Source organism: Heptranchias perlo, chromosome 32, assembly GCF_035084215.1.
Source record: "Heptranchias perlo isolate sHepPer1 chromosome 32, sHepPer1.hap1, whole genome shotgun sequence".
Classification (NCBI taxonomy): Eukaryota; Metazoa; Chordata; class Chondrichthyes; order Hexanchiformes; family Hexanchidae; genus Heptranchias; species Heptranchias perlo.
This window is the reverse complement of record NC_090356.1, coordinates 1,937,058-2,009,146: the sequence shown is the minus strand read 5'-3', so window position 1 is coordinate 2,009,146 and position 72,089 is coordinate 1,937,058. Positions and strand designations below refer to the sequence as shown.

The 72,089-nt window shown below is 46.0% G+C and overlaps 1 protein-coding gene across 1 annotated transcript; it reads left to right on the top strand.

Moving 5' to 3' along the window:
• The first annotated feature begins 48,637 nt into the window (after nt 1–48,637).
• Nucleotides 48,638–59,898, top strand: LOC137300913 (ERBB receptor feedback inhibitor 1-like). Its single transcript, XM_067970177.1, is given in 5 exon segments — nt 48,638–48,860; nt 53,412–53,517; nt 53,519–53,595; nt 54,531–54,616; nt 55,334–59,898. Coding segments are annotated over 4 exon segments (1,371 nt in total). The 5' UTR covers nt 48,638–48,860; nt 53,412–53,475; the 3' UTR covers nt 56,500–59,898.
• The last annotated feature ends 12,191 nt before the right edge of the window (nt 59,899–72,089 follow it).

Below are 72,089 nucleotides of genomic sequence, written 5' to 3'. Positions count from 1 at the left end.
CCGCCCGATCAACACCCGCCCGATCTACACCCGCCCGATCGACACCCGCCCGATCTACAGCCGCCCGATCAACACCCGCCCGATCTACAGCCGCCCGATCTACAGCCGCCCGATAAACACCCGCCCGATCAACACCCTGGCTGATCAACACCCCGCCCGATCTACACCCTGGCTGATCAATACCCCGCCCGATCAACACCCTGGCTGATCAATACCCCGCCCGATCTACACCCTGGCTGATCAATACCCCGCCCGATCGACACCTGCCCGATCTACAGCCGCCCGATCAACACCCGCCCGATCTACACCCGCCCGATCGACACCCGCCCGATCTACAGCCGCCCGATCAACACCCGCCCGATCTACAGCCGCCCGATCTACAGCCGCCCGATAAACACCCGCCCGATCAACACCCTGGCTGATCAACACCCCGCCCGATCTACACCCTGGCTGATCAATACCCCGCCCGATCAACACCCTGGCTGATCAATACCCCGCCCGATCTACACCCTGGCTGATCAATACCCCGCCCGATCGACACCCGCCCGATCTACAGCCGCCCGATCGACACCCGCCCGATCTACACCCGCCCGATCGACACCCGCCCGATCTACACCCGCCCGATCTACACCCGCCCGATCGACACCCGCCCGATCGACACCCGCCCGATCGACACCCGCCCGATCGACACCCGCCCGATCTACAGCCGCCCGATCTACACCCGCCCGATCTACACCCGCCCGATCTACACCTCGCCCGATCTACACCCGCCCGATCTACACCCGCCCGATCTACACCTCGCCCGATCTACACCCGCCCGATCTACACCTCGCCCGATCTACACCTCGCCCGATCTACACCCGCCCGATCTACACCCGCCCGATCTACACCCGCCCGATCTACACCCGCCCGATCTACACCCGCCCGATCTACACCCGCCCGATCTACTCCCCGCCCGATCTACACCCGCCCGATCTACACCCGCCCGATCTACTCCCCGCCCGATCTACTCCCCGCCCGATCAACACCCGCCCGATCTACACCCGCCCGATCAACACCCGCCCGATCTACACCCGCCCGATCTACACCTGCCCGATCAACACCCGCCCGATCTACACCCGCCCGATCGACACCCGCCCGATCGACACCCGCCCGATCAACACCCGCCCGATCTACACCCGCCCGATCTACAGCCGCCCGATCAACACCCGCCCGATCTACACCCGCCCGATCAACACCCGCCCGATCTACTCCCGCCCGATCTACACCCGCCCGATCTACACCCGCCCGATCAACACCCGCCCGATCAACACCCGCCCGATCTACACCCGCCCGATCAACACCCGCCCGATCTACACCCGCCCGATCGACACCCGCCCGATCTACAGCCGCCCGATCAACACCCGCCCGATCTACAGCCGCCCGATCTACAGCCGCCCGATAAACACCCGCCCGATCAACACCCTGGCTGATCAACACCCCGCCCGATCTACACCCTGGCTGATCAATACCCCGCCCGATCAACACCCTGGCTGATCAATACCCCGCCCGATCTACACCCTGGCTGATCAATACCCCGCCCGATCGACACCCGCCCGATCTACACCCGCCCGATCTACACCCGCCCGATCGACACCCGCCCGATCGACACCCGCCCGATCGACACCCGCCCGATCGACACCCGCCCGATCGACACCCGCCCGATCGACACCCGCCCGATCTACAGCCGCCCGATCAACACCCGCCCGATCTACACCCGCCCGATCTACACCTCGCCCGATCTACACCCGCCCGATCTACACCCGCCCGATCTACACCTCGCCCGATCTACACCCGCCCGATCTACACCTCGCCCGATCTACACCTCGCCCGATCTACACCCGCCCGATCTACACCCGCCCGATCTACACCCGACCGATCTACACCCGCCCGATCTACACCCGCCCGATCTACACCCGCCCGATCTACACCCGCCCGATCTACACCCGCCCGATCTACTCCCCGCCCGATCTACACCCGCCCGATCTACACCCGCCCGATCTACTCCCCGCCCGATCTACTCCCCGCCCGATCAACACCCGCCCGATCTACACCCGCCCGATCAACACCCGCCCGATCTACACCCGCCCGATCTACACCCGCCCGATCAACACCCGCCCGATCTACACCCGCCCGATCGACACCCGCCCGATCGACACCCGCCCGATCAACACCCGCCCGATCAACACCCGCCCGATCTACAGCCGCCCGATCAACACCCGCCCGATCTACACCCGCCCGATCAACACCCGCCCGATCTACTCCCGCCCGATCTACACCCGCCCGATCTACACCCGCCCGATCAACACCCGCCCGATCGACACCCGCCCGATCTACACCCGCCCGATCGACACCCGCCCGATCTACACCCGCCCGATCGACACCCGCCCGATCTACACCCGCCCGATCTACACCCGCCCGATCAACACCCGCCCGATCTACACCCGCCCGATCGACACCCGCCCGATCGACACCCGCCCGATCGACACCCACCCGATCGACACCCGCCCGATCTACACCCGCCCGATCGACACCTGCCCGATCTACAGCCGCCCGATCAACACCCGCCCGATCTACACCCGCCCGATCAACACCCGCCCGATCTACACCCGCCCGATCGACACCCGCCCGATCGACACCTGCCCGATCTACAGCCGCCCGATCGACACCCGCCCGATCAACACCCGCCCGATCGACACCCGCCCGATCGACACCTGCCCGATCTACAGCCGCCCGATCAACACCCGCCCGATCTACACCCGCCCGATCGACACCCGCCCGATCTACACCCGCCCGATCTACACCCGCCCGATCGACACCCGCCCGATCTACACCCGCCCGATCGACACCTGCCCGATCTACAGCCGCCCGATCGACACCCGCCCGATCTACACCCGCCCGATCTACACCCGCCCGATCTACACCCTGGCTGATCAATACCCCGCCCGATCTACACCCGCCCGATCTACACCCGCCCGATCTACACCCGCCCGATCTACACCCTGGCTGATCAATACCCCGCCCGATCTACTCCCCGCCCGATCTACACCCGCCCGATCTACACCCTGGCTGATCAATACCCCGCCCGATCTACACCCGCCCGATCTACACCCGCCCGATCTACACCTCGCCCGATCTACACCCGCCCGATCTACACCCGCCCGATCTACACCCCGCCCGATCTACACCCGCCCGATCTACACCCCGCCCGATCAACACCCTGGCGGATCAACACTCCGCCCGATCAACACCCTGGCTGATCAACACTCCGCCCGATCTACACCCTGGCTGATCAATACCCCGCCCGATCTACACCCGCCCGATCTACACCCGCCCGATCTACACCCGCCCGATCTACACCTCGCCCGATCTACACCCGCCCGATCTACACCCGCCCGATCTACACCCGCCCGATCTACTCCCCGCCCGATCTACACCCGCCCGATCTACACCCTGGCTGATCAATACCCCGCCCGATCTACACCCGCCCGATCTACACCCGCCCGATCTACACCCGCCCGATCTACACCCGCCCGATCTACACCCGCCCGATCTACACCCTGGCTGATCAATACCCCGCCCGATCTACACCCGCCCGATCTACACCCGCCCGATCTACACCCTGGCTGATCAATACCCCGCCCGATCTACACCCGCCCGATCTACACCCGCCCGATCTACACCCGCCCGATCTACACCCCGCCCGATCTACACCCGCCCGATCTACACCCCGCCCGATCTACACCCGCCCGATCTACACCCGCCCGATCTACACCCCGCCCGATCTACACCCGCCTGATCTACACCCGCCCGATCTACTCCCCGCCCGATCAACACCCTGGCTGATCAACACCCGCCCGATCTACACCCGCCCGATCTACACCCTGGCTGATCAATACCCCGCCCGATCTACACCCACCCGATCTACACCCACCCGATCAACACCGCCCGATCTACACCCACCCGATCTGCACCCACCCGATCTACACCCACCCGATCAACACCGCCCGATCTACACCCGCCCGATCTACACCCACCCGATCTACACCCACCCGATCTACACCCACCCGATCAACACCGCCCGATCTACACCCGCCCGATCTACACCCCGCCCGATCTACACCCCGCCCGATCTACACCCACCCGATCTACACCCACCCGATCAACACCGCCCGATCTACACCCGCCCGATCTACACCTCGCCCGATCTACACCCACCCGATCTACACCCACCCGATCTACACCCACCCGATCTACACCCGCCCGATCTACACCCCGCCCGATCTACACCCGCCCGATCTACACCCGCCCGATCTACTCCCCGCCCGATCTACACCCACCCGATCTACACCCCGCCCGATCTACACCCCGCCCGATCTACACCCCGCCCGATCTACACCCACCCGATCTACACCCGCCCGATCTACACCCCGCCCGATTTTCTTTTCCATGGAAGTCAAGCTTTCCCTTGTCACCCTGGAATTCTCTTCCGCAAACGGCAATTGATACGAGCTCAATTGCTAAATTAAATTTGAGATAGAAAGCTTTTTGGCAACCAAAGGTATTAAGGGATAGTGGGAGGTATATGGAGTTAGATCACAGATCAGTCATGATCTTATCAAATGGCGGAGCAGGCACGAGGGGCTGAATGGCCTTCTCCTGTTCCTATGTTCCAAGCTGAAGAGGAATTTCACCCCCATGAACTAAATCAGAATCTGTGTCTATAAGGGATATTTAACCCATTATGGACATTCTCAGTTTGTTTATGTTATACGTATATTGTACTTTGGATATTCACTGATTAGTATTCTTGTTTGGAATATAAACCTAGAAATTGTGTTGTTATGGCGGGCAGAAATCTGGTGTAGTGGGAGTGGGGGAGAGGGCATGAATTTGGGGTTTAACCTGTTTCCACCAGGGTTTCCACCCCCTTTGGTTCTGAAGAGAAATCCTGATGTCACCTTTGAGGGTGGGACTGATGGGAAGCCATGTTTCCCCAGAGGCCCTGCCATTTCCACCTCCTGTACGGCCAGCGGTGAGTACATCGGATGAACCATGCTGCACAAGGCCATCTCCAAATGGCAAAAGATCCAAGAGAGCTCAATTGCTGCTTGGCCATCTCATCTGTAGTGCTGAAGATCTTTGCTCCAGAACTAGCACAGGATGCACTGCAGCAACTCTCCAAGGCTTCTTCGATAGCACCTCCCAAACCCACCACCTCCACCACCTAGATGGACAAGGGCAGTAGGTGCAATGGAACACCATCTCCTCCAAGTTCCCCTCCGAGTCACACACCATCCCGACTTGGAAATGTATCGGCCGTTCCTTCATCGTCACTGGGCCCAAATCCTGGAACTCCTTTCCTAACAGCACTGTGGGAGAACCGTCACCACACGGACTGCAGCGGTTCAAGAAGGCGGCTCACCACCACCTTCTCAAGGGCAATTAGGGATGGGCAATAAATGCTGGCCTTGCCAGCGACGCTCATATTCCCAAAATGAATTTTAAAAAAGAGGTTCTGGTCTGCGTGGAGTTAGTTATTCTCAACCGAGGTGGAACTGGGTTGATACAGTTGGACTCGGCTCCCAGGGGCTGGTGGAGGGAAGGTCAGCCAGCATTCCTGCCCTAGTCACTATCCAGTGAACTCTGTTGGAAAGTGTGTGTGTGTGTGTGTGTGTGTGTGTCTATTTGTGTGTGTCTGTGTGTGTCTGTCTGTGTGTGTGTCTGATTGTCTGTGTGTGTGTGTGTGTGTGTGTGTGTGTCTATTTGTGTGTGTGTCTGTCTGTGTGTGTGGCTGATTGTCTGTCTGTGTGTGTGTGTGTGTGTGTGTGTCTATTTGTCTATTTGTGTGTGTCTGTGTGTGTGGACATTGAGTGAGAGCATGATCGGGCTCAGCTGTGATGCTCCCCATGGTTGAATCGTCTTACATGTGATGAATGCCACTTGGGTGAACTACAGAGTCGATCAGCTTCAGGGAGGGGGGAGAACAAAGAGTGAATAAACTGGGGTTAGAACAAACATGCCATAAACTGCACTCCATACAAGGTACACATGTTAATGCGTCAGCTCGATAGGCTTCGGCCACAGGTCCCTCGTTAATTCAGACACACCCAGACAAACAGTGAATATTTTCATTGTTTCTGTCCCAGCAGCCTCCTTCTCCTGCTCATTCTCCTCTTCCGAGGAATGTCAGTTCCAGAAACCGGATTTTCCACATAATTTCACGCAAATCTCAGACCAGCACGCTGGGCTTGGTATTTAACATCAACACATGTCACACTGCCTCCGATACCTCCCGGCGCTTCTATTTTTAACCCCTCACCGTCCTTTCGATGTCATTGTTTTGAATTCTCTCCAATTTCAGACAACTTCTGTGACCTTTACCAGTGACGAGCGTTACTGCATCGCACCCAACAATTCTCCTCCATTCTTCAATTATCTCAGCTTATGCTTTCGAGACAGCTGAGAAGACAGTTTTACCTGATTGGGCTGCGTTACTGGGGGATGGGGGACAGACCCCAACATGGTGGGTCACTGTAAATGAGTGTTGGACTCACATGGAGTATTGTCCTATAATGAACAGGTTTTAAAACTCACTTCATCATTATTTCTTCATTCACCCTCACCTTCTCTCCTACTCTTGTCAATCTGGTTACTGTCCTGTACTGTGAGCCTTGGTCCTTTACCCCACTTCCTCAATACAAAATACACAATGTTAACAGAATTCCTGACTGACTGCTCCTCACATCTCCCACTAGGATGGTCTTGAAACTGAAAGCTAAACTTTGTGAAGAAAATTACCGAAAGCTCTAATAGCGAATGACATTTCTTACAGCAAAACATGCTTGGGACCGTCACACGGCAGCAAACTGTGCACCTTACTTCTGTTTTATGCCTCACCTCATTCTTTTTCATTGACGTCAGTGGTGAAGACGATCGCGTGGTGTGAAACCAGCTGACCATTCGCTATCGCCCGTCTGCCAAAGACCAATTTCACCCTCAAAATATCCCACGGCACTTTTTTGAAAAAGAGCAGTGAGTTCTCCTGCTGACCTGGCCAACATTCCTCCCTCAACCAAAAAACAGATTAAAAAGAAAAAGAAAACAGATGAGCTGGTTACTTACCTGGTTGCTGTGTGTGGGAGCTTCATGTGGGAGCAACAGTGACAACATTTCAAAAACAAATTCACTGTCAAACACTTTGGGATGTTGTGGGATGTGGAAGGTGCTGTATAAATGAGAGTCTTGGTGTCAGTTGTGTTTCAGTTACACCGAGTAACACGAAACTATAGAACAAAACAGGCCATTCGGCCCAACTGGTCTATGCTGGTGTTTATGCTCCACACGAGCCTCCTCCCTCCCTACTTCATCTCACCCTATCAGCATATCCTTCTATTCCTTTCTCCCTCATGTGTTTATCCAGTTTCCCCTTAAATGTATCTATGTTATTCGCCTCAACTACTCCTTGTGGGAGTGAGTTCCACATTCTCACCACTATCTAGGTAAAGAAGTTTCTCCTGAATTCCCTATTGGATTTATTAGCGACTATTTTCTATTTATGACCTTTGGTTTTGGACTCCCCACAAATGGAAACATTTTCTCTATGTCCACCCTATCAAACCCTTTCATAATCTTGGGTGGGTGTCACTCTCGCCTCTGAGTCAGAATATTGTGGGTTCAAGCCCCATTCCAGGGACTTGAGCGTAAAATCTAGGCTGACAACTATTTTATAAAGGTTTAGCATAACTTCCTTGCTTTCTTTACTCCATTAATAAAGCCCAGGATCCCATATGCCTTTTTAACAGCCTTCTCAACTTATCCCGCCACCTTCAAAGATTTGTGTAAGTATCACCCCCAGAGCTCTCTGTTCCTGCACCCCCTTTAAAATTGTACCATTTGGTTTATATTGTCTCTCCTCATTCTTCCTACCAGAATGCATCACTTCATACTTCTCTGTGTTAAATTTCATCTGCCATGTGTATGCCCATTTCACCAGTCTGCCTTTGTCCTCCTGAAGTTTGTTACTATCTTCCACATTGTTTACTACATTTCCGAGTTTCATGTCATCTGCAAACTTTGAAATTATACCCTCTATACCCAAGTCGAGGTCATTAATATATATCAAAAAGAGCAGTGGTCCTAATACTGACCCCTGGGGAACACCACTGTATACTTCCCTCCAGAATGAAAATCAAATCGTTCACCATTACTCTCTGCTTTCTGTCCCTTAAGCAAATTTGTATCCATGCTGTCACTGTCCCTTTAATCCCATGGGCTTTAATTTTGCTAACAAGTCTATTATGTGGTACTTTATCAAGTACCTTTCAAAGTCCATATACACAACATCAACTGCACTACCCTCATCAACCCTCTCCGTTACTTCATCAAAGGACTCAATCAAGTTAGTCAAATATGATTTTCCTTCTGTGCTGACTTTCAATTATTAGCCCAGACCTTTCCAAATGCCAATTAATTTTGTCCCGGATTATTGTCTGTAAAAGTTTCCCCACCACTGACGTTAGGCTGACTGGCCTGTAATTGCTGGGTTTATCCCTCTCCCCTTTTTTGAACAAGGGTGTGAAACTTGCAATCCTCCAGCACAATATCGAAGGAGGATTGTGGCCATAGAGTTCGCAATTTCCACCCTTACTTCCCTCAGTAACCTGGGATGCATTCCATCCGGACTGGGTGACTTTTCTACTTTGAGTATTGCCAATCTTTTCAGAACATCCTCATGATCTACTTTTATCCTATCCAATATCACTATGATAAAAGGATTTGATAGGGTAGAAGAGGAGAATCTATTTCCTCCGGTGGAATCCAGTACAAGGGGCCATAATCTTAAAATTAGAGCTCAGCCATTCAGGAGCGAAATCAGGAAACAGTTCTTCAAACAAATGGTAGTGGAAATTTGGAACACTCTGCCCCAAAAAGGCAGTGGATGCTCGGGGTCAATTGAAACTTTCAAGACTGAGATCGATACATTTTTGTTAGGTAAGGAATATGGAGCAAAGGCAGGTAAATAGGGTGTAACACTCCTGTATATATAATATAATAACACACCGTGTGTTACTGGGTATAACACTCCTGTATATATAATATAATAACACACCGTGTGTTACTGGGTATAACACTCCTGTATATATAATATAATAACACACCGTGTGTTACTGGGTATAACACTCCTGTATATATATTATATAATAACACACCGTGTGTTACTGGGTATAACACTCCTGTATATATATTATATAATAACACACCGTGTGTTACTGGGTATAACACTCCTGTATATATATTATATAATAACACACCGTGTGTTACTGGGTATAACACTCCTGTATATATATTATATAATAACACACCGTGTGTTACTGGGTATAACACTCCTGTATATATTATTTAATAACACACCGTGTGTTACTGGGTATAACACTCCTGTATATATATTATATAATAACACACCGTGTGTTACTGGGTATAACACTCCTGTATATATTATTTAATAACACACCGTGTGTTACTGGGTATAACACTCCTGTATATATATTATATAATAACACACTGTGTGTTACTGGGTATAACACTCCTGTATATATATTATATAATAACACACCGTGTGTTACTGGGTATAACACTCCTGTATATATATTATATAATAACACACCGTGTGTTACTGGGTATAACACTCCTGTATATATTATTTAATAACACACCGTGTGTTACTGGGTATAACACTCCTGTATATATTATTTAATAACACACCGTGTGTTACTGGGTATAACACTCCTGTATATATATTATATAATAACACACTGCGTGTTACTGGGTATAACACTCCTGTATATATATTATATAATAACACACCGTGTGTTACTGGGTATAACACTCCTGTATATATATTATATGATAACACACCGTGTGTTACTGGGTATAACACTCCTGTATATATATTATATAATAACACACCGTGTGTTACTGGGTATAACACTCCTGTATATATTATATAATAACACACCGTGTGTTACTGGGTATAACACTCCTGTATATATATTATATAATAACACACCGTGTGTTACTGGGTATAACACTCGTGTATATATATTATATAATAACACACCGTGTGTTACTGGGTATAACACTCCTGTATATATTATTTAATAACACACTGCACGGACCCTCCTCTGTCAGGGGAATATATCGGGAAGTCATGTGCAATCCGCCCACAGTTTCCAACCATTAACATTAATGGGAGGTAATGATTGTGTTGGGGGAGCCTGTGCACAACTTCCTGATAAGTGCTCCATGCTTGGAGGGTCCATGTATAAAATTTATCCTTACGTGTCCAATCAAATTCAGGTATCTCTTCAGTACAGGGTCTTGACCTCTCTCTCCACCCCCACCCCCCCAGCCAATTCTTTGTATAATATGAGGCACAGAAGCAATTCCCCCTCCACTTTTCCAGAGGAAGTATTTCCTCCTCTGAGGTCCGTGCCTTGTTTGCGCACTAACTCCCCTGCACACTTCTGTGGGTTTTGTGTATCACTCATCTTTCATCGCTCAGTCATGCTGCTGCTATCCTCTGACGCTCAGTTATTTTCCTGACTGCAGGACTGCAATGCTATGGAAAATAGGTAATTCCCTGGGCAGGAAATGAGTGAACTAAAGCTTTAATAAGGATGCTGTGTGCGTTTGACTTTTAAAATAGTTCTGAGATCAGCCCCACTCACAACAGTGCTGCTTTATCTGACTCAGCCCAGCTTGGCAAACGAGTAAAATTACTCAGGACCAGAAACAGTGCAGATGGGACAAGAGTGGATGGCACTTTAACAGATGAGGGACGGGGAGAGGGAATGAGAGTGGGGTTGCGAGAGAGAGTGGGATTGGGTGAGGGATTGGGTGAGGGATTGGGAGTGGGAGTGGGAGAAGGAATGGGAGTAAGAGTGGGATTAGGAGTGCAAAGGAGAGTGAGTGAAAATGGAATTGGGAAAGGGAATGGGACAGGATGTTGGAGAGAGAGTAATTCAAATGCAGCATTTAGTCAGAACCTTCAGGCGAGGGGGCCTGAACCCCAGTGAGAGTCAGAACCTTCGGGAAAGGAGGAGAGAAAAAAAGGCAGCTGCTTTGTAATCTGTGAATTCACAATTTCACGTAAGGCAGCAGCTGGTAAATCAGACACAGAGCTGTCCTCAGGCATATTGCTCCTCTGTCCTGTTTACATTGTCATTCGATTTAACACCAACCACTTAAAACATGAGAACGGAAGCAACTGAGGAGGCAACCAAGAATAAATGGTACCCAACCCTCCCCCAAAAATAAGTAAATAAATCAAGAGAATGAAACAATGCTGAGTTCCTGCTGCCGTGAGGTTAATCACTGAGTGCAGCTGGAACACAAACGAAAAGGCTGTGGTAAATCAGAGCAGTGAGTAAGTTATTAGTCACTGTCGGGCTCAGCTCACCCACAACAATCCCTCCTGACTGAGATACTTCAATATTGAAGGAAGGACGTCATGTGGTCTGTATCCTATATTTAATTGAATGCCTCAATTTACCAGCTAATTATTGCAACATATCTGCTGGGTGACTATGACGGTGTAGTGGCGACAGTCCACAGCTACGATATAAGTTCGGCCCTGAGAGGTCAGGGGGAGGAAGCCTGACCACTGAATCAGGCAACACTGGGCCAGTCTGAAATACTAAATAACTAATGTCAGCCAAGGCTCAGTGGGCAGCATTCTCGCCTCTCAGTCAAGAAGGCTGTGGGTTCAAGTCCCACTCCAGAGACTTGAGCCTATAATCTGGGCTGACACTCCAGGGTAATATCAAGGAAGTGCTGCACTGTTGGAGGTGCTGTCTTTCAGATGAGGTGTTAAACTGATGCCCTCTCTGTCTGCCCTCTCAGGTGGATGTGAAAGGTACTGTGGCACGATCTTGAAGAAGAGCAGGGGAGTTCACCCTGGTGAAGGGGTATAGATAAGGTAGATAGTCAAAATCTTTTCCCAAAGGTAGGGGAGTCTATAACGAGGGGGCATAGATTTAAGGTGAGAGGGGAGAGATACAAAAGGGTCCAGAGGGGCAATTTTTTCACTCAAAGGGTGGTGAGTGTCTGGAACGAGCTGCCAGAGGCAGTAGTAGAGGCGGGTACAATTTTGTCTTTTAAAAAGCATTTGGACAGTTACATGGGTAAGATGGGTATAGAGGGATATGGGCCAAGTGCAGGCAATTGGGACTAGCTTAGTGGTATAAACTGGGCGACATGGACATGTTGGGCCGAAGGGCCTGTTTCCATGTTGTAAACTTCTATGATTCTATGATTCTATGACTCTATGACTCTATGATTCTATGACTCTATGACTCTATGATTCTATGACTCTATGACTCTATGACTCTATGATTCTATGATTCTATGACTCTATGACTCTATGACTCTATGATTCTATGACTCTATGACTCTATGATTCTATGACTCTATGATTCTATGATTCTATGATTCTATGACTCTATGACTCTATGATTCTATGACTCTATGACTCTATGATTCTATGATTCTATGACTCTATGACTCTATGACTCTATGACTCTATGATTCTATGACTCTATGACTCTATGATTCTATGACTCTATGATTCTATGATTCTATGACTCTATGACTCTATGATTCTATGACTCTATGACTCTATGATTCTATGATTCTATGATTCTATGACTCTATGACTCTATGACCCTATGACTCTATGACTCTATGACTCTATGATTCTATGACTCTATGATTCTATGACTCTATGACTCTATGATTCTATGACTCTATGATTCTATGACTCTATGATTCTATGACTCTATGATTCTATGACTCTATGACTCTATGACTCTATGACTCTATGATTCTATGATTCTATGATTCTATGACTCTATGACTCTATGATTCTATGACTCTATGACTCTATGATTCTATGACTCTATGACTCTATGACTCTATGACTCTATGATTCTATGACTCTATGACTCTATGATTCTATGACTCTATGACTCTATGACTCCATGATTCTATGATTCTATGATTCTATGACTCTATGATTCTATGACTCTATGACTCTATGATTCTATGACTCTATGACTCTATGACTCTATGACTCTATGATTCTATGACTCTATGATTCTATGATTCTATGACTCTATGATTCTATGACTCTATGACTCTATGATTCTATGACTCTATGACTCTATGACTCTATGACTCTATGATTCTATGACTCTATGACTCTATGATTCTATGACTCTATGACTCTATGATTCTATGACTCTATGACTCTATGACTCTATGACTCTATGATTCTATGACTCTATGACTCTATGATTCTATGACTCTATGACTCTATGACTCTATGATTCTATGATTCTATGACTCTATGATTCTATGACTCTATGACTCTATGATTCTATGACTCTATGACTCTATGACTCTATGACTCTATGACTCTATGACCCTATGACTCTATGACTCTATGACTCTATGACTCTATGATTCTATGACTCTATGACTCTATGATTCTATGACTCTATGATTCTATGACTCTATGATTCTATGACTCTATGATTCTATGACTCTATGACTCTATGACTCTATGACTCTATGATTCTATGATTCTATGATTCTATGACTCTATGACTCTATGATTCTATGACTCTATGACTCTATGATTCTATGACTCTATGACTCTATGACTCTATGATTCTATGACTCTATGACTCTATGATTCTATGACTCTATGACTCTATGACTCTATGATTCTATGATTCTATGACTCTATGATTCTATGACTCTATGACTCTATGATTCTATGACTCTATGACTCTATGACTCTATGACTCTATGATTCTATGACTCTATGATTCTATGATTCTATGACTCTATGATTCTATGACTCTATGACTCTATGATTCTATGACTCTATGACTCTATGACTCTATGACTCTATGATTCTATGACTCTATGACTCTATGATTCTATGACTCTATGACTCTATGATTCTATGACTCTATGACTCTATGACTCTATGACTCTATGATTCTATGACTCTATGACTCTATGATTCTATGACTCTATGACTCTATGACTCTATGATTCTATGATTCTATGATTCTATGACTCTATGATTCTATGACTCTATGACTCTATGATTCTATGACTCTATGACTCTATGACTCTATGACTCTATGACTCTATGATTCTATGACTCTATGACTCTATGATTCTATGACTCTATGACTCTATGGCTCTATGACTCTATGATTCTATGATTCTATGACTCTATGACTCTATGACTCTATGATTCTATGACTCTATGACTCTATGACTCTATGATTCTATGACTCTATGATTCTATGACTCTATGACTCTATGACCCTATGACTCCATGACTCTATGACTCTATGATTCTATGACTCTATGATTCTATGACTCTATGACTCTATGATTCTATGACTCTATGACTCTATGACTCTATGATTCTATGACTCTATGACTCTATGACTCTATGACTCTATGATTCTATGACTCTATGACTCTATGACTCTATGATTCTATGACTCTATGACTCTATGACTCTATGACTCTATGATTCTATGACTCTATGACTCTATGGCTCTATGACTCTATGATTCTATGATTCTATGACTCTATGACTCTATGACTCTATGATTCTATGACTCTATGACTCTATGACTCTATGATTCTATGACTCTATGATTCTATGACTCTATGACTCTATGACCCTATGACTCCATGACTCTATGACTCTATGACTCTATGATTCTATGACTCTATGATTCTATGACTCTATGACTCTATGATTCTATGACTCTATGACTCTATGACTCTATGATTCTATGACTCAATGACTCAATGACTCTATGACTCTATGACTCTATGATTCTATGACTCTATGATTCTATGATTCTATGACTCTATGATTCTATGACTCTATGACTCTATGACTCTATGATTCTATGACTCTATGACTCTATGGCTCTATGACTCTATGATTCTATGATTCTATGACTCTATGACTCTATGACTCTATGGCTCTATGACTCTATGACTCTATGACTCTATGACTCTATGACTCTATGACTCTATGATTCTATGACTCTATGATTCTATGACTCTATGACTCTATGACCCTATGACTCTATGACTCTATGACTCTATGATTCTATGACTCTATGATTCTATGACTCTATGACTCTATGACTCTATGATTCTATGATTCTATGACTCTATGACTCTATGACTCTATGATTCTATGATTCTATGACTCTATGACTCTATGACTCTATGACTCTATGACTCTATGATTCTATGACTCTATGATTCTATGACTCTATGACTCTATGACCCTATGACTCTATGACTCTATGACTCTATGATTCTATGACTCTATGATTCTATGACTCTATGACTCTATGACTCTATGACTCTATGATTCTATGATTCTATGACTCTATGACTCTATGATTCTATGATTCTATGACTCTATGACTCTATGACTCTATGACTCTATGACTCTATGATTCTATGACTCTATGACTCTATGACTCTATGATTCTATGATTCTATGACTCTATGACTCTATGACTCTATGACTCTATGATTCTATGACTCTATGACTCTATGATTCTATGACTCTATGACTCTATGATTCTATGACTCTATGATTCTATGACTCTATGACTCTATGACTCTATGATTCTATGACTCTATGACTCTATGATTCTATGACTCTATGATTCTATGACTCTATGACTCTATGATTCTATGACTCTATGACTCTATGACTCTATGACTCTATGACTCTATGATTCTATGATTCTATGACTCTATGATTCTATGACTCTATGACTCTATGATTCTATGACTCTATGATTCTATGACTCTATGACTCTGTGACTCTATGATTCTATGACTCTATGACTCTATGATTCTATGACTCTATGACTCTATGATTCTATGATTCTATGACTCTATGATTCTATGATTCTATGATTCTATGACTCTATGATTCTATGACTCTATGATTCTATGATTCTATGACTCTATGATTCTATGACTCTATGACTCTATGATTCTATGACTCTATGATTCTATGATTCTATGATTCTATGGTGTCCCAGCTAATATTTAACCCTCATCCAACACCTAAAAAACAGATCATAGAATCTTACAGCACAGAAGTAGGCCATTCATCCCATCATGCCTCTGTTGGCTCTTTGAAAGAGCTGACCAATTTAGTCCCACAACACCAGCTTTTTCCCCGTAACCCTGAAAATTAGTCCTCTTCAAGTACAAGTCCAATTGTCTTTTGAAATTTCCCATGGAATCTGCTTCCACCGCCCTCTCAGGGAGTGCGTTCCAGATCTTAACAAACGCTGTGTGAAAAAATTTCTCCTCGTTTCCCCTCAAGTTCTTTTGCCAATTATTTTAAATCTATGACATCTGGTGACTGACGCACTTGCCAGAGCAATCAGCTTCTCCCTACTTGCTCTATCAAAACCCCTCATTATTTTGAATACCTCTATTACGTCTCCCCTTAACCTTCACTGCTCTAAGGAGAACAATCCCAGTTTCTCCGATCTCTCCACATAACTGAAGCCCGCATCCCTGATACCATCCTGGTAAACCTCCTCTGCACCCTCTCCAAGGCTTTGACATCCTTCCTAAAGTGTGGTGCCCAGAATTGTACACAATACTCCAGCTGAGTCCTAGCCAGTGATTTGTAAAGGTTTAGCATGACTTCCTTGTTTTTGTATACAATGCCCCTATTTAAAAAGCCAAGTATCCCATACGCTTTCTTATCTGCCTTATCAACTTGCCCTGCCACCTTCAAAGATTTGTGAATATGCACCCCCAGGGCCCTCTGCTCTTGCACCCCCCCCCCCGTCAAAATACCATTTAGATTATACTGCCTCTCCATGTTGTTCCTCCAAAAGTGCATCACTTCACACTTATCCGCATTAAATTGCATCTGCCACGTGTCTGCCCATTTCACCAGTCTGTCTTTGCCCTCCTGAAGTCTGTTACTATCCTCCTCACTATTTACTATATTTTTTTGCCACATTTTGTATCATCCGCAAACTTTGAAATCGCAGACCCTGTACCCAAGTCCAGGTCATTTATACATAACAAGAAACGCAATGGTCCTAATACCGACCCCTGGGTGACCCCACTGCATACTTCTCTCCAGTCAGAAAAACATCCCTTCACCATTACTCTCTGCCTCCTATCCCTCAGACAATTATGTACCAAGTTACCACCATCCCTTTTACACCATGTGCTTCTATTTTCTAAATGTTATGTGGTACTTTATCAAATACCTTTTGAAAGTCCATATATACAACATCTACTACACTACCCTCATCAATCCTCTCTGTTACTTCATCAAAGAACTCAGTCAGGTTAGTCAGACATAATTTGCCTTTAACAAATCCATGCTGGCTGTCCCTTATTAACCAATGCTTCTCCAAGAGAGAATTGATTTTGTCCTTGACAATGGTCTCCAACAGTTTTCCCACCACTGACATTAGACTGACTGACCTGTAGTTATCAGGTTTATTTCTCTCCCCTTTTTTTGAATAGGGGTGTAACATTTGCAATCCTCCAATCCTCTGGCACCTCTCCCATATTCAAGGAGGATTGAAAGATTTTGGGCATACCTTCTGCTATCTCCACCCTCAGCAACCTAGGAGGCATCCCACCTGGACCGGGTGACTTGTTAACTTTGAGTGATGCCAACCTATTTAACACCTCCTTTCTATCTATTTTTCTCCTATCCAATACCTCTACTCCCTCCTCCTCACTTCATTCTCTTTTGTGAAGACAGATGCAAAGTAATTGTTCAGTCCCTCAGTCACACCGTCTGCCTCCTCCAAAAGATTTCCTTCTTTGTTCCGAGTCAGTCCCACCATTCCTTTAACTATCCTTTTACTTTTTATATGTTTACAAAAGATTTTTGGGTTCCCTTTTATGTTACCCACTAATCTTTTCTCATATTTTCTCTTTGCCTTTCTTGTATCATTTTTCAATTCCCCCCTGCACTCTCTGTATTCTGCCTGGTATTCTATCGTATTCTGGGCCTGGCATTTGTCATAAACCTCCCTTTTCTGTTTTATTTTATTCTCTATTTCCTTTGTCATCCAGGGATGCCCTTTGGATGCCCCGTCTTTCCTCCTTATGGGAATGTGCTTGGTTCGTATCCAGACTATCTCTGCCTTGAAGGCCTGCCATTGCTCATTTACTGTTTTTTTGGCCAATCTTTGTTTCCAGTCCACCTGAGCTCGATCCCTCCTCAAATCACTGAAATTGCCTCTCTCCCAGTTGAATATTTTCACCTTTGATTTTTCTTTGTCCCTTTCCATAACTACTTTAAACCTAATTATATTATGATCACTATTACCCAGATGTTCACTCACTGAAACACACTCCACTTTCCCTACTTCATTCCCTTGAACTAGATCCAGCACTGCTTCCTTCCTCGTTGGGCTAGAATCATACTGATTAAGAAAGTTCTGTACATATTTTAGGAATTCTTCACCCTCCTTCCCCTTTACACTGTTTTATCCCCCAGTCTATATTCGGGTAATTGAAGTCCCCTAGTATTAGTGTTCGATTATTTTTACTCTTCTCTAATTTGCCTACAGATTTTCTCCTTCTCACTATTTGGGGGTCTGTAGTAAACACCCAGCAATGTAACAGCTCCTTTCCTGTTCCTTAACTCCAACCAAGTAGATTGAGTCTTTGAACCCTCCAATATATCGTCCCTCTGTAGAACTGTAATATTATCTTTCATCAATACATCCCTCCTTTCTTTTTCCTTCCCAATCCCTCCTGAATACATTGTAGCTGGGAATGTTTTGTTCCCATTCCTGCCCATGTTTAAGCCCTGCATCCATTATAGCCGTTGTATCATACTCCATGTGGCAACTTGTGCCTGCAGCTCATCAAACTTATTTGTGACACTCCTTGCATTAACACACATGCATTCCAACACCATGCTAGTCGGCTTTGCTTTTTTCTTCCATCTAATTCCTGCTCTTTCTACACTAATCTTTATTCTGATGCTGTTTGTCTCTCCTAGGTTTCTCTGCACCTTGTCTCTCCTCTCCGCTGCTACCATCTGGTACCCCTCCCCCATAGCACTAGTTAACCTCCCCGTGAGGACATTGGTCCCAGCCCTGTTCAGGAGCAATTGATTTGACTTGTACAGATCCCTTCTACCCCAAAACTGGTCCCAATGTCCCAGGAATCTGAAGCCCTCACCTGCATTATCTTCCTGTCTCTGTACTCACTTAGCACGTGGCACTGGGAGTAATGCAGACATTGCCACCTTTGAGGTCCTGTTCTGTAACCTTTTTCCTAGCTCCTGAAACTCTGCCTGTAGGACTTCAGCCTTTTTCCTACCTATGTCATTGGTTCCAGCATGGACCATAACTTCCGGCTGTCCCCCTCCCCTCACAGAATGTCCTGCACCCAATCAGTGATGTCCTTTAACCTGGCACCAGGGAGGAACATACCATTCGGGACTCACATCTGCGGTTGCAGAAACACCTGCCTATCCCCCTGACTATCGAATCCCCTATAACAACTGTATTTCATAGAACCAGTCAGCACAGAGAGAGGCCATTCGGCCTGTCGTGCCTGTGCTGGCTCTTTGAAAGAGCTATCCAATTAGTCCCATTCCCCTGCTCTTTCCCGATAGCCCTGCAAATTTCTCCTTTCTAAGTGTATATCCAATCCTTCTGAAAGCTCCCACCGCCCTTTCAGGCAGTGCATTCTAGATCATAACAACTCGCTGCGTAAAAAAAAATTCTCCTCATTTCTCCCCTGGATTTTTTGCCAATTATCTTGAATCTGTGTCCTCTGGTTACTGACCCTTCTGCCACTGGAAACAATTTCTCCCCATCTACTCTATCAAAAACCCTCATAATTTTGAACACCTCTAACAAATCCCCCTTTAACCTTCTCTGCTCTAAGGAGAACAACCCCAGCTTCTCCAGTCTCTCCACATAACTGAAGTTGATCATCCCTGGTATCATTCTAGTAAATCTCCTCTGCACCCTCTCCAAGGCCTTGACATCCTTCCTAAAGTGTGGTGCCCAGAATTGAACACAATATTCCAGCTGAGGCCTAACCCGTGTTTTATAAAGGTTCACCATAACTTTCTTGCTTCTGTACTCTGTGCCTCTATTTATAAAGCCCAGGATCCCATGTGCTTTTTTGACAGCCTTCTCAACTTGTCCTGTCACCTTCTAAGATTTGTGCACATACACCCCCAGGTCTCTCTGTTCCTGCACCCCCTTTAAAATTGTACCATTTAGTTTATATTGCCTCTCATTATTTTTCTATCCAAAATGCATCACTTCACACTTCTCTGTGTTAAGTTTTATCTGCCATGTGTCTGCCAATTTCACCAGTCTGTCTATCATCTATAAAAATCTTGTCTATTATCTGGTCATTTATCTCATTGCTGTTTGTGGGATCTTGCTGTGCGTAAATTGGCTGCCATGTTTTCTACATTACAACACTTCAAAAATTACCTCATCGGTAGTAAAGTCCTTTGAGACGTCCTGAGGTCATGAAAGGCGCTATATAAATGCTCGTTCTTTCTTCCTTTTTAAATGCCATTGGTGCGGTTGATGTGTGTATGGACTTTCAAAAGGTACTTGATAAAGTACCGCACAATAGGCTTGTTAGTAAAATGAAAGCCCATGGGATTAAAGGGACAGTGGCAGCATGGATACAAAATTGGCTGAGGGACAGAAAGCAGAGAGAGTAGTGGTGAACGATTGTCTTTCAGACCGGAGGGAAGTATACAGTGGTGTTCCCCAGGGGTCAGTATTAGGACCATTGCTCATTTTGATATATATTAATGACTTGGACTTTGGTATACAGGGCATAATTTCAAAGTTTGCAAATGACATGAAACTCGGAAATGTACTAAACAATGTGGAGGACAGTAACAGACTTCAGGAGGGCATAGTGAGACTGCCATTACTCAGTCCCATCACCCACTACCTCCAAAGAATCAAAGAAAAGAAAGCTCACCAAGGTGATACTGTAATTCGGAGGAGTTGTGGATGTTTGACTGAATCACATTGCCCAACTCTCTCTCTCAGCCTAGACAACCCCAGCTAATTATCACAAGGATCCCAGACTTTTTAGCTATATAAAATAATAAAAGGGCTGGATTGAGTGCCAATTGATAGACTATTTCAGTTTGACAGATTGGGGTGGACCAGGGGACACAGAATCATAGAATCATCGAAATTTATAGCACAGAAGGAGGCCATTCGGCCCACCATGTCTGTGCCGGCCGAAAAAGAGCTATCCAGTCTAATCTCACTTTCCAGCTCTTGGTCCGTAGCCCTGTAGGTTATGGCACTTCAGGTGCACATCCTGATACTTTTTAAATGAGTTGAGGGTTTCTGCCTCTACCACCCTTTCAGACAGTGAGTTCCAGACCCCCACCACCCTCTGGGTGAAAAATTTTCTCCTCAGCTCCCCTCTAATCCTTCTACCAATCACTTTAAATCTATGCCCCCTGGTCACTGACCTCTCTGCTAAGGGAAATAGGTCCTCCCTATCCACTCTATCTAGTCCAGTCATAATTTTGTACACCTCAATTAAATCTCCCCTCAGCCTCCTCTGTTCCAAAGAAAACAACCCCAGCCTATCCAATCTTTCCTCATAGCTAAAATTCTCCAGTCCTGGCAACATCCTCGTAAATCTCCTCGGTACCCTCTCTAGTGCAATCACATTTTTCCAGTAACGTGGTGACCAGAACTGTATGCAGTACTCAAGCTGTGGCCTAACCAATGTTTTGTACAATTCTAGCATAACCTCCCTGCTCTTATATTCTATGTCTCGGCTAATAAAAGAAAGTATTCCATATGCTTTCTTAACCACCTTATCTACCTGTCCTGCTACCTTCAGGGATCTGTGGACATGCACTCCAAGGTCCCTTTGTTCCTCTACACCTCTCAGTATCCTCCCATTTATTGTGTACTCCTTTGCCTTGTTTGCCCTCCCCAAATGCATTACTTCACACTTCTCTGGATTGAATTCCATTTGTCACTTTTCTGCCCACCTGACCAGTCCATTGATATCTTCCTGCAGTCTACAGCTTTCCTCCTCACTATCAACCACACGGCCAATTTTTGTATCATCTGCAAACTTCTTAATCATGCCCCTACATTTAAGTCTAAATCATTAATATATACCGCAAAAAGCAAGGGACCCAGTACTGAGCCCTGTGGAACCCCACTGGAAACAGCCTTCCAGTCTCAAAAACACCCATTGACCATTACCCTTTGCTTCCTGCCACTGAGCCAATTTTGGAACCAACTTGCCACTCTCCCTTGGATCCCATGGGCTTGTACTTTTTTGACCAGTCTGCCATGTGGGACCTTGTCAAAACCCTTGCTAAAATCCATGTAGACTACATCAAATGCACTACCCTCATCGACCCTCCTTGTTACCTCCTCAAAAATTCACTCAGGTTAGTCAGACACGACTTTCCCTTAACAAATCCCTGCTGACTGTCCTTGATCACTCCGTGCCTTTCTAAATGACAATTAATACTGTCCCTCAGAATTGTTTCCAATAATTTGCCCACCACCGAGGTCAGACTGACTGGCCTGTAATTACTCGGTCTATCCCTTTCTCCCTTTTTAAACAATGGTACAACATTAGCAGTTTTCCGATCCTCCGGCACCACGCCTGTATCCAGTGAGGATTGGAAAATGATGGTCAGAGCCTCCGCTATTTCCTCCCTTGCTTCTCTTAACAGCCTGGGATACATTTCATCTGGGCCTGGCGATTTATCTACTTTCAAAGATGCTAAACCTCTTAATACTTCCTCTCTCACTAAGTTTATCCCATCCAATATTTCATACTCCTCCTCCTTAACTACAATCTCTGCATCGTCCCTCTCTTTGTGAAAACAGATGCAAAGTATTCATTAAGAACCAGACCCACATCTCCCACCTCCACACATAAGTTACCTTTTTGGTCTCTAATAGGCCCTATTCTTTCCTTAGTTATCCTCTTGCTCTTAATGTATTTATAAAACATCTTTGGGTTTTCCTTGATTTTACTTGCCAATATTTTTTCATGCCCTCTCTGCTTTCCTAATTTCCTTTTTAATTTCACCCCTGCACTTTCTATATTTACCTGAGGAAGGAGGAAGTCTCCGAAAGCTTGTGAATTTAAAATAAAATTGCTGGACTATAACTTGGTGTTGTAAAATTGTTTACAATTGTCAACCCCAGTCCATCACCGGCATCTCCACATCTATATTCCTCAGGCTTTCTGTAGTATTTAGTTCTTGGTGTCTGATATAAACTTCCCTTTTTCTGCTCTTTGAGATCCAGGGGGCTCTAGATTTGGCAGTCCCACCCTTTTTCTTTGTGGGAACATGTTTGCTCTGAACCCTCACTATCTCCTCCTTGAATGCCTCCCACTGCTCTGACACTGATTTACCTTCAATCACTGTTTCCAGTCCACTTTTGCTGAATCACATCTCAGCTTAGTAAAATTTGCCTTTCCCCAATTGAGAATTTTTACTCCTGTTCTATATTTGTCCTTCTCCATAACTTTGCTAAATCGGACTGAATTATGATCACTACCAGCAAAATGCTCTCCCACTGATACTCCTTCCACCTGCCCAGATTCATTCCCTAAAACTAAGTCCAGAACTGCCCGCCCTCTTGTTGGGCTTGCTATGTACTGGTTAAAAAAGTTCTCCTGAATGCATTTCAAGAATTCTGCGTCCTCTATACCTTTCACACTGTTTGTATCCCAGTTAATATTCGGGTAGTTGAAATCCCCTACTATTACTGCCCTATTGTTTTTGCAATCTCAGAAATTTGCCGACATATTTGCTCTTCTATCTCCCTCTGACTGTTTGGGGGTCTATAATTCACTCCCAGAGGGTGGTTGGAGTCTGGAACTCACTGTCTGAAAGGGTTGTGGAGGCAGGAACCCTCACAACATTCAAGAAGCATTTGGATGAGCACTTGAAATGCCATAGCATACAAGGCTACGGACCAAATGCTGGAATATGGGATTAGAGTAGACAGGGCTTGATGGCCAGCGCGGACACGATGGGCCGAAGGGCCTCTATCCGTGCTGTATAACTCTATGACTCTATGACTCTATGATAATTCACTCCCAGAAGTGTGACTGCTCCTTTTTTGTTCTTTAGTTCAACCCATATGGTCTCATTTGATGATCCTTCTAACATGTCATCCCTCCTCACAGCTGTAATTGTTTCTTTAACCAATATTGCCACCCCCCTCCTTTTTTTATCCCCCTCTCTATCACATCTGAAAACCCTGTAACCAGGAACATTGAGCTGCCATTCCTGCCCCTGTTTAAGCCGTGTTTCAGTAATAGCTATGATATCGTACTGCCACGTGTCTACCTGTGCCCTCAGCTCATCCGCCTCATTCACTAGACTCCTTGTATTGAGGTATATACCATTAAGCACTGCCAAACTCCTTTGTTGTCTATTTTCTAACTTTTGTTTCCTCTGCCTTCCAAACTCACTTAGTAATTTTTTTCTTCCATTTCCAGCTCTGCTTCTCTCCCTTCTGAATCTACGCTCAGGTTCCCACCCCCTGCCAAGCTAGTTTAAACCCTCCCCAACAGCACTAGTAAACCTCCCTGTGAGGACATTGGTCCCAGCCCTGTTGAGGTGCAACCCGTCCAGCCTGTACGGATCCCACCTCCCCCAGAACTGGTCCCAATGCCCCAGGAATCTAAAGCCCTCTCTCCTGCACCATCTCTCCAGCCACACATTTATCTGCTCTATCCTCCTATTTCTATACTCACTAGCACGTGGCACCGGGAGTAATCCGGAGATTACTGCCTTTGAGGTCCTGCTTATTAATCCCTTACCTAGCTTCTTAAAAAATCTGCCTGCAGGACCTCATCCCTTTTTCTACCGATGTCATTGGTACCGATATGGACCACGGCCTCTGGCTGTTCACCCTCCCCCCCTCAGAATGTTCTGCAGCCGCTCAGAGACATCCTTGACCCTGGCGCCAGGGAGGCAACACACCATCCTGGAATTGCGTCTGCAGCCGCAGAAATGCCTGTCTGCTCCCCTAACTATAGAATCCCCCATCACTATTGCTCTCCTGACCTTCCTCCTCCCCCCTGTACAGCTGACCCACCTGTGGTGCTGTGGACTTGGCTCTGGCTGCAGTCCCCAGAAGAACCATCACCCTCACCAATATTTACCGGTTAGAGAGTAAGATGGCCTCAGGGGACTCCTGCACTACCAGCCTGGTCCTCCTTGTCTGTCTGGCACTCTCTGTCTGCACTCTCTTAAGCTGTGGGGTGACCACCTCCAGAAACGTGCTATCCACGTAGCTCTCAGCCTTGCGGATGCACTGCAGTGACACATCCGCTGCTAGGGCTCCAAAACCCGGAGTTCGAGCTCCGAAACCCAAAGTGGGGAAGGGGGGAGTGGGGAGTGGGAGAAGGGGGAGTGGGAGAGGGGGGAGTGGGAGAGGGGGGAGTGGGAGAGGGGGGAGTGGGAGAGGGGGAGGGGGAATGGGAGGGGGGAGTGGGGGAGTGGGGAGGGGGGGGTAGCAAGTGTCTAGTAATGATGCTCCAGGCATTATGAATGTGGGGTAGACTTGATGGACCATCTGGTCTTTTCATGCCTGTCATCTTCGAATGTTTGTATGTATGTAGACCTGTAGAGAAGTCTGAACCAAATGTTATTAAAACCATTTCCTTTCACTGGGTTTGTGTATCCGGTCTGTGCAAGATTCTGTGCAAAGTTTGAAAATATTTATTAAAGAGTGGAAGTGAATGCTTTGGAGCATCTCATCCCCAACCAGCCCCCAGAATCTGACCCCTTGCTCTGACTCGTGTCTCCCCCTGTCTCTGGTCCCTCGCTCTGACCCCTGTGTCTCCCCCTGACTCTGACCCCTGTGTCTCCCCCTGTCTCTGGTCCCTCGCTCTGACCCCTGTGTCTCCCCCTGTCACTGACCCCTGTGTCTCCCCCTGTCTCTGGTCCCTCGCTCTGACCCCTGTGTCTCCGCCTGACTCTGACCCCTATGTTCCCCCCTGTCTCTGGTCCCTCACTCTGACCCCTGTGTCTCCCCCTGACTCTGACCTCTGTGTTCCCCCCTGTCTCTGGTCCCTCGCTCTGACCCCTGTGTCTCCCCCTGACTCTGACCTCTGTGTTCCCCCCTGTCTCTGGTCCCTCACTCTGACCCCTGTGTCTCCCCCTGTCTCTGGTTCCTCGCTCTGACCCCTGTGTCTCCCCCTGACTCTGACCTCTGTGTTCCCCCCTGTCTCTGGTCCCTCGCTCTGACCCCTGTGTCTCCCCCTGTCACTGACCCCTGTGTTTCCCCCCTGTCTCTGGTCCCTCGCTCTGACCCCTGTGTCTCCCCCTGTCACTGACCCCTGTGTTTCCCCCCTGTCTCTGGTCCCTCGCTCTGATTGACACACAGCAATGCTGCTGCTACCAGGTGTGAAAGTAAAACACATTTTCAGAGCCATCTCTCTCACAGCAACACTGCCACCTTCTGCAGCTGATGTAACCCTTTGAGTTGGTCCGTGCCTTTGTGTTTGTAAACACACACATTCTCAGCTTCTGCAGATTAGCGTTACTATTGAGATACCCAGGTGACAGGCCAAGACTCAGGGTGCAGAACAGCAGCAAGGCTGAAAGGATAGGAGAGATGACGTGAGGTGACGCCAAGCTTGGCTTTTGAAAAACTGCACCATATAAACTGCTGATCAGTCTTCCACAACTATTTATTCAACACTTGTGGCATAACCTGTCTGGCAGCCCATATTACACAGTGTTAGTGCAGCTTGAGAGCCCTTGTTGTTCCATTGATAGACACTCAGTTACCCGATCGGCCTGTTTGCTAATGCATGAATGAATTTGGAAACCCAACTCACAATATCTCGAAAGGTCACAGTGCAGAACGAACTAGGGTTGTGTTCTTACCTCACGGAGATAAGAGAGTACATCGGCAGTTCAACAATGACCTGGGCAGGATAACGAAAGCAAACAGCCACGCAATCTACTGACATTTTGGATAGAGTACCCTGACTGATATTACAGTATTCTGACTGATATTACAGTATCTTGGGTGATATTACAGTATACAGACTGATATTACAGTATCTTGATTGATATTACAGTACACTAACTCATATTACAGATCCTGATCGATATTACAGTAACCTGATTGATATTACAGTATACCGACTGATTTTACAGTATACTGACTGATAGTACAATCACTTGATATTACAGTATACTGATTGATATTACAGTGTACTGACTGATATAGTATATTGTCTGATATTAAAGTATACTATTGATATTACAGAATACTGACTGATACTACAGTATACTGACTGATATTACAGTATCCCGATTGATATTACAGTATACTGAATGATATTACAGTGACTTGACTGATATTACAGTATCCTGACTGATATTACAGAGGACTGACTGATATTACACTATCCTGACATATATTACATTATACAGACTGATATTACAGTATCCTGACTGATATTACAGTATATTGACTGATATTACAGTATATGATTGATAGTACAGTATACTATTGATATTACAGTACACTGACTGATATTACAGTATACTGATTGATCATACAGTAACCTCATTGATATTATAGTAACCTGGCTTATGTTACAGTATATTGACATATTACAGTATACTGACTGAAATTACAGTATACCGATTCATGTTACAATGTACTGACTGATATTACAGTATACTATTCATATTGCAATATACTGACACATACCACAGTATAGTGACTGATATTGCAGTATCCTGACTGATATTACAGCATACCGACTGATATTACAGTATACTGACTGATATTACAATAACCTGACTAATATTACAGTACCCTGACTAATATTACAGAGCACTGACTGATATTACACTATCCTGACATATATAATATTGTACTGACTAATATTACAGTATCCTGATTGATAGTACAGTGTACTGACTGGTGTTACGGTATGCTATTGATATTACAGTATATCAGACTGATAGTACAGAATATTGATTGATCTTATAATAACCTCATTGATATTACAGTAACCTGGCTGATGTTACATATTACAGTAACCTGATTGATATTGCAGTATACTGACTGATATTACACTGTCCTGATTGACATTATAGTATGCTGACTGATATTAGACTATCATGATTCATATTACAGTATCCTGAATGATACTACGGAATACTGACTGATATCACCGTATCCTGCTTGATATTGCAGTAACCTGACTGATATTACAGTATACTGATAGTACAGTAACATAACTGATATTACAGTAACTGGACTCATTACTGTATACAGACTGATATTACACTGTACTGACTGATATTACAGTAACCTGACTGATGCTACAGTATACTAACTGATATTACAATATCTTGATTGATATTACAGTCTACTGACTGATCTTACAATATCCTGATTGATATTACAGGATACTGACTGATATTACAGTAACCTGACCAATATTACACTACACTGACTGATGTTACAGTATCCTGATTGATTACAGTATACTGACTAATATTACAGTATCCTGATTGATATTACATTATATTGACTGATATTACAGTATCCTGATTGATATTACATTATACTGACTGATATTACAATAACCTGACTGATATTACAATAACCTAGAATTATGGAATCTTACAGGGCAGAAGAAGGCCATTTGGCCCTTCGTGCCTGTGCCGGCTCTTTGATAGAGCTGCCAATTTAGTCCCACTCCACAACCCTTTCCCCACTACCCTGCAAATTAGTGCTCTTCTAGTACATGCCCTTGTTGTCTGTTGACAGTTCCTATGGAATCTGCTTCCACCGCCCTCTCAGGGAGTGCATTCCAGATCTTAACAAACTCTGTGTGAAAAACATTCTCCTCATTTCCCCTCTAGTTCTTTTGCCCATTATTTTAAATCTATGACTCTGGTTACCAACTCACTAGCCAGAGCAATCAGTTTCTCCCTACTTGCTCTATCAAAACCCCTCATTATTTTGAATATCTCTATTAAATCTCCCCTTAACCGTCTCTGCTCTAAAGAGAACAATCCCAGCTTCTCCAATCTCTCCACATAACTGATGTCCTCATCCCTGGTATCATCCTGGTAAACCTCCTTTGTATCCTCTCCAAGATCTCAATATCCTTCCTAAAGTGCAGTGCCCAGAATTGGCCACAATACTCAAGCTGAGGCCTAACCAGTGATTTGTAAAGGTTTAGCATGACTTCCTTGTTTTTGTATTCAATGCCCCTATTTACAAAGTCAAGTATCCCAAATGCATTCTTAACTGCCTTATCAACTTGCCCTGCCACCTTCAAAGATTTGTGAACATGCACCCCCAGGTCCCTCTGCTCTTGCACCCCCTCGAAATAGCACCATTTAGATTATACTGCATTTCCATGTTGTTCCTCCAAAACTGCATCACTTCATACTTATTCGCATTAAATTGCATCTGCCACGTGTCTGCCCATTTCACCAGTCTGTCTATGTCCTCCTGAAGTTTGCTACTATCCTCCTCACTATTTACTACGTTGCCAAGTTTTGTATCATCTGGAACTTCAAAATTGTACTCCCTATACCCAAGTCCAGGTCATTTATACATAACAAGAAAAGCAATGGTCCTAATACCGACCCCTGGGGATCCCACTACATCCTTCTCTCCAGTCAGAAAAACATCCCTTCACTGCTACTCTCTGCCTTCTGTCCCTCAGACAATTACGTAGCCAAGTTACCACCGTCCCTTTAATCACATGTGCTTCTATTTTCCGAATAAGTCTGTTATGTGGAACTTTATCAAACACCTTTTGAAAGTCCATATATACAGCATCTACTACACTACCCTCATCAATCCTCTCTGTTACTTCATCAAAGAACTCAGTCAGGTTAGTCAGACACAATTTGCCTTTAACAAATCCATGCTGGCTGTCCCTTATTAACTAATACTTCTCCAAGAGAGAATTGATTTTGTCCTTGACAATGGTCTCTAGAAGTTTTCCCACCACTGACATTAGACTGACTGACCTTTTTTTGAATAGGGGTGTAACATTTGCAATCCTCCAATCCTCTGGCACCTCTCCCATATTCAAGGAGGATTGAAAGATTTTGGGCATACCTTCTGCTATCTCCACCCTCAGCAACCTAGGAGGCATCCCACCTGGACCGGGTGACTTGTTAACTTTGAGTGATGCCAACCTATTTAACACCTCCTTTCTATCTATTTTTCTCCTATCCAATACCTCTACTCCCTCCTCCTCACTTCATTCTCTTTTGTGAAGACAGATGCAAAGTAATTGTTCAGTCCCTCAGTCACACCGTCTGCCTCCTCCAAAAGATTTCCTTCTTTGTTCCGAGTCAGTCCCACCATTCCTTTAACTATCCTTTTACTTTTTATATGTTCACAAAAGATTTTTGGGTTCCCTTTTATGTTACCCACTAATCTTTTCTCATATTTTCTCTTTGCCTTTCTTGTATCATTTTTCAATTCCCCCCTGCACTCTCTGTATTCTGCCTGGTATTCTATCGTATTCTGGGCCTGGCATTTGTCATAAACCTCCTTTTTCTGTTTTATTTTATTCTCTATTTCCTTTGTCATCCAGGGATGCCCTTTGGATGCCCCGTCTTTCCTCCTTATGGGAATGTGCTTGGTTCGTATCCAGACTATCTCTGCCTTGAAGGCCTGCCATTGCTCATTTACTGTTTTTTTGGCCAATCTTTGTTTCCAGTCCACCTGAGCTCGATCCCTCCTCAAATCACTGAAATTGCCTCTCTCCCAGTTGGATATTTTCACCTTTGATTTTTCTTTGTCCCTTTCCATAGCTATTTTAAACCTAATTATATTATGATCACTATTACCCAGATGTTCTCCCACTGAAACACACTCCACTTTCCCTACTTTATTCCCTACAACTAGATCCAGCACTGCTTCCTTCCTCGTTGGGCTAGAAATATACTGATTAAGAAAGTTCTCCTGTACACATTTTAGGAATTCTTCACCCTCCTTCCCCTTTACACTGTTTTATCCCCCAGTCTATATTCGGGTAATTGAAGTCCCCTAGTATTACTTCTCTATTATTTTTACATTTCTCTGAAATTTGCCCCCAGATTTTCTCCTCTTTCTCCTTCTCACTATTTGGGGGTCTGTAGTAAACACCCAGCAATGTAACAGCTCCTTTCCTGTTCCTAACTCTAACCAAATAGATTGAGTCTTTGAACCCTCCAATATATCGTCCCTTTGTAGAACTGTAACATTATCCTTCATCAATACTGCCAGCCGCCCTCCTAACTTTTTTCCTTCCCTATCACTCCTTAAATAATTTTGCCGGGAATGTTTTGTTCCCATTCCTGCCCATGTTTAAGCCAGGTCTCCGTCACAGCCACTAGATCATAACCCCATCTGGCAACTGGTGCCTGCAGCTCATCAAACCTTATTCATAACAGTCCTAGCCTGATTAATATTACAGTAGCCTGACTGATATTACAGTATACTAATATTATAGGAGCCTAATATTACAGCCTGATTGATATTACAGTAACCTATTACAGTATCCTGACTCATAATATAGAATCCTGACTAATACTACAGCCTAATTAATATTGCAGTAATCAGATTAATATGACAGTATCTTGGCTGATATTACAATAACCTGACTGATGTTACAGAATCTGGACTAACATTATAGTATCCTTACTGGTATCACAATAAGCTGGCTGATATTACAATGTAGAGAATGTTCTGGTGGTTAAGGGAGGGGAGGTGCTGAGCCCCTGTTCCAGCTGCAGTTATGGGATGTCAGGGTAAGGAAGTGTTCGATGCTCATCTGCGGGATTACTGACCTTTGTGACTACACCTCCAATTACTCAGTTTTTAAACAAATAAAGTAGGCGATTTTTAAATATTGTGATAGTGGTCTGATCTGCCCAGTTGTGACGCAGAGCAGTCAGTGAAGGTGCTGGGCTGAGAGTGGCTGATTTCTGTTTGAATGAGCTCAGTGCTCTGTACAATCCAGTCTGTGTACTCTGCACAATCCCTCGAATGGCTCAGATCAACACCTGCCACTCGATCCCTTTCAGTTAATATAACATTTCAGATCCGTCCTGACACAAGACTTGCCCCGTTATGGGACAGGGAATGGAAGTGAACAACAGATAGCACCAGATGCGGATTCAATGTTAAAGTCTAGTCCTGTTTCTGGGTCTATCGGTCGGTTGACACTTGCTGTGTGTTCAGTACATTAAATATCCACACACTGAGCGTGTAAAGGGCAGTGTGACTGGACTGGGACAGACTGCACCAGGGAGGGACCCCCATGTCCCGAGACGTCTCGCACTTAACCCTTTAAACACTGACTGTCCCATGTGAGGCACCTGTCAAAATATTAGATCTTTCTTGTCCAGTGAACAGACATTTAACATAAATTTCCACAAAGTAGATTTCTGGACAGGTAAAGAAGGTCCAAGCACATGGCGTTCTCCTGAAAACACGCTCACCGTGTCTTTCTGACTTTCCTGCTAATTGAGCCCCTTGGGACATTTCACTAGGTTAAAGGCACGATATAAATGCAACTTGTTGTTGATTGTAACTGTGGGGTTTACCATGCCTGACTAGTCCTCCTTGTACTAACTCTGACCTTTTGTCTTGGTGTCTCTGTCTTGTCCTTCTTGTGTTTGACCATTTATTGTTTCCTTCTCCCCTCAATCTCACTCTATTTCTATCTCCTCTCGCTCTCACTCTCTCCATTTCTCTCAATCTTTCTTTGTCACTACCTCCTTGTCTTATGTTTACCCCTCTCCCTCTCCCACTGATATTTTCCCTTCTCTCTGCCTTGCTCCCTTTTTCTGACATTTTCCCTTTTCCCTCTGTCTCTCTCTCTGATATTTCCCCTTTCTGATATTTTCCCTTCTCTGTTTCCTCTGATATTTTCTCATTCTTTCTCTGAGATTTTCTCTTCTCTCTGATATTCTCCCTCTCTCTCTCTCTCTCTGATATTCTCTCTCTCTCTCTCCCTCTCTGATATTCTCCCTCTCTCTCTCTCTCTGATATTCTCTCTCTCTCTCTCTCTCTCTGATATTCTCCCTCTCTCTCTCTCTCTGATATTCTCTCTCTCTCTCTCTGATATTCTCCCTCTCTCTGTCTGATATTCTCTCTCTCTCTGATAGTCTCCCTCTCTCTCTCTGATATTCTCCCTCTCTCTCCCTCTCTCTCTCTCTGATATTCTCCCTCTCTCTCTCTCTCTGATATTCTCCCTCTCTCTCTCTGATATTCTCCCTCTCTCTCCCTCTCTCTCTCTAATATTCTCCCTCTCCCTCTCTCTGATATTTTCCCTCTCTCTCTCTCTCTCTGATATTCTCCCTCTCCCTCTCTCTCTCTCTCTGATATTTTCCCTCTCTCTCTCTCTGATAGTCTCCCTCTCTCTCTCTCTGATATTCTTCCTCTCTCTCTCTCTGATATTTTTCCTCTCCCTCTCTCTGATATTCTCCCTCTCTCTCTCTCTGATATTCTCCCTCTCTCCCTCTCTCTCTCTCTGATATTCTTCCTCTCTCTCTCTGATATTCTCCCTCTCCCTCTCTCTGATATTTTCCCTCTCTCTCTCTGATATTCTCCCTCTCCCTCTCTCTGATATTTTCCCTCTCTCTCTGATATTCTCCCTCTCTCTCTCTCTCTCTCTCTGATATTCTCCCTCTCTCTCTCTGGTATTCTCCCTCTCTCTCTGATATTCTCCCTCTCTCTCTCTCTGATATTCTCCCTCTCTCTCTCTCTCTCTGATATTCTCCCTCTCTCTCTCTCTCTCTCTCTGATATTCTCCCTCTCTCTCTCTGGTATTCTTCCTCTCTCTCTGATATTCTCCCTCTCTCTCTCTCTGATATTCTCCCTCTCTCTCTCTGATATTCTCCCTCTCTCCCTCTCTCTCTCTCTGATATTCTCCCTCTCTCTCTCTGATATTCTCCCTCTCTCTCTCTCTGATATTCTCCCCCTCTCTTTCTCTGATATTCTCCCTCTCTCTCTCTCTCTGATATTCTCCCTCTCTCTCTCTCTGATATTCTCCCTCTCTCCCTCTCCCCCTCTCTCTGATATTCTCCCTCTCTCTCTCTCTGATATTATCCCTCTCTCTCTCTCTCTGATATTCTCCCTCTCTCTCTCTCTCTGATATTCTCCCTCTCTCCCTCTCTCTCTGATATTCTCCCTCTCTCTCTCTCTGATATTCTCCCTCTCTCTCTCTCTGATATTCTCCCTCTCTCTCTCTCTCTCTGATATTCTCCCTCTCTCTCTCTCTCTGATATTCTCCCTCTCTCTCTCTCTGATATTCTCCCTCTCTCTCTCTCTCTCTGATATTCTCCCTCTCTCTCTCTCTGATAGTCTCCCTCTCTCTCTCTCTGATATTCTCCCTCTCTCTCTCTCTGATATTCTCCCCCTCTCTTTCTCTGATATTCTCCCTCTCTCTCTCTCTCTGATATTCTCCCTCTCTCTCTCTCTCTGATATTCTCCCTCTCTCTCTCTCTCTCTGATATTCTCCCTCTCTCTCTCTCTGATATTCTCCCTCTCTCTCTGATATTCTCCCTCTCTCCCTCTCTCTCTGATATTCTCCCTCTCTCTCTCTCTCTGATATTCTCCCTCTCTCTCTCTCTCTGATATTCTCTCTCTCTCTGATATTCTCCCTCTCTCTGATATTCTCCCTCTCTCTCTCTGATATTCTCCCTCTCTCTCTGATATTCTCCCTCTCTCCCTCTCTCTCTGATATTCTCCCTCTCTCCCTCTCCCCCTCGCTCTGATATTCTCCCTCTCTCTCTCTGATATTATCCCTCTCTCTCTCTCTCTCTGATATTCTCCCTCTCTCTCTCTGATATTCTCCCCCTCTCTTTCTCTGATATTCTCCCTCTCTCCCTCTCTTTCTCTGATATTCTCCCTCTCTCCCTCTCTCTCTGATATTCTCCCTCTCTCTCTCTCTCTCTCTGATATTCTCCCTCTCTCTCTCTCTCTGATATTCTCCCTCTCTCTCTCTGATATTCTCCCTCTCTCTCTCTCTGATATTCTCCCTCTCTCTCTCTCTCTCTCTGATATTCTCCCTCTCTCTCTCTCTCTCTCTGATATTCTCCCTCTCTCTCTCTCTCTGATATTCTCCCCCTCTCTTTCTCTGATATTCTCCCTCTCTCTCTCTCTCTGATATTCTCCCTCTCTCCCTCTCTCTCTGATATTCTCCCTCTCTCCCTCTCCCCCTCTCTCTGATATTCTCCCTCTCTCTCTCTGATATTATCCCTCTCTCTCTCTCTGATATTCTCCCTCTCTCTCTCTCTGATATTCTCCCTCTCTCCCTCTCTCTCTGATATTCTCCCTCTCTCCCTCTCCCCCTCTCTCTGATATTCTCCCTCTCTCTCTCTCTGATAGTCTCCCTCTCTCTCTCTCTGATATTCTTCCTCTCTCTCTCTCTGATATTCTTCCTCTCTCTCTCTCTGATATTTTTCCTCTCCCTCTCTCTGATATTCTCCCTCTCTCTCTCTCTGATATTCTCCCTCTCTCCCTCTCTCTCTCTCTGATATTCTTCCTCTCTCTCTCTGATATTCTCCCTCTCCCTCTCTCTGATATTTTCCCTCTCTCTCTCTGATATTCTCCCTCTCCCTCTCTCTGATATTTTCCCTCTCTCTCTGATATTCTCCCTCTCTCTCTCTCTCTCTCTCTGATATTCTCCCTCTCTCTCTCTGGTATTCTCCCTCTCTCTCTGATATTCTCCCTCTCTCTCTCTCTGATATTCTCCCTCTCTCTCTCTCTCTCTGATATTCTCCCTCTCTCTCTCTCTCTCTCTGGTATTCTCCCTCTCTCTCTCTCTCTCTCTGATATTCTCCCTCTCTCTCTCTCTCTCTCTGATATTCTCCCTCTCTCTCTCTCTCTCTCTGATATTCTCCCTCTCTCTCTCTCTGATATTCTCCCTCTCTCTCTCTCTGATATTCTCCCTCTCTCCCTCTCTCTCTCTCTGATATTCTCCCTCTCTCTCTCTCTCTCTCTGATATTCTCCCTCTCTCTCTCTCTGATATTCTCCCCCTCTCTTTCTCTGATATTCTCCCTCTCTCTCTCTCTCTGATATTCTCCCTCTCTCTCTGATATTCTCCCTCTCCCTCTCTCTGATATTTTCCCTCTCTCTCTGATATTCTCCCTCTCTCTCTCTCTCTCTCTCTGATATTCTCCCTCTCTCTCTCTGGTATTCTCCCTCTCTCTCTGATATTCTCCCTCTCTCTCTCTCTGATATTCTCCCTCTCTCTCTCTCTCTCTGATATTCTCCCTCTCTCTCTCTCTCTCTCTGGTATTCTCCCTCTCTCTCTGATATTCTCCCTCTCTCTCTCTCTGATATTCTCCCTCTCTCTCTCTCTGATATTCTCCCTCTCTCCCTCTCTCTCTCTCTGATATTCTCCCTCTCTCTCTCTGATATTCTCCCTCTCTCTCTCTCTGATATTCTCCCCCTCTCTTTCTCTGATATTCTCCCTCTCTCTCTCTCTCTGATATTCTCCCTCTCTCTCTGATATTCTCCCTCTCTCTCTCTCTGATATTCTCCCTCTCTCCCTCTCCCCCTCTCTCTGATATTCTCCCTCTCTCTCTCTCTGATATTATCCCTCTCTCTCTCTCTCTGATATTCTCCCTCTCTCTCTGATATTCTCCCTCTCTCTCTCTCTGATATTCTCCCTCTCTCTCTCTCTCTCTGATATTCTCCCTCTCTCTCTCTCTCTCTCTGGTATTCTCCCTCTCTCTCTGATATTCTCCCTCTCTCTCTCTCTGATATTCTCCCTCTCTCTCTCTCTGATATTCTCCCTCTCTCCCTCTCTCTCTCTCTGATATTCTCCCTCTCTCTCTCTCTCTGATATTCTCCCTCTCTCTCTCTCTGATATTCTCCCCCTCTCTTTCTCTGATATTCTCCCTCTCTCTCTCTCTCTGATATTCTCCCTCTCTCTCTGATATTCTCCCTCTCTCTCTCTCTGATATTCTCCCTCTCTCCCTCTCCCCCTCTCTCTGATATTCTCCCTCTCTCTCTCTCTGATATTCTCCCTCTCTCTCTCTCTGATATTCTCCCTCTCTCCCTCTCCCCCTCTCTCTGATATTCTCCCTCTCTCTCTCTCTGATATTATCCCTCTCTCTCTCTCTCTGATATTCTCCCTCTCTCCCTCTCTCTCTGATATTCTCCCTCTCTCTCTCTCTGATATTCTCCCTCTCTCTCTCTCTCTGATATTCTCCCTCGCTCTCTGATATTCTCCCTCTCTCTCTCTCTGATATTCTCCCTCTCTCTCTCTCTCTGATATTCTCCCTCTCTCTCTCTGATATTCTCCCTCTCTCTCTCTCTCTCTGATATTCTCCCTCTCTCTCTCTCTCTGATATTCTCCCTCTCTCTCTCTCTGATATTCTCCCTCTCTCTCTCTCTCTGATATTCTCCCTCTCTCTCTCTCTCTCTGATATTCTCCCTCTCCCTCTCTCTCTCTGATATTCTCCCTCTCTCTCTCTCTGATATTCTCCCTCTCTCTCTCTCTGATATTCTCCCCCTCTCTTTCTCTGATATTCTCCCTCTCCCTCTCTCCCTCTCTCTCTGATATTCTCCCTCTCTCTCTCTCTCTGATATTCTCCCTCTCTCTCTCTCTGATATTCTCCCTCTCTCTCTGATATTCTCCCTCTCTCCCTCTCTCTCTGATATTCTCCCTCTCTCTCTCTCTCTGATATTCTCCCTCTCTCCCTCTCCCCCTCTCTCTGATATTCTCCCTCTCTCTCTCTGATATTATCCCTCTCTCTCTCTCTCTGATATTCTCCCTCTCTCTCTGATATTCTCCCTCTCTCCCTCTCTCTCTGATATTCTCCCTCTCTCCCTCTCCCCCTCGCTCTGATATTATCCCTCTCTCTCTCTCTCTCTGATATTCTCCCTCTCTCTCTCTCTCTGATATTCTCCCTCTCTCCCTCTCTCTCTGATATTCTCCCTCTCTCTCTCTGATATTCTCCCTCTCTCTCTCTCTGATATTCTCCCTCTCTCTCTCTCTGATATTCTCCCTCTCTCTCTCTCTCTCTCTGATATTCTCCCTCTCTCTCTCTCTCTGATATTCTCCCTCTCTCTCTCTCTCTCTGATATTCTCCCTCTCTCTCTCTCTCTCTCTGATATTCTCCCTCTCTCTCTCTCTCTCTGATATTCTCCCTCTCTCTCTCTCTCTGATATTCTCCCTCTCTCTCTCTCTCTCTGATATTCTCCCTCTCTCTCTCTCTCTGATATTCTCCCTCTCTCTCTCTCTCTCTGATATTCTCCCTCTCTCTCTCTGATATTCTCCCTCTCTCTCTCTCTCTGATATTCTCTCTCTCTCTCTCTCTCTCTGATATTCTCCCTCTCTCTCTCTCTCTGATATTCTCTCTCTCTCTGATATTCTCCCTCTCTCTCTCTGATATTCTCCCTCTCTCTCTCTCTCTGATAGTCTCCCTCTCTCTCTCTCTGATAGTCTCCCTCTCTCTCTCTCGCTGATATTCTCCCTCTCTCTCTCTCTGATATTCTCCCTCTCTCTCTCTGATATTCTCCCTCTCTCTCTCTGATATTCTCCCTCTCTCTCTCTGATATTCTCCCTCTCTCTCTCTGATATTCTCCCTCTCTCTCTCTGATATTCTCCCTCCCTCTCTCTCTCTCTGATATTTCCCCCTCTCTCTCTGATATTCTCCCTCTCTCTCTCTCTGATAGTCTCCCTCTCTCTCTCTCTCTGATATTCTCCCTCTCTCTCTCTGATATTCTCCCTCTCTCTCTCTGATATTCTCCCTCTCTCGCTCTCTCTCTGATATTCTCCCTCTCTCGCTCTCTCTCTGATATTCTCCCTCTCTCTCTCTCTCTCTCTCTCTGATATTCTCCCTCTCTCCCTCTCTCGCTCTCTCTCTCTGATATTCTCCCTCTCTCTCTCTGATATTATCCCTCTGGCTCTCTCTCTCCCTCTGCTATTTTACCTGTCTCTATCTCAAGCTCCTATCAGTCCTCCCTCTCCCTAAACCAGTTGTACTACTCCACTCCCTTCCCTGCCTTTGAGCTGCCCCAAGCAAAACCCAGTTCCAGCCTCACACCATCCCTTTTGTTAACACATGCTGTTCTGTTCTGTTCTGTTTTGGTTGGGTTTGTGCTAAGGATTCTCCAATACCCCTGTGAGAGATGTTGGCTGCAGCTCAAGGACTCACAGACCAAAATCACAGTGTCTGGAGCAAGCCTTCCTCAATCTTTGGCTCTCAATTCCCACGGGGCACAAGTGTGGCCGTAACCCTTTTGCTGCTGGATTTCATGTGAGCTGTTTAATTTCAGTCACACTTTCTATTGTACCAGAAGTATGTGATCCTGAGTGTTTTAAACTGTGGCTTAAAACAAGAACCCACAGCCCCCTCTCCGTAAAATCCAAAACAGCTGCAAAGAGTAATAGAAAAGCTGGAACTGTAAAAAAACGTGTTTTTAGCAGAGCCACAAAAAACAGCTGTGAATTCCCATCAAAATTCCCAAAGTCCTGGCAGCCAGAGTGTGGGAAAAGGTAATCAATTCCTGAATTACATTGTAGAGAGCTATAGAAACACAAACTGAATCCCTCCACTCAGACCTGTGGCTGGGTTGGGCACACAGCTGTACACAAACACTCATCTGGAACATTAAAGAGTGACTTATGACTCATTTCAAAAGAGGGACAATTTATGAAAGAAAGAAAGAGAGAAAGACAGACTTGCATTTCTATAGCGTCTTTCACCACCTCAGGACGTCCCAAAGCGCTTTACAACCAATGAAGTACGTTTGAAGAGTAGTCGCTGTCATAATGTAGGAAAGAATATACATTGTCAAACATATTTAGCGACTGAGTACACATGTGTTTGACCAGCAAAAAAAAAATGACGAGCTCAGCCATCCGATTCCTTCATTCACCTGGACAGACCCAAGTGAAGAGGCAAGAGTACACAGCAAGACCAAGATTGGAGATAGCAGGAGAGACGATCCAGTCAATCAGGACAGATTGGTTAGTTGACACCAAGCTTGGATTTGAAAAGCCTATAATCGCAGGGTGTCAGCCCGTGAATCAGTGGGCCGCACTCTCGCCTCCGAGACTGAAGGTTGTGGGTTTAAGTCTCACTCCAGAGACTTGAGCCTAAAATCTAGGCTGATCCTCCCAGTGCAATAGTGAGGGAGTGCTGCGCTGTCAGATGATGCTGTCCTTTGGATAAGACATTAAATCGAGGCCCTATCTGCCCTCTCAGGAGGACATAAACGATCCTATGGCACTATTTTGAAGAAGAGCAGGGAAGTTCTCCCTGGCCAATATTTATCCCTCAACCAACATTACTAGAACAGATTATCTGGTCATTTATCTCATTGCTGTTTGTGGGATCTTGCTGTGCACAAATTGGCTGCTGCTTTTCCTACATTACAACAGTGACCACGCTTTTTGAGGCGTCCTGAGCTCGTGAAAGACGCTGTATAAACACAAGTCTTTCTGTAGTGAAATGAGTCTTGGACAGTCTCAATCCTACTGAGGACGGGCTCATCAGACACAAACTGCTATGAATTCATTATTAATTACCAATCTCATTCAGAGAAGCCACAGCGATGTCTGTGGTAGGAAATGGAAATGTCACACTGACGCAGTATATAGTGATCTGATCAGGTTCGGTATAAAGCACATTGTGAAGTGAGAGAAAAGGGAGCATCTAACCCGAGCCGTGCCTGACCTGGAAGTGATGATTGTATAGTGGCCCATCCTCCAGGAATGATGCCTGTCACTTTGATGAAGGCAAACAGAACCCTGATTGTATTCCATGTAGAAATACCCTGATGGACCAAGATTCTGTGATCTGTAATGTCACAACACTAATGTATGTTTCATGCTGAGACTGCTGTACACATATGTCCCTAACTGTCCCTGTTCAGTCTCCTCACCATTCACAACCAAGATGGCAGACCCCAACCTTTCCTGAATCAAACTTGCTGGGATAAGGTCCCTCAGGGATCTCTCAATGGGAAACCAGCGTCTCCAATCCCCACTGCTCCCTGACTGGGATAGCTCAGATTGGTAACTTGGCATGTAGAGGGATTGGGTGTGGGCCATCAGGCTGGCACCTCAAACTATTATCGCTCCTCCCCACCCACCTGCACTGTCTTCTGCTACTCTGTGTACCTCAACTCTATCACTGTATTAAGGTGTTGCTCAGACTCGTTCTAGAGCACTGCGTGTAGCTCCAATCACACAATCATTGGAAAGAGACTTTGGGCCTGGAGAGGGACCAGAGGGGCGAAAGAAGGATGACTCTTTGTACTGGAAATGTAAGTTCTGAGGAAAGGTTAGAGAAGATGGATTTATTCTCTTTGGAAAAAGAGACCTCAAAGTGATTGAAATGAAGAATGCAAGATCATGAAGAGAATTGACAACGGGAAAAATGGGTTCAAATCCCAGGGGATACAAGTTAACAGTGAGGACGATAGCAGTAAGAAAGGAAGTCAGGTTATGGAGTTATAGAATATCTTACCAGGGAAGGACTTGAAACCGACAGTGGAAATGGGGTCAAGATGTGTTTTTGGAGAGAGAAGCGATTGGGGGATATGGTGAGAAGATGGGTCGATGGGGTTGAGGGATAATGTGAGAGGTGGGTCATGGGTTTGATCTATCAGAAAGGAGTGGGGTTTTTCCTGCTCTTTATGTTCCAACACAATGAACTCCAGACAAACACATTCCTGTTGTACACTACAGCTCCAAGCCCAGCATTCCAATGGACAGACTCACAATCTTTCAGTCTCATCATCTGGAATTCCAGTCGTTTAAATCACTTCCCATTTTGTGGAATTCCTGATCGATGGATAAACTATTGCCTAATTGTTGATGTTTTGATGCCTCAGCACCTCATGCACTGTGGGTCAGTCCCCCCACCCACACTACCTATTTATAAGAAATCGTATATTGTAATCCTGGAGTTAAAGGGCTGTTGATTTGGGGGGCAGAAAGTGTCCATTGATTCAATTAGTAAAAGTGCAAAACTAAAAAATCATGAGCTCTCTGCTTATGGGTGAGTCCAGCACAAGAGAGCATAAATATAAGATCATCACTAACAGATCAAATAAAGAATTTAGAAGGAATTTCTGTACACGGAGAATGGTGAGAATGTGGAACTCACTGCCACATGGAGTGGTTGAAGCAGACAGCATTGTTGTATTTAAGGGCAGGCTTAATGCATACATGAGGGAGAAAGGAAGAGAGAGATACAGGGGCAAGATGGGAAGTGGTAATTAGAGTGGGAGGAAGCTCATGTGGAGTACAAACACCAGCATAGATCAGTTGGGCCGAATGGCCTGTTTCTGTGTTGTAGATTTGATATAATCCTATGAGCTACAAGAAGTTTTGTTTGGCCATTTTCTCTCTCCTCTCCTGAGGGTGCTGACTTAGGCTGGGATGAGTTCCTTAGGAGCCCTCCAGTACCCCGCCCAAGTGGCCATTCTTCATTTGTAATCCTGGGCAGCGACTTTCAGTAGACTATTTGGCTGTGGAGGGCATCACAGTTGAGCTCGATCCTGTCCTCAGCCAATGTCCAAATACATGGAGTTTCCAGAAGGAGTCAGCAGATAGTGATTGGGGATAGGGAACTTTGTTGCTTTTCCCTCTCCCTCTCCCAGGGCCACTGAGTCCAATTGTAGCCCTTATTGTTGCCCTGGCTGAGGTCAGCTAATTCGACACAGATCAGGCATGGGAGCAGGGATTTTCCTGGTCTGTGTGTCTCAGTATTACACCAGGTGTGCATGTGCCTACTGAGCCACTGAGCACATTAAAAATGTCCTTGCTGTTGTGAGTCTGCCAGATTGGCAGTCCATCCATTGGCTTAAACATCCACTTCCTGCACATGGCTGAAGTGTGTTCTATGTGCAGAATACACTGCAGCAACTCGCTAAGGCTTCTTTGACAGCACCTCCCAAACCCACGACCTCTACCACCTACGAGGATAAGGTGTATGGGAACACCATCATCTCCAAGTTCCCCTCCAAGTCACACCATCCCGACTTGGAAATATATCGGCCGTTCCTTCATCGTCGCTGGGTCAAAATCCTGGAACCCCGACCAAACAGCACTGTGGGAGAACCTTCACCACACGGACTGCAGCGGTTCAAGAAGGCGGCTCACCACCACCTTCTCAGCCGTTCAATGTGTTAATACATCGGCCACGTGACCCTGAGCTGCACAGACAAGCTGCCACTTTCAGAACAGGCTGCTTCAGAAATATAGCTCGTCTGAAATCCCACCCCATGATCCAAGGAGTCCCTTTGGTTTAGATTCCCCGTTGTCCTGGGCTGAGAGGGAATATCACAAAATGAATCGCTGTTTTTCTAAACAATCAGTAAAATGGCGATTGCTGCACTGTGCTTATCCCAGCACAACACTGCCCGACAAACCGGTGAGCTTTCCATCAGCTGCAGGTGTGTGCTGAGACTGCTCAGTACCAGCACTCTCTGCATTTGCATCTCTCAGATTGGGGAAAAGTCTAAATTACGTTTTAAATCACAATAAATCATTTATTCCCTGGGAGGTGTTTCTTGAAACAGATAATGTTTAAACTGATTGGAGGGGGGATGGAGTGGGTTTCATCTGCTGAGAGCATTGCAAAACACGCTGGGGATTCTTGTCAGGGTGAGAACGCAAACTCTCGCTACCTCCAATTAATACATTTATACACTACGATCTGGTTTTTAGGAGTTTAATCAATGTTCTTTCCATGGGTGAGTTGGTCTTTGGATTTTCGTTCCCTCCCCTCCCCAAGACAAATTGAGGAAGGAATCTTCCCTTCCCCCAGTTTTCTCCCCTTGTCTCCAGGAGACACTGATTCGCTGGGATACAGGTGCTAGCTGCCTCTGGCACCTGACCCAGGAGATCATCCTTCATGTGTGAGCCTAGACAGTGAGTGCCAGCAGGATATTTGGCCAAGGGAGCATCACAGCTGACCCTGATCCTGTGCTCACCTGATGTCATAGAGTCATAGAGTCATAGAGTTATACAGCACGGATAGAGGCCCTTCGGCCCATCGTGTCCGCGCCGGCCATCAGCCCTGTCTACTCTAATCCCATATTCCAGCATTTGGTCCGTAGCCTTGTATGCTATGGCATTTCAAGTGCTCATCCAAATGCTTCTTGAATGTTGTGAGGGTTCCTGCCTCCACAACCCTTTCAGGCAGTGAGTTCCAGACTCCAACCACCCTCTGGGTGAAAAAGTTCTTTCTCAAATCCCCTCTAAACCTCCCGCCTTTTACCTTGAATCTATGTCCCCTTGTTATAGAACCCTCAACGAAGGGAAAAAGCTCCTTAGTATCCATCCTGTCTGTCCACAAACATGCACTTTCCAGCAGGGATCACGGGACAGGAGCAAGAACCTGGGCTGATTCCTCCTTTCTAGGGCACTGAGGCCAAAGATTAAGTAACTCAACACAGATCAGAGATGGAACTTGGGACCTCTGGTCTGTATGGCTCCATATCATACAGGATAGGGCATTTACACACTGAGCCACTAGGAAATTAAACACAAGGCAAATCCATTTCCATCTTTACTTTCCTTTTGCTATTTCCTACATTGCTGCTGCCTCTGACCCTTCAGCTTGTTACAGAGTTCCTTAAATTGCATGACTGGATATACACACATGAATGCACAAATGTGTACATACATGCACCAATGCTGACACAGACACATATTTGCATAAACACACTTACCCAGGTGCATCAATGCTCAGACACACACATACACACATATACATACACAGATATATACATACACACACAGATACATACACACACATACATACATACACAGATATATACATACACACACAGATACATACACACACATACATACACAGATATATACATACACACACAGATACATACACACACATACATACGCAGATATATACATACACACACAGATACATACACACATACACAGATATATATATATATATACACAGATACATACACACACGCATACAGATATATATATACCTGCACAGATACAAATACACAGATATATATATATATATATATACATACACACACAGATACATACACACACATACACACATACACAGATATATATATATATACACAGATACAAATACACACATACAGATATATATATATATATTATATATATATACACACACAGATACATACACACACATACACACATACACAGATATATATATATACACAGATACATACACACATGCATACAGATATATATATACCTGCACAGATACAAATACACACATACACAGATATATATATACACACACAGATACATACACATACACAAATACATAGACACACACATACACAGATATATATACACACATACAGATACATATATACACACAGATACATATACACACATACAGATATATACACAGCCTCAGATACATACACACACATACACAGACATGTACATATATACACACAGATACATACACAGATGCGCATGCACACATACATACACACATAGATACGAACAGACAGACAGACACACGCACAGACGCACACATGTACATACACTTACACTGGGGTGTGAGTTCACACTTTCCTAGGCAATACTGAAGCTACTGAAGCTTTTAATTTTTTTTGGATTCATTTCTCATCAGCTTAAAGTTAAAGTAACACTTCTAGAACCAACAAGAGGGCAGGCCATACTAGATTTAATCATGAGTAATGAGCCAGACATAGTTAATAATATAAAAGTAAGGGAATATTTACGAGTATATACCCCTAAGGGGCAAGAGCTCTACTTACCAAATAAAACAGCCATGGTCGACAAAAGAGGTAAGAGATAACATCAAACTATAGGAAAGAGGATACAAAAGTACAAAGAATAGTGTAGATCCAGGGGACTGGGAGAGATATAAAGAGCAGCAAAGGAAGACAAAAGGATAGTAAGAGCTGCAAAAAGAGAATATAATAAGAAACTTGAGGTATATCAAGATTAACACAAAAAGTTTTTACAATTATATTAGAAGGAAAAGGATAGTCAAATGTAATGTGGGCCCGTTAAAAATAGATGCAGGTAATATTGCAAATGAAAATAAGGAAATGACAGACTTGTTGAATAATTAATTTGTGTCAGTCTTCACAGTAAAGGAAGAGGATAATATACCTGACATCCCAGGGAAACTAATAATGAATCAAGGACTGGAACTCACTAAAGTTAACTAAGCAAGAAAACAGTATTAGAAAAAATAATAGCACTGAGGACTGACCAATCCCCAGGACCTGATGGTATCCATCCCAGGATTTTAAAGGAAATGGTGAGAAAATTGCAGTTGCTTTAGCCATAATCTTCCAAAGCTCTCTCCATTCAGGAATCGTCCCTTTAGATTGGAAAATTGCAAATGTAATTATTATTTAAGAAAGGTGCGAGAGAGAAACCAAGAAATTATAGACCTATTAGTATAACATCTGTTGTGGGGAAGTTATTGGAATCTATAATTAAGGACAGTGTGACTGAGCACTTAGAGAAATTTAAGCTGATTACAAATCCATGTTGGCTCTCTCTAAAGGGTAGGTCGAGTCTAACAAACCTAATAGAATTTTTTGAGGAAGTAACAACGGTAGACAGGGGAATGTCTATGGATGTAGTTTATATGGACTTCCAGAAGGCATTCGATCAGGTTCCACATAAGAGACTGTTAGTTAAACTGAAAGCTTATGGAATTGAAGGCAAATTATTGACCTGGTTAGGAGATTGGTTAGGTGGTAGAAGACAGAGAGTCGGGATAATGGATATGGACTTGAATTGAAAGGAAGTGACTAGTGGTGTCCCACAAGGATCTGTGCTGGGGCCTCAACTATTCACTATATTTATTAATGACTTAGATAACACAATAGAGAGCCACATATCCAAGTTTGCTAATGACACAAAGATTGGTGGTACAGTAAGTAGTGTAGATGGGAGCATTAAATTACAAAGAGACATTGATAGATTAAGTGAGTGGGTAAAACTGATAGATTTCAACGCAGGTAAGTGTGAAGTCATCCATTTTGGACCCAAAAAAGGATCGATCCGAGTATTTTTGAAATGGTGAAAATCTCAGAACAGTGGAAGTCCAAAGAGATTTAGGGGTCCATGTACACAGATCACTGAAATGCAGTGGTCAGGTACAAAAAATAATCAAAAAGGCTAATGGAATGTTAACCTTTATATCTAGAGGGCTGGAATATAAAGGGGAGGAAGTTTTGTTCCAGCTGTACAAAGTCCTGGTTAGACCACATCTGGAGCACTGGGTACAGTTCTGGCCACTGCATCTTAGAAAGGATATTTTGGCCTTGGAAGGAGTGCAGTACAGATTCGCCAGAATGTTACCAGGGCTCCAAGGGTTAGATTATGAGGAGAGATTACATAAACTAGACTTGTACTCCCTGGAATATAGAAGGTTAAGGGGTGATTTGATTGAGGTTTTTAGGATTTTGAAAGGAATTGATAGGGTAGATAGAGAGAAACTTCTCCCGCTGGTGGGGGGAGTCTGGGACAAGGGGACATAACCTGAAAATCAGAGCCAGGCCAATCAGGAGAGAAGTTGGGAAACACTTCTTCACTCAAAGGGTGGAACTCTCTCCCACAAAAAGCAGTAGATGCTCGCTCAATTAATAATTTTAAATCTGAGATCGATAGATTTTTGCTAACCAATGGTATTCATAGTATCATAGTAGATGCAGCACAGTAGGAGGCCATTCAGCCCATCATGCCTGTGCTGGATCTTTGAAAGAGCTATCCAATTAATCTCATTCCCATGCTCTTTCCCCATAGCCTGGGAGGTTATGTCCTCTTGATCTAGATTTCCCCACCAGTGGAAAAAGTTTCTCTCTATCTGTCCCATCAATTCCTTTCAAAATCCTAAAAACCTCAATCAAATCACCCCTTAACCGTCTGTATTCCAGGGAGTACAAGTCTATTAAGGGATATGGAAGCAAGGCAGGTGGATGGAGTTAGGATACAGATCATGGTGGAACAGGCTTGAGGGGCTGAATGGCCTACTCCTGTTCCTATTTTCCTATGTTGAATCAAAACTTGAGCCCAATAGGTGCAGCTGACCAAACACAGAGAAACCATTTAATGCATTTCACAGCACTGACTGTTGAGTGAGTTATGATGCAATCTGAGCACAGGCACAAGGCGTGGCGACTCTAGACAGAGTCCAGTCTAACCTTATTTTTGAATGTTGGGATCTGCAAGGTTTAAACCGCTGTGATGGATGTTGGTGGGCCCCACTAAATTAAATTCGAAAACAAAAGACTGTACGCACCCATCTCCTCCCTCCGGCCCTCAGAACTTAAAACTAATTTTTGAAATGTGTATATACATATGATACAAAAGGTGAAGGATGAGCTGTTGCCGATTTAAATGTGAGATGCTGCTGTCGGGCTGTCGGTGAATGTTCCCCTTTAAGGCAGAGGTAAGTGTGCTGAGTGTGAGCTGTGGGCGGGGAGATGTTCTGATCCCACTGCATGGTGACATCAGGATTGAGAGCCCGCCTTATTAAGCAAGCTGCGGGGCTCATTGCAACAGAGAAACATTTAATTAGAGTCAGGAGCCAGAGCAAGAGTCAGAGTGGAGAAATGCTGCTGTGTTTACCACCGCACTGAGCCGGGACTGTTGGGGAAATTGGAGGAGAATTTGCGCCGGATTTCCTGCCCCATGAAATGAGCAGGAGGTAGGTGAGATTCAGATTCCGACTCACTCTCTCCCCTAACATTTCTGGTATCTTTCCTGTTTTAAAAGTTTTCCCCATTCACGGTTTGGGTTTTTTTTTTGTTCTTATCATTTTGTCACCTCTCCCTAAACCCTTCCTGTTTCTGCTCAATCTCGCTGCTAATTCCTTTGTTAGAAACTACAATATTCTCCGAGAAACTCGATATCGTCTTTTATTGCGGTGCTGCCTGAACAAAAACCCCAATAAATTATTAGCCGTGAGCCACTCCGATCAGTTTAATGTATAACCTGAACTGCAGCAAGAGTTTTACACTTTTTCAAAACTCTTTCCAAAGTAAAGAAACTTAACTTATTTTGCATTAATCTTACAAGAGGATTTTTAAAAAATACTAAATTAAAGCTGGTTTAGTATTAATTCCGGGTTTTTATATTGGAATTGCATTTTCTCTTCCTTGGCTCTGCTTGGTTTATCACTGATCTTAACGTTGTTTGCAGCCGAGTGGGGTCTGAGATCCGTTCCTGACTCAGTGTGTAAAGTGACTCTGTATTTTGCAATGCTTAAATTAACCTGTTACCAGGAACTGGCCACTCACCTGAACACAGGGGGCTGGCGAGCCCATCCTGCGTGTCTCTCCTGCAAATCAGGTCCTTCCACAGATCATTGTTTTAAACTAATTCCATAGTGAGACACTCACCATTGCCCGAGCGTCTGCTGCGCTTTTAAATAAGGGGTCCTTTTGTGAACTATTAAACCAGCTCCCACCAATTGTTTTGGAGAGAGTGCTCCTCAGGTCTGTGGTCTATTAGTGGTGGACTGATTGCTGTAGGCTTCAGTTATTAAAGGATTAATGGGTTCACGGCCTGAGCTCTAGAGTAAGTTTATAGTGTTTCCCCTGAGTCGTGAACCAGTCGATAGTAAAGGTGTCTCAGGGACTGACGATTTAAAGTGGCTTACTCGCTTCTGCCTGTTTCCTGCAGCTGCCCAGTTTTTTTTAACTCTCTGTTTACAGGATCTGAATGGTAGTTTAACTAGTTTGGGCTGTGCTGTTACTGGACCTGTTCCAAAATACCCCAGTAAATTCCATTTTAAGATGATAACCAATTTCTAACCCTGTGAACCATGGACTAGCTGTGAGCACATGGCTCTAGTAAATTTAAAAACTGGTGACAAACCATATATGGTGTTCCCAGGCTGCCCTGAGAAGGACCCACACTGACTGGATGAGAATATTTAGGTGGCGGCACTGACACAGCCCGACCGTCCCACAAACTGCTCTCTCCCAGTTTGCTCCTTCTACTCTGCTGCTGGGTACAGTCCCACTAGTGCTCACTCCCCCACCCCGGTATCCCAACTGAGTGGCTGGTCTCTGGGAACGTAGATAATGAATATCAACAGGTGGCTGAGAGGAGCATCACATCCCTGTCCTCACCCAATATCCACCAGCACCTCCAGAAGGGGTCACTGGATAGTGATCAAGAGCAGGAACACTGGCTGATTTCAACCCCCAGCATTACAGCAGTGTAGTGGTTCTGTTACTGGACTAATAATTCAGAGATTGAGTTCAAACTACCCTGGTGGGATTTGAGAATTTGAATTCAGTTTTTTTTTAAAAAAACTAAGTGTGCTACAGTACTTAGAAAAAGAGCTGTGTTTAATTTGGCAGCAGGGGTTGAATACCATAGGATGATACAGCACAGAAAGAGGCCATTCAGCCCATCATGCTTGTGCCAGCTCTTTGGAAGAGCAATCAAATTAGTCCCACTCCCTTGATTTCTCTTCCCCCCCCCCCCCCCATAACCCTGTAAATTTTTCCCTTCAACTATTTATCCAATTCCCTTTTGAAAGTTACTAAAGAATCTGCTTCCCCCACCCTTTTCAGGGAACAGTTGTGTGTGTGTGTCAGGCCCTCCTTTCAAAGAAGTCTCACTGGGCACAGTAAGTGGTCCTGAGCTCATGTGATCTGGGTTTTGTTTTTCGTGTTAGTATCAATAAACTGCAACACCCACATTGGAAATGTTAAGACATTATTGGTGGTATTACTCACACCTTGTCATTGCCTCATCAAGACCAGTCATAGAAAGCAGTGCTCAGCCAACGGAATGGAGGTTAGACAGACCTGTTCAACACTAGAAAAGGGAATCGTGCTCCTCCTGCCTCTCCCGGGTGTGACAGACCTCCTGTCAGCAGTCACTGCTTCTTTGTTTCCTCGTCATCAGATGGTTCATCTTTTGAGTTTGAATTCAGAGACAAGTGCTGACTGATTGGCTGAAGCACTTTCTGTGCCTTACAGACTTTGACTCTAGGTACGGAGGGTGGGGGTGGAGGGAGGGGCGTTTAACACTTCAGATATTTTTAAGCTATAATTAATGAAGTTTAAGTCCTCTCACTGCCAGTATCTCAGCTCCAGAACTAATCCTTGGGTGTCTTTACCTGTGACCCTGTTTGTAAAAGTGAGTAACTGGAGCTTGGTTTCCAGTCAGTTAGGTGGGACAGTGCAGTCTGGGCCACAGACATATCGTCCAGTGTCTTAACACTGGTGGTTATGGGGGGAGGGGGGCCTGGCCGGTTTGAAGATGTGCATTTGAATCTTTCAGTTCAGGATCCTCTGGAGGGAGGGAGGATCAGGGTGGATGAGTTATTTGGGTTGCAGATACCTGGTGAGGTAACAGCGTGTGCCACCTGGAGGGAGGCTTGTGACCTTATTTATTCCCCCTAGGACGGTATGCCCACTAACATGGTGCCTCTGCCTTCTCAAAGATCTTTACACCCTCTCAGGGCAAACAGGGATGGTCAATAAATGCGGGCCTTGCCAATGGTGTCCACATCTCAAGAATTAATATTTTAAAACCCAGTTGTGAGCTGCCTGAATCTACAGCCACTTCTCCCTTTGTTCCTCTTCTCCCTTGTGTTTTTAAATTTCACTAACTATCCCCCTCCTTGCAGTAACTCACTGCCCTGATGTTATGCAGAAAGAGCAGTGTGCTATCATTAAACGGTGGTTGTGAGAACACTGAGTGAAGTATGGGGAAATATTCCCCCAATGTGACCGAGATCCTGTCCATCACTGAGCCCAAACTACTCTTCCCTTCTGACAAACTAAATTACATTGACGTATATTTGTGTATTAGCAAATTTAACCCACTACCTCTGCCCCGGGGCCTGCAATGTTCTGTGTTCTATGATATCTTTTTCTCCCCAATGGGTGAATGCACATCACTGAGCTAAACAGACCGGCAGGTCCCAGGTATTATCTGTGGTCTGCGCTCAGGTAGCCTCAATCTCAGCCTGAGCAACAGTAAGGACGCTCAGTGCAACCTGTGCTAGGGAGAGGCAAAACATGAACCGGGTGGATGCCAGGACCAGGCCTGGCCGTGATGCCCCACATAGTTGAGTGTCCTGCTGACACTCTGGTCAATATTGTCATTCCGCTTGGCAGGAGAGGGGAAATGGGGGGCCTGCACATCACTTCACTCTGCTTCCTGTCCCATTTGTTCCTGCCTTCATTTTCTGGGGGCTTCCATGTGGGTGGTCCAAGCACTTGCCCGTGGCCCCACAAAAATCTTCTCGCACATTCACCCCCCCCAACAAGGGGAGAATCTCCAGTTCAGCTCCATAGTGGAGCCAGCAGGAGGTTTGGGTTCTCGGTCTCTCCTAAGTAAAAGCACTTTTTAATCTCTGCGCCTCGGCCTGCGCCTGGGAGTCTCAATATTTAAAGAAATCCTGTGGTCGTCTATTGGTCGAAGCAGTTTGACTTTTGGCTGAGCCTAATCTAGACAAATCGGTACAGCTGGTGAATCCTGGTGTTTGATGGCAGGGTCATGGTGTTTCTTATGTACTGGGTGGTAGATTGAAGGGGTGACTGCTGAGCATCAGTATAAAGCTTCACCCTAGTATGAGTTGAGGTTTTTTATGTTCTGACCTTTCAAACATTTTACAGCTCCCGTCTTTAACTCACTATCCAATTTTTATAATAAGCAATGGTTAATTATTATAACTTTTTATATCGCCTCTGCTCTTCAACGGCCAGCATCATTCTCAGTCAGAAGGTTGCCATAATGCAACTCTTAAATTACCTTCCCCATCAAAGGCGCTCGTCAGACAGTGCACCGAGTGGCACCAACTGGAAGGAATCTTCCCTCCCACCCACCCCATACAGCCGAGTTCTGATAATCGCTCCTGTGAAACGCCTTGGGACGTTTTACCAGGTGAAAAGCACGAAATAAATAATGTTGAATTCTCTCCCCAAGGGATCCACCAATCCAATCCTGTTCGTGTGAATGTTGTTCATAGTCCATTAAATAAAAACAACACAAAATTCTGAAAACTCATGGCAGGTGAGCCAGTATCTGTAACGAGAAAAGGACAGGTTAACCTTTTTAGGTATGTAACTTTTCAGCGGCAGCCAGCTGTGGTGTCCTGGTTAAAAGGGACCTTCGCTTCCTGACCCACCTTGAGGGGGTGGGGTGAGTCCTGCAGTCTGTCAGCTGTGACATTACTGAGGGAGAATCAATCGATGAATAATTCAAGATTCCCCTCTCTCGCTCTCTGTAGGAATGTAATGCCCTGTTGACTTGAGGAGAACACACAGACTTTAAAGGATTGGTGCATTCCCAACATGTCAAGTGCTGGACTGGCAGCACAAGAGATCCGAGATCCACAATCCACTGAGTAACTGCTTCCTGCACAGTGTCATCAACAACAAAAGCTGCTGGAATCAATCGAGCACATTGGACAAGTGAGTACCTCAACACGGTGTCGTTTGGAATTGGGCGAGAGCACTTTGTGTGGCCAACCTCCGACTTTTGTCCCAAATCGATGAAGGCCGTTTGTGACCATGTAGCATGACTTCCAAAAGGCTTTTTGTGACCAGGACCCCTCCTGTCCCTGGTGAGTTTGGGGGTTGACCTGGGGGCCTTTGCTGAGATTGCAGTTTCGATGCAAGGTGGTTAAATTCCTGGATAACACCAAACAAAGGGAATCAGTGCAGACAGCCGTGGTCTTGTGCACAAGGAAAAAGCTCAACTGGGTTTGCATCTGGGCTGATCAGAGGGAAACTAAGTTCAGTGAAGATATTGTATCCCAGGAGACTGAGCAGGAAGCACATACATTCCATGGTTGGGGTAGAACTTAGCAATAGGGAAACAGAGCTGTGGTATTGATTGACTCATTGGTTACCGTGTTTAGACACAATGAACAGGGTGCTGGGTAATATTGCCGTATCTGCTCTGACACTGCAAAGACCCCGTCTGGGTACAGTTCTAGTTACAGGTGTAAGACGAGGCCCCTGCAGTACAGAGTTGAATAACGGGGCTGATCCCTGGGATCGAAGGTGGGAGCTGTGAACTCTCGAGCCACCAAAAAAAAACATTCAGAGGGGTATTTAACGGGCTAGAGAAAGTAAACGTGAACAATACCTTCGAGTAGCCCAGGGCACAGGGTCAGGAAGTATTGCTTTACATGGGATGATTGACAGCTGAATTAGGGCCACTGGGTGGAGCCAGGACACTAGGGTCATTTGAGAAACAACTGGATTTTAAAATTGTGGGGGGGGGGAGGAGTTGGTGTTCTAGAAGGATGGGATCAAAGGGGCTGAAGGGCCTTTGTCCTCTGAAGTGTTCTTGTGATGGGCTGGTCACACAGACAGAACATTGTGTTTTTCTGTGATTTCAGCCTCTACTTTGCAGACTCCACAGCCATGACTTGCACTTTGAATGCTGTTCCCCATCAACAGACCTACATCATGGCTTCAACCAACAGTATGTATCCCACCCCAATGGGGCTCGCTCTTCAAAGTTTGAGATTTTGAATTCAATTTAAAAAAAAAAAAAGAAAAGCTGGTCTCAGTAAAAGTGACCATGAAGCTGTCAGATTGTCGGAAAAACCCAACTGGTTCACTAATGTCCTTTAGGGAAGGAAACCTGCCGTCCTTACCTGGTCTGGGTCTATACATGACTCCAGTCCCAAACCAATGTGGTTGACTCTTAACTGCCCTCCTGAAGTGGCCTAGTAAGTCATCCAGTTGTATCAAAACCTGGTTCCAATTGTTCAAGAAGGCTCACCACCACCTTCTCAGGGCAACTAGGGATGGGCAATAAATGCCAGCCTCGCCCATATCCTGAGAATAAATTTAAATAAGATATGTATTTAAGTGGTGGTCTTGTTCCCCGATGCCTGAGTGTAAATCTCCTGCCTGCTGAGATACTGAACGGTACAGACTGGGCGAGGGTCTGTCCCTGGTCTGTTGTGTTGGCTAATATCAGCTGAGCTTTACCATTAGTGCTTCAAGTGAGGTTCACCGTCCAGTGATTCCTCGGCCAGGCTCACACGTGAAAAGTGATCACTTGGGTGAGGTACTGAGGGGTGGCCAGTGGCTGTGGAGCCCAGACCCCAGCGAGAGCCTGAGTCTTCAGAAGGGGGAAATTTGCTGTAACAGTGTTTACATTTTTAAAAAGTATTTTTTCCTCCTCCAATAGGGCAGGAAATGGAGCCACTTAGGCTGGACAGACACTGCTGTTTCAGGAGTTGTCTCAGAGCGTCCTTCAAGAAGCCACGGCCACCTCCTCTGACAATACCCAATGGTGAGGAGCCATTTGTACAACTGGAGAAAGATCAGCTGCTCTCTCCGTTTAAGAGACTGTCAGTGAACGGCACTGTGCTGTCACCACCTCCGACACCAGTGAAAGGGGCACCTCCGCCAACTAATTCTGGGTGTGCTGGTGATCGCAGCTCGAAGCCGCTCCCTCCGCTGCCCGTCGCTGGTGATGTGTCCTTCGATGACATGGACAGTGAGGTGGAGTCCATTACAAGCTCCGAAACTGACTCCCTCTTGCAGGACTGCAGGCCGTTGAGCTTCAGGTACGGTGCTCCCAGCAGAAGGAGCTTCCGTGGGTGTGGGCAGACCAACTATGCCTACTCCGAGGGTGCCAGCCGCACTAGATTGCCAGAGAGTTGCCATGCGGCAAAAGACAGTAACCTGGGGAACCAAGAGATTGCTGAGCAACCTGCTCCGCCTCATCGCAAATTACGGCGTTCACATTCGGGCCCGGCCGGATCGTACAACAAACCCATCGTGTTGAAGAATGCGAGCTGCTTATTGCGCTCGTCACCGAACTCCAGCGAGGTGAAGCCAGAGGTCCCTCCTCGAGTCCCCATCCCCCCTCGGCTGGTGAAACACGACTACCGGAGATGGTCTGCGGAGGTGATGTCGGGCACGTACTGTGAGGAGGACAGGCCACCAAAGGTCCCTCCGCGGGAACCAGTGTCCAGAAGTAACTCGCGCACCCCAAGCCCCAAAAGCCTCCCAGCCTACCTCAACGGGGTGATGCCTCCGACACGAAGTTTTGCCCCCGATCCCAAATACGTCAGCAACAAAATCCTGCAGCGGCAGAGCAGCGATGGGGCCGCCATGCGGGTGCCCTGCATTTTACCGATCATCGAAGATGGGAAGAAGGTGAGCTCCACACACTACTACCTGCTCCCTGAGAGGCCCCCCTACCTGGACAAGTTTCAGAAATGTTTTGTGGAGGCCCAGAGCACATGGGAGCCAAACGATTGCACAGAAGAGAGCTTCCAAATGTTTGCATTGAACAAGCCAGAGATGGTAAAACAGAAACCCGTGGCCTTTGTAGAGTCTCCCTAGGTTTTGACGGGGCAGCAAGAAAAAGGCAGCAGTGAGGGATCGTCCCAGGATAATCAAGGCCACTGAAAGATGGACAGAATCGCAGAATGTGATCCCAAAATTCCAGGGAAAATCCCACTTTTTATAAAAAGTGGAATTTGACTCAAATCGGTCGCTGTAAACCAGAGGCCCTTGAACAGGTCACGGTGTCCAGGAGCCCGGTTGGGTTTCCTGTACAGTAGTTTTGTGACCTTTTTCACCAGGACGTTTCATGATTGTTTTTATTGCACTTTATGTACTTTTTTTGGAACATGATGAAGTGGGCGGGGCGCGCTGCCTCGGAGGGCGCGAATCTCTGGTGAAACCAGCACAAGAGTCGATTAGTTTTTATGACCAAAACTTTTTTATGATTTTATTATCTAACTGTTCAGAGACCCTTGTGAGTGAGAAACTACAGCAATTGTTACTGGGCAGTGTACAGACAATGCTTGGAATCAATCCAGCTCAGGGATGCTCGATGAAGGTCACTGCTAACTTAATGGCTGTTTTAAGTGAAAAGTATTAAGCTAAAGTGAAGGGATTTGATTAAAAGTTTTTGAAGCACAGAACTGCCACAAGTTCATGTCTCTGCCTCTTTCCCCCTGCCCAACAATTCACAGCATTTATGTCAGGGATGTGGAGCAGCCCAAGGGTCCGAAGCAGTGCAGTCACTGATCCATTTTGGTTAGAAGGTTAACTGAAGTGATCCAGCCGTGAATGTGGGATGGTGATTGTGGGGGGCTGGGGGAATGGAGAGGGATGGGCTCGAGACACTGGGTGTCCTCTCTTCTAATATGCACCTGCAACGTGACCCACGCCTTTTTTTAATATAAACCTACAACGGGTAGCAAACAGGCTCCAGCTGTTTATCGAGAGTTACTGTGGTGGAGACTGGTGGGATGTGTGTTCCACTGGCTGCCCTCTGATACCTTACGTAACTGGTCGTTCTTCATGTGATGGTGGACATTTGACCATGGAGGGCATCACAGTTCATCCCAATCCTGCCCTTGCATGGACTTTCCTAAATAGTGATCAGGTGCAGGACTCCTGCGCACCCCCCCCCAGAGGCACTGAGGTCAATAGTAGCTATCGCACTCCTCCCCGGGAGTTCCTGTCGTCACTACTCTCGAGTGGTGTTCGGGTAGGGCTATGCTTTACTCAAAGTTTGTGTCGTTGGCTCCTGTGCTGTCCTTGAGCCTGGAGACTATCAGAGGCTTGGACTCCATTCCCCCTCCCAATCCCGAGCCAGCACTTAACATCACTCCCATCAGCTGGAGTCGGGGAGGGAGAGAGGAGAGAAACCATTCACAAAGGAGGTGACTGAGCTGGTGGTCGCCCTCCCCATCCTGACATTAAGCTTGCTGCCACAGGCTGCCCCAGAAATCAGACGGTCCCCTCATACAGACTTGGGCAGTTATTGAGGAACTAAGAGGGAGAGCTGTAGGCAAACAGCTGGCTACTAAAATAGAACAAAAAGGGATGAGTGATGCAGGGTGAGACTCTACTAACCTGCAGACTAGTTTACATGATAGATTACTGGGGACCTACGTGAAGAATCAGTGCAGTTGCTTGTATTTGAAAATAGTTTCACATGCTAGTGACTCAATTAACTGCATGTAACACATATGAAGGCCTATATTACTGCTCTTATATCCTCACTGGCTGTAACATATCTTATTTCTGTAATATTTGTTGAAATGCTGCAGAACTGTGTGTCTGTGGTCTGTGCAGTATTATTGGGATATCATTAACTACATTTATTTAAAAAAAATTACCTTTCTTAATGTCTGTTTTTATTTTAAATTATTTCTGTGCTGTGTTTGATGATTAGTGCTATCAATTAGCTGCCTATAAAGGGCTCAATCCTCCAACGTAATTTGGCAGTAAATCTCTCGGTGGTACAATAAGCTGATGCAAGATAAACAATTCAGTACAATTCACCTACGCAATGTGCAAACTCAGACTTGATCCTCAATGATCCAGGATATGTATCTCCTCTGGGATGTGATCTGGAATTTGTTCTCTTGTAGTCTAATTGACGGTGAGAGCAAGTCCTGTTAATGTGTTCCGGGGAGGCCCCTTTAACATGGACCAGCTGCACAGTGTCCAACAGGAGTGTGTCGTTCACTCTGGTGTCTACAGATGTACAGGAGCTGAGACTGAAGCACACATGAGCCGTACTGTACAGGAATGATTCCCTTTTACCCAGTGTGTAGTGGGAGGGAAATGAGTTGCTTTACCTTGTACTGGTGAAGGAATGTAATTTGACAGGACCAGGCTGAGTGCAGTCTATGGATACATCTGAGGAGGGTATGTAACAAAATCCAGGGACATTTCTACACCTTGAAGTTGGAGATATCTTCAGAATATAAGAAATTCTCAATAATTTGAAGGCCCTCAGGCCCATTAAACCTGTCCCTTTCTCATAGCTAAACTCCCTCTTCCCCATATCCCTCAACCCCACCTTCAGTTTCTAATCTATGCTATTCATTCACCAAGCGATTAAACTCTAAATGGCCAGAGGCTGTGTTTACTTAACAACGCTTAAGTCTTAAAAACAGACACCGCTTCACATTAGCAGCAACAGCAGCCATAGAATCGTAGACTGGTTACGGTACAGGAGGCCATTTGGCCCATCAAGCCTGTGCTGGCTCTTTGTAAGAGCAATCCAGTTAGTCCCATTCCCCTCACTTTTTCCCCTTCAACTATTTATCCAATTCCTTTTTGAAAGCCATGATTGAATCTGCTTCCACCTCCCCTTTTGGGCAGTGCATTCCAGATCATAACTACTCGCTGCATTTTTAAAAAAAAGTTTTTCCTCACATCACCTTTGGTTCTTTTGCCAATCTCCTTAAATCTATGTCCTCTGGTTCTTGACCCTTCCAGCAACAGGAACAGTTTCTCTCTATTTACTCTGCCTTAAACCCTTCATGATTTTGAATACCTCGATCAAATCTCCTCGCAACCTTCTCTGCTGTAAGGACAAGCCCAGCATCTTCATGCAACAACTTGCATTTATATTACACATGCATTTATACACGATGAGTGAGACACGATGGCCTGAATGGCCTCCTTCTGAGCCCTAACTTTCTATGATTCTATTCTCATCCCAATTCCCTGCCCTTTCCCTTCAGCTGGTGTCACTGGATAATGATGGTTAATTACCCTCCTCCCCACTGCCAGCCCAGGCTGTGGAACCAATCTCTGCCCTTCCTGCTATGTGGAGCCCACCTGGCAGCTGTTTTCACCCAGTGAGCTGCGAGGGAACTGAGGGAGGACTCTGAAAGAATCCTGCTGTAATGTTAGTAGTTGTAGTTCTGTTGGTCCAATGTTTCGCTGGCAGAAGCTTATGCACACGAATAAACCTCTCGATCCAGCCCATCATTGACGGCACTGATTGTTGACAGTCTGTGAATGTTCAGCAAACGAGTCCCAAAAGGCGATCGACAAGTTCCACGGTGCTGGGGCAGGTCAGACAGGGAGCATCACGTCATTCACAGGAAAGCAGAGTAGCATCGCGACTGCAGCCTTGTCTAAAACCAAGTCAATGGAAGGTGCTGAGATCCAACAGACCCAACATCTGGCCCTGCAGCTGGAAATGCAGTTTGTAAAATCTTTTCCTCGCAGGTCAACAGAATCAACAGGTTATTTTGGGCATTTTTGACCAGAAATTAGTTTTACAAAGTCCGAGTGACAAGAATACTCAGCTCCAAGATCGCGCTCACACACACACTCATACACACACTCACACTCACAGATACAATCTCTCACACACACACACTCACTTACACTCATCCTCACACATACATAGAGATACACTCTCCCACACACACACTCACTCATACACACTCACACTGCTTCATCAATGACCTTCCCTCCATCATAAGGTCAGAAATGGGGATGTTCGCTGATGATTGCACAGTGTTCAGTTCCATTCGCAACCCCTCAAATAATGAAGCAGTCCGAGCCCGCATGCAGCAAGACCTGGACAACATCCAGGTTTGGGCTCATAAGTGGCAAGTAACATTCACGCCAGATAAGTGCCAGGCAATGACCATCTCCAACAAGAGTCTAACCACCTCCCCTTGACATTCAACGGCATTACCATCGCCGAATCCCCCACCATCAACATCCTGGGGGTCACCATTGACCAGAAACTTAACTGGACCAGCCATATAAATACTGTGGCTACTAGAGCAGGTCAGAGGCTGGGTATTCTGTGGCGAGTGACTCACCTCCTGACTCCCCAAAGCCTTTCCACTATCTACAAGGCACAAATCAGGAGTGTGATGGAATACTCTCCACTTGCCTGGATGAGTGCAGCTCCAACAACACTCAAGAAGCTCGTCACCATCCAAGATAAAGCAGCCCGCTTGATTGGCACCCCATCCACCACCCTAAACATTCACTCCCTTCACCACCGGCGCACTGTGGCTGCAGTGTGCACCATCCACAGGATGCACTGCAGCAACTCGCCAAGGCTTCTTCGACAGCACCTCCCAAACCCGCGACCTCTACCACCTAGAAGGACAAGAGCAGCAGGCACATGGGAACAACACCACCTGCACGTTCCCCTCCAAGTCACACACCATCCCAACTTGGAAATATATCGCCGTTCCTTCATTGTCGCTGGGTCAAAATCCAGAAACTCCCTTCCTAACAGCACTGTGGGAGAACCGTCACCACACGGACTGCAGCGGTTCAAGAAGGCGGCTCACCACCACCTTCTCAAGGGCAATTAGGGATGGGCAATAAATGCCGGCCTCGCCAGCGACGCCCACATCCCGTGAACGAATAAAAAAAAACATTCACAGATACACTCTCCCACACATACACTCATACACACTCACTCACACTCACAGATACACTCTCCCACACACACACTCATACACACTCACTCACACTCACAGATACACTCTCCCACACACACACTCATACACACTCACTCACACTCACAGATACACTCTCCCACACACACTCACTCATACACACTCACACTCACAGATACACCCTCCCACACACACACTCATACACACACTCAGATGCACTCTCCCACACACACACTCACTTACACTCATACATGCTCACACTCACAGATACACTCTCCCTCACACACACACTCACTTATACACACACAGATACACTCTCCCATGCACACACTCACAGATACACTCTCCCACGCACACACTCACTTACACTCATACTCATACACTCACTTACATACATACAACTACACTCTCCCACACACTCACTTACATTCACACTCATACACACTCACACATACATACCCACATACACTCACTCATACACACACATACAGATATACTCATACACACTCACACACATACATACAGATACATTCTCCCACACACTTACTTACACTCATACACTTACACACTCACACCCTCACTCACTTACACTCATACACACTCACACATACACTTACACTCATACTCATACACACACATACACACTCACAGATACACACACTCCCTCACACACACACACACATACATACTCTGATATACACACTCACAGACATATATACACACACAAATGCACACATGTACACAAAAAGTTTTTACAAGTAAATTAAGAAAAAGATGGTGGTTAAAAGTAATGTGGGCCCCCTAGAGACAGGCGTAGGTGACATTGTAATAGAAAATAAGGAAATGACAGTCTTGCTAGATAATTACTTTGTATTGTTCTTCACAGTAGCAGAGTACCAGAGATATAAGGAAAAATAAATCAAGGGGAGGAATTTACTAGATTTAATATAATGATAATGGAGAAAATAATGAGACTGAAGATTGACAAATCTCCAGGACCTAAGGTTTCCACCCCAAGAAATTAAAAATAGGTGAGGGAATTGCAGACACTTTTGTCATGATTTTGCAAAACTCTATTGATTCAGTGATTGTCCCCTTGGATTGGAAAACTGCCAATGTCAGTCCATTATTTAAAAAGGGTGGGAGAGAGAAACAAGGAAATTATAGACCGATTGGTCTAATATCAGTTGTGGGGAAGTTACTGGAATCTGTTACTAGGGACAGATTGACTCAACATTTGGACAAATATGAGCTGATCAGAGAGAGCCAGTGTGGATTTGTAAAGGGTGTCATGTGTAACGAACCTAGTTGAATGTTTTGAGGTGGTAACAAACATGGTAGATAAGGGAGTGTCTATGGATGTTATTTACATGGACTTCCAGAAGACTTTCGATAAAGTTCCACACAAGAGACTGTTTGCAGAAATTAAAGCACGTGGAATTGGAGGCAACCTGTTGACATTGGAGGGAATTTGTTGGGAGGTAAGAGACAGAGAGTAGGGATAATGGGTATGTACTCAAATTGGCAGGATGTGACTCGTGATGTCCCCCAGGGATCTGTACTGGGGCCACAGCTTTTCACTATATTTATAAATGACTTGATGAAGGAATAGACAGCCATATATCCAAGTTTGCTGATGACACTAAGTGAGGTGGCACAGTAAATAGTGTAGGTGGGAGCAGATATCTGCAATAGGGACATTGATAGATTAGGTGAGTGGGCAAAACTGGGGCAGGTGGAGTTCAGTGTGGGACTGAGATCATCCACTTCAGACCGAAGAACGATCGATCAGAGTATTTTCTAAATGGTGAGAAGCAGGAACTGTGGGTGAGCAGAGATTTCGGGGTCCAAGTACAGAAATCACTAAAAGCTAACGGACAGGTACAAAAGATAATTAAAACGGCGAATGGAATGTTGGCCTTTATCTCGAGGGCTGGAATATAAAGGGGAGGAAATTATGTTGCAGTTTATATAAATCTCTGGTCAGAGCCCACCTGGAGACTGGGTTCAGTTCTGGGCACCGCACCTCAGGAAGGATATATTGGCCTTGGAGGGGGGGCAGTGCAGATTCACCAGAATGATACCGGGGCTAAAAGGGTTAAATTATGAGGTTTGTATAGTCTAGGCTCGAGTTTCGAAGATTAAGGGGTGATCGAATCGAGGTGTTTAAGATGATTAAAGGATTTGATAGGGTCGATAGAGAGAAACTATTTCCTCTGGTGGGAGAGTCCAGAACAAGGGGGAATAATCTTAAAATTAGAGCCAGGCCGTTCAGGGGTGATGTCAGGAAGCACTTCCTCACACAAAGGGGAGTGGGAATCTGGAAGTCTCTTCCCCCAAAAAGCTGTTGAGGCCGGGGGTCAATTGAAAATTTCAAAACTGAGATTGATGGATTTTTGTTGGGTCAGGGGATTAATAGTGAGGAACCAAGGCGGGTAAATGGAGTTAAGATACAGATCAGCCATAATATAATTTATTGGCAGAACAGGCTCGAGGGGCTGAACGGCCTCCTCCTGTTCCTATGTTCCACACACAAACACACTAATACACACACACATAGACACACTCATACACACGTGCAGACACACACGCACAGCTAGACAAGCACACAGACACACTCATACATGCACACACTGACACACTCATACAGACACACTCATACACGCACACACTGACACACTCATACACAGACACACTCATACACAGACACACTGACACACTCATACACAGACACACTCATACACAGACACACTCATACACGCACATACACAGACACACTCATACACAGACACACTCATACACAGACACACTCATACACAGACACACTCATACACGCACATACACAGACACACTCATACACAGACACACTCATACACGCACATACACAGACACACTCATACACAGACACACTCATACACGCACATACACAGACACACTCATACACACACACTCATACACAGACACACTCATACACAGACACACTCATACACAGACACACTCATACACAGACACACTCATACACGCACATACACAGACACACTCACATGCACACACAGAGATGCACTCACACACACACCCACACAGATACACTCATACATGCACACACACACACACTCACGCACAGACACACTAATACATGCACACACACACTCACGCACAGACACACTAATACATGCACACACACAGACACACTCATGCACTAATACACACACAGACTCACTCATACACACAGACATCACACATACAGACACACTCACATACACACAGACACACTCATACACGCACACACAGACACACACATATGCAACTAGACACACACACAGACAAACTCATACATACACATACAGACACAGCTAGACACAGCACATACAGACACATTCATGTACGCACACACACAGACATACTCATACACAGACACACACACATACACAGCTAGACACACACACAGACATACTCATACACAGTCGTGAATGGTGGTGGACAATTAAACAACTAACGGTTGTTTATCAATGTGTTTGGGCAACACGATTTATACAGGGCCCTGAGGGGGTAACAAAGTACAGGAGCCTCTAGTGATGGGAAAATGCTTCATTAATGTCTCCCCTGTACTTGGATGCTGCATACTCCAACCCTCCATGTTGGAATCAGGATGGCTTTGCATATCCTTGGTTACTCCGTGACATCAGTCCTCATTCACATCAGCAGTCACATAGAATCTGGCTCCCGCCGACTTCAGACATCCCTGGAGAAACCCCAATAAACTCCACGTGGAGCGAAGGTATGGAGAGCTGAGAGGTTGCAGGCATGTGGATGTTCCCTTCCCGATCTGCCTCATCCCCCATGCTACACCCCCTCCCTCTGTATTGCACCCTCGCTGTAAGCCCAAAGCATCAAACCAGCATCACAAGCTTGTCAAACCAGTCACCGCCCCCCTCCCCCTCTCAGTAATCTATAAATAGATTGAAACAAGGCGCCCTCAGGATGCCATTAACCTGGTTCCAGCCCTCTTTTCATTCATCTACAATCCACAGGAATCCCGACTGACAGGTGTTCTATGAAGAAACACATTGGTCTAGAAGGTATTTTCATGGCCTGCTGCTCACCCAATCAGGTTCCTGGGTGCTTTTCCTGTGGTGTAACACGGGTCACTTCTTGTTGAGGTAGTGACATCATAAATATTCCCGCTTTCCATTTTGTTTTGTTTATAAAGGTTTATCTGTGCCGTGTCATCTAAATGGCACTCTCACTTTCGGAATTTCCAACTATGTCTTTGGTGGAAGGACCTTGGTGTAAGATGCTAAAAATACTACAATTGAGCTCTCAAGGGGTTAAATTCACAGGGTGGCAGTGTTGGGAGATGCAGATCAGAATTCAGATGGGTCGTCTGAACCAGCGGGCTTCAGACAATGAGAGTTGGTGTGGGCATCTCTGTCAGCGTTCATGCCTGTTCTGGTTGAGGTGACTCGATTCATTTAAGCTCAGCAGGGGTATTGCAGGGTCATCCAGTGCTTCCTGCGATCAGAATTGACCAAAAAGGAGAGGGAAAAAAACCCACATTCAGGGTCAGTCAGGGCTAACAGAGGCTGGGAAGGCAGGCCCTAGGCCGAGGTCTGAGCCGGGAATTAAGAAACAGCAGCTTGGTTTGTCCAAACTAGAAGCTGAGCTAAAAGAAAATCGAACAAAAAGTGAACATGCCATCGACTTTAGGCAAACCGTAAGATGTTCTGTGGTTTTATGTTATTACAGGAAGTGTTGGAGGAGAAGGATTGGTCCTTTTAGTCAGTTATGTGTAATCTGCAAAACAAACCAACTCTATGATTTCATCAGGTCAGCCTTGGAGAGGCACAAGTGGGGACACGCACAGGTTTACGGTGTCCAATTCGTATGCCAAGAGAGCGATATTGTTACAAGTAGATAGTGGGCAGGTGAGTCAACGGTGGAATCCACATATGGGAGCGATTGATGCCACTGAACCATGGAGGCATCTACAGCAGATCCGAAACGTGCCAGAGATTACCTCAGGGCTTCGACTGCTCCTCCAACATTGTGTCCATTATCTACATCGTAATATCACCGAGTGTTTATTATTGCAGAACAACAATAATTTACATATCTGAAACATATCGTCCTTTGAACATAAAAAAATGTCCCGAGGCACGACACAAAATTCAATTCTCCATTATCTGCACTGTAACATCATTAGCACCACCTAGTGTCTATTATCTATACCCTGACACTGTTCACCCCTGTTGTCTGTTATCTATACCCTGACACTGTTCACCCCTGTTGTTTATTATCTATACCCTGACACTGTTCGCCCCTATTGTTTGTTATCTATACCCTGACACTGTTCACCCCTGTTGTCTGTTATCTATACCCTGACACTGTTCACCCCTGTTGTCTGTTATCTATACCCTGACACTGTTCACCCCTGTTGTCTATTATCTATACCCTGACACTGTTCACCCCTGTTGTCTGTTATCTATACCCTGACACTGTTCACCCCTGTTGTCTGTTATCTATACCCTGACACTGTTCACCCCTGTTGTCTATTATCTATACCCTGACACTGTTCACCCCTGTTGTCTATTATCTATACCCTGACACTGTAATTCCCTGTTGTCTATTATCTATACCCTGACACTGTTCACCCCTGTTGTCTATTATCTATACCCTGACACTGTAATTCCCTGTTGTCTATTATCTATACCCTGACACTGTTCACCCCTGTTGTCTATTATCTATACCCTGACACTGTTCGCCCCTGTTGTTTATTATCTATACCCTAACACTGTTCACCCCTTTTGTCCATTATCTGACCCCTGATTTCATGATGTCCTTTAGTGTCCATTATCTGCTCCATGATATAATAGCACCTAATATCCATGGTCTTTTGTCTCGTTTCCCCCCATCACCTGCTACGCAGACTCTCACTCAGGGACAAGTTCCATGGACATTGCTGTTACCTCAATTAATCACAAATTTTCCATGGACATAATAGTATCAATAAAATAAAGATTGTGGCGTTAAGAGAGGTTGAAGTCAAGGGCTGTCCAATCTTGTCTCCAGTCTATCTCACAAACTGTGATTACTCTCAATCTCTGATTCTGATTCTTCCTCACCTTATTCTTACCATCTCCCTCTCTCATTCTTATTCTCACTATCTCTGAGTGTTTCTCATTCCTATTCTCCCTCTCACTCTCTTCTAATTCTCACTATCTCTCATTCATTTTTACTCACAATTTCTCTCATTCACGATCTCACTTTTTCTCCCTCTTTCTCATTCGTCTTCTCGTTAACTCATTCTCGTTCGAACTATGTCTCCCTTTAATGGCAGGATTTCCTTTCTCTGCAGTGGTCCTCTTCTGACAATAACCAACCCTCGGATACAACAGCGTAACGTGCAGAATCATAAGGTCCAGTCCTAGTGACTGATTCCTAGGAAACGGAGCTGGGGCAGAAGTGTAAACACTTTAACATATTGCACACCTCACAGATACTAATTAACCACTGAGTAAACAAGGCCAAAACATCTCCCCACATTATAAGTAAACTTCTTCATCCTATATTGCGACTCAGCCCAGGATGAAAAGTTAAACCTCAGCGCAATGAAAATAACGGCAGTTTTTCTACTAAGTTTCCTCCCCTCCTCTCCTGAAGGTGCTGATTCTCACTGGGGTTCAGGTCCCCTCCTCTCCTGAAGGTGCTGACTCTCACTGGGGTTCAGGTCCCCTCCTCTCCTGAAGGCGCTGACTCTCACTGGGGTTCAGGTCCCCTCCTCTCCTGAAGGTGCTGACTCTCACTGGGGTTCAGGTCCCCTCCTCTCCTGAAGATACTGACTCTCACTGGGGTTCAGGTCTCCCCCTCTCCTGAAGGTGCTGACTCTCACTGGGGTTCAGGTCCCCTCCTCTCCTGAAGGTGCTGACTCTCACTAGGGTTCAGGTCCCCTCCTCTCCTGAAGGTGCTGACTCTCACTGGGGTTCAGGTCCCCCCCTCTCCTGAAGGTGCTGACTCTCACTGGGTACGGGTTCCACAAGCACAGGTCATTCTCCAGGATATCTCACCTACATTCTTCTTGTGTGAAGTCTAGATAATGGAGGAAGAGTTAGATAAAGAGTAAAGCTCCCTCTGTCCTGTCTGGTTTATGGTCAATTAATACTCTTTGTGTTGTACCTGGCAGGTGTCTGGTTCTTACTGGTTATTTGGAAGAGAATAAAGCAGACAGACAGACAGGCAGGCAGACAGACAATCAGACATGTACGTAGGTGGACAGGTGGGTAGGTAGATTATAGAGTAGTGTCCAGTGGCTATGTCACCACATGATCCCTGCTGAAGGTTGTATTGCTGGAGTGGTGGGTTCCTGAGGAAGGGCCGGGGCCTGCAGTGAATTGCAGCTCACTTTCCCACTTCAAGTAAAATCCGAGCTGGTCCATTTTGTCGCAGGTGCTGGGATGCCCAGTACATCACAAACAAATGACATCACTTCATTCTCTTGGCTCTATGTGCATTTAACTTCGACCTCTATAAATTAAACTTTTCTCATAAACTATTTAAGAGTGTAGATTGTGGGGAGTGCCCCCTGTAGAAGATGATTCACATTGTGTGAGGCTGATAATCTGCAGAATGTACTACAATAAACAAACATCGCAGTAAAAGTGGTAAATAAGGAGAAGCTGTTCCCATTGGCAGAAGGGTCGGTAACCAGAGGACACAGATTTAAGGTAATTTGCAAAAGAACCAGAGGGGAGATGAGGAGAATTTTTTACACAGCGAGTTGTGATGATCTGGAATGCGCTGCCTGAAAGGGCGGTGGGAGCAGATTCAATAATAACTTTCAAAAGGGAATTGGATAAATACTTGAAAAGGAAAATTTGCAGGGCTGTGGGGAAAGAGGAGGGGAGTGGGACTAATTGGATAGCTCTTTCAAAGAGCTGGCACAGGCACGATGGGCCGAATGGCCTCCTTCTGTGCTGTAAAATTCGATGATTCTGTGAAAGGGCCAGTCGGGGACTATCATTGTTGGCCTCAGTATCCCTTGGCTACAGAGAGGAAAATCAGTCAGAATTCCCACTCCTGATCCCTGTCCAGTGACTCCCACTGAGCAGCGCGAGTGTGTGGATATGACGGGAGGACAGAATCAGGTTTAGCCATGAAGTCCCCGCGCGAATCTCACCGTCTGGGCTCACACATGACCAGTGTCCCCCTTGGGTGAGGTATCGAATGGTGGGGGTGGGGGGAGGGTCCGGGAACCCAAAACCCCAGTAAGACCTCAGGAGGGAAAGGAAGAACTTGTCCTCTTCAGTAACAGCCCCACTCATGTGGAGGGTCCCTACTACAATACTGGCCCTTTAATTGTGACCCCCTGCCCCCTGTGATGGAGTGGGGGGGATTTAGTGACCCCCTGCCCCCTGTGATGGAGTGGGGGGGATTTAGTGACCCCCTGCCCCCTGTGATGGAGTGGGGGGGATTTAGTGACCCCCTGCCCCCTGTGATGGAGTGGGGGGGATTTAGTGACCCCTGCCCCCTGTGATGGAGTGGGGGGGATTTAGTGACCCCCTGCCCCCTGTGATGGAGTGGGGGGGATTTAGTGACCCCCTGCCCCATGTGATGGACTGGGGGGGTGGTCAGGCTCATTAGTTACCCCTGACCATGCGTGATGCAGTGGGGGGGCATTCGTGACCTCTGACCCCATGTGATGAGGAGGATTTATTAATGACCCCTGACCCCATGTGATGGAGGCTCATTAGTGACCCCTGACCCCATATGATGGGGGGCTCATTAGTGACCCCTGACCCCATGTGATGGAGTGGGGAGGCGGGCCAGGTTCACGTTAATGACCCCTGACCTCCGATCACAGCGATTAATACCTTCCTTCTCCTTGGTCAGCCATGCTTGTTGGCTTTGTTTCCTCCAATCCAGAATGTCACGGGGTAGAAATTAGTATGAGGTGGGATTTATCAGTGGGACGGTCCGCACCCAATCCGCACAGGCATGAGAACCACCGCCAAATTCCTGGGCCCAAGTGTTCGACCCCTTTAATATGGAAATTAGGGGCCTAGTGCCTGTTAACTGCCCCATTTCACAAATTGGACACCCCATGACATCGGGCCTGTACATTGTGGGTCTGTACCCCATGGGCTGTACATTGTGGGTCTGTACCCCATGGGCTGTACATTGTGGGTCTGTACCCCATGGGCTGTACATTGTGGGTCTGTATGGGCTGTACATTGTGGGTCTGTACCCCATGGGCTGTACATTGTGGGTCTGTATCCCATGGGCTGTACATTGTGGGTCTGTACCCCATGGGCCTGTGTGTTGTGGGTCTGTACCCCATGGGCTGTACATTGTGGGTCTGTATCCCATGGGCTGTACATTGTGGGTCTGTACCCCATGGGCTGTACATTGTGGGTCTGTACCCCATGGGCTGTACATTGTGGGTCTGTATCCCATGGGCTGTACATTGTGGGTCTGTACCCCATGGGCTGTACATTGTGGGTCTGTACCCCATGGGCTGTACATTGTGGGTCTGTACCCCATGGGCTGTACATTGTGGGTCTGTATGGGCTGTACATTGTGGGTCTGTACCCCATGGGCTGTACATTGTGGGTCTGTACCCCATGGGCCTGTATGTTGTGGGTCTGTTCCCTTTGGGACTGTACATTGTGGGACTGTACCTCATGAAACTGTACCCTATGGACTGTAGTCCATGGGTCTGTACCCCACAGGACTGTGACCCGTAGGATTGTACTCTGTGAGATTGTACCCTGTGGGAACTTACTCCATAGGACTGTACCCCCATGGGACAGTAACCCATAGAACTGTACCCTGTGAGATTGTATCTTGGGGTTCTGTACCCCGGCAAGGAGTTAGCCCCATTAAAATGGAAAGAAAGCACATCACGAACTGCGCGTCCTGTATCTTGTTTTATTTTTTGGAGTACACTTTCCATACACTGCAGACATGTTCCACATAAGCTAAAGGGCTGAAATAATTAGTGACAGACAGAAGAAATAAAATCAGGCCACACAGTCATTTTGGCAAAGGATAATCCAGGCAACGTGATTTACGTAGATGTCACCAGGATATCACGGTGATGTAGGCTCTCTGGGTAGCACGAAGCAGAGTGGGGGTCGAGGCTGGGGGGAGGGGTCGAGGCTGGGGGGGGGGGTCGCGGCTGGGGGGAGGGGTCGAGGCTGGGGGGGTCGTGGCAGGGGGGAGGGGTCGAGGCTGGGGGGGGTCGAGGCTGGGGGGAGGGGTCGAGGCTGGGGGGGTCGTGGCAGGGGGGAGGGGTCGAGGCTGGGGGGGGTCGAGGCTGGGGGGAGGGGTCGAGGCTGGGGGGGTCGTGGCAGGGGGGAGGGGTCGAGGCTGGGGGGAGGTCGAGGCTGGGGGGGGGGTCGAGGCTGGGGGGAAGTGGGGTTGAGGCTGGAGTGGGGGGGAGGGGGTCGAAGCTGGGGGGGTGCCAGGCTCAGGGGTATCAAGGCTGGGGGTGTCGAGGTTGTGAGGGGAGGGGTCGAGGCTGGGGGCAGGGGTCGAGGCTGGGGGGGTCGAGGCTGTGAGGGGAGGGGTCGAGGCTGGGGGCAGGGGTCGAGGCTGGGGGCAGGGGTCGAGGCTGGGGGCAGGGGTCGAGGCTGTGAGGGGAGGGGTCGAGGCTGGGGGCAGGGGTCGAGGCTGAGGGCAGGGGTCGAGGCTGGGGGCAGGGGTCGAGGTCTAATCTCAGGGTTACTGCTGGCACTCATTTCCTGA